At 34.9% G+C, this 72,089-nt stretch overlaps 1 protein-coding gene across 1 annotated transcript; it reads right to left on the bottom strand.

Moving 5' to 3' along the window:
- Positions 1 to 21,102: 21,102 nt before the first annotated feature.
- Adam29 (ADAM metallopeptidase domain 29) lies at positions 21,103 to 49,050 on the bottom strand. The gene is made up of 2 exons (XM_028757721.1): positions 48,939 to 49,050; positions 21,103 to 23,743 (listed from the first exon to the last, which is right to left on the bottom strand). The coding sequence occupies exon 2, from the start codon at positions 23,603 to 23,605 to the stop codon at positions 21,308 to 21,310; it is 2,298 nt and encodes a 765-aa protein (XP_028613554.1). The 5' UTR covers positions 23,606 to 23,743; positions 48,939 to 49,050; the 3' UTR covers positions 21,103 to 21,307.
- Positions 49,051 to 72,089: the final 23,039 nt, after the last annotated feature.

Genomic DNA, 72,089 nt, shown 5'->3' with positions numbered 1-72,089 from the left:
AAGGGAAATGGAGAAAGGGAATGATATCTGTATTGTAAATAAATAAAATATCCAATAAAAAAAAAGAGTTGTTTTGGTCATGGTGTGTGTTCAAAGCAGTAAAATCCTAACTAAGACAAGGTATAAAATAAAATCCCAGTTCCCTGATTACTAAGGGATATATTAAATGGTTCACACTCATTTGAAATAAATTTATTTATTTATTTTAGAAATTCTCTCTTTAGTTTTGCATCCAATTTTTAAACAGATTATTTTCTTGAAGTCTAGTTTTTAAATATGTAGACATTTAATATACTTTTGATATTAGGGTCATTATCAGATAGTAGTTGGTAAACTTTTCCCATTCTCTAGGCTGCCACATTGTCCTAATTATAGTGACTATTACTACTCTCAGTTTCATGAGGTCCCCTTTATTAATTGTGTTAATCTCAGTGCTTGTGCTAATGGGGTTCTGTTCAGAAAGTATTTTGTGTCACTGAATGCAGCTACACCCCATTTTCTCTTCTATCAGGTTCACTGTATGTGGTTTTATATTGAGGTCTTTGATCCTTTTTCACTTGAATTTTGTGTAGGGTGATAAGTATGGATCCATTTGGATACCTGTACATGGAACCACCGAGTTTGATCATCACTATTCGTTGAAGTTACTGTCTTTTTTTCTGGTATGTTTTTCTGGCTTCTTTGTCAAATATGGGGTGTCCATAAATGTGTAGACTGATGTCCGTGTCTTAAACTGGATCCCATTGAAAGAGATGTCTGTTTTTGTGCCAATACCTGTTTATATTTCTATAGCTCTGTAATAAAACTTCAAAATGTTGACAGTAAAACTTTCTACAGTTTTGTTTTCTGTTTGTTTTTTCTTTGTTTTTTTTTCAGGATTGTGTTAAATATTCTGGATTTTTGTTTGGTGTTTATGTATATATTTATGTATATATTTATGTATATATGTATGTTTTCATATGGAGCTAAAATGATCCTTTTAAGGTTTATTAGAAAGTTTTAAAATTTTGATGGGAATTGCATTGAATCTGGGTTGCTTTTGGTACGATAGCCATTTTCACTATATCCTACTGATTCATGAGCACAGGCAATCTTTCCATCTTCTGATGTCTTCCTCAATTTCTTTCCTCAATGACTTGACATTTTTATCATATAAGACTTTCATTTGCTTTGTGAAAGTTGAGCAAAATTATTTTATATTGTTTAAGGCTATAATAAATGGTGTTGTATCCTTGATTTCTTTCTTGGAATGTTTATCATTTAAATATAAGAGTGTTACCAATTTTGTAAGTTAACTTTATATCCAGCTACTTTCCTCAAAGTATTTATAAGCTTAGTGAGTTTTCTGAAGGAATTTCTTCTAGGTGATTTACATACACTAAAATATCATCTATAATTAAAGATCTTCCTTTCTAATTTGTCTCCTCTTGAGCTCTCTCAACTTTCTTTTTGCTTTAGCGAAGACTTCAAGTACTATGGTAAACAGATGTGGAAGGAGTGGACAACCTTGTTCCTGATTTTAGTGGAACTGATTTGCGTCACTCTCTATTTAATTTGGCATTGTCTATCATCTTGCTGTAAACTGCCTTTATTATGGTGAGATATCTCTTATATCCTTCATCCCTCCATGTCTTCTTTTATTATCAAAGGCATTTTCTGCATCTAATGATACCTTGTGTAGTTTTTGGTTTTTGGGTCTTTTTATATCATAGATTACATTCGTTAATTTTCATTGTTGAGCCCTCCCTGACTATCTGGGATGAAGCCTACTTGACTGTAGTGGATGATCTTTTCTATGTATTGTTTGATTCAGTTTCTCAGTATTTTGAGTATTTTTTTTTACAAAGTATGTGTTTATAAAAGAGATTGGACTGTAATTCCCTTTCTTTGTTGTGTCTTTAAGTGATTTCGGTATCAGGGTAACTATGGCTAAATTAGGCAATATCATTTGTTTCTATTTGTGGAATAATTTGAGGAATATTGGCCAATCCCTGGACTTTTTTGGTTTGGAAATTTTAATGACTGTTTCTATTTCACTAGGGGTTATAAGACTGTTTAAATTGACTACATTAACCTGATTTAACTTTGTTATATGGTACAAATTGAGGAAATCATCCATTTCTTCTAGATTTTCCTATTTGGTGGCATGCAAGTTTTTAAGATATGTCATTACAAGTCTATGGATTTTCTTACGATCTGTTGTTATGTTTCCCTTTTCAGTCCTAATTTTATTTGGATGTTCCCTCTCTGCCATTTAGTGAATTTAGATAAAATTAAATTGTTGTTCAGTTTACATGAGTTTGTAAGGATTTTATTGTTTCTGTTGTTGTTGGTATCCAACTTCTATCTGTGGTGGTCATATAGGATGCAGTGTGTTGTTTCAATTTCCTGTATCTGTTGAAACTTATTTCATGTCTCAGTATTTCTTCAGTTTGGAAGAAAATTCCATGAGCTTCTGACAAGAAGGTATATATGTTTGTATTTGGAAGGAATGCTCTGTAAATATCTGTTAGGATCCAATTAAGTTTTTGACCTCACTTATCTCTAGCATTTCTCTGTTTAGATGACCTGTCTATTGGCAAGAGTGGGATAGTGAAATCTCCTGCTTTCATTGGGTGAGGATGAATGTGTGGTTTAAATTCTAGTAGTGTTTCTTCTACAAACTTTGCAAAAATTTCATTCAGAGATTTCAAAATGTTTTAATTGGGGTTTTTGTCTTTATCTATCTATCTATCATCTATCTATCATCCATCAACCTATTTATTATGTTTAATTTTTTTTTACCTTATTGGTCCTTTGTATATATATATTATGGCTTTTACTTTTGTCTTTATGGGAGATTCTTGTATTTGTGAATATGTGATCTTCTGGTCTAAATCTGCTTTTTGTGCCTTTTCTTTTGTTCTTTTTCCTATTTGTTTTGTCATATTCTGATTCATTAATTCATTTATATTTGTTTTATCTCATTATTATTCTTAAATGCTTGTTTGTTTTATAAGGAGTGTCTGCAAGGAGGTGACCTTCTATGGGACATGAGGTGGGCAAGATCTCTGAGGAGTTAGGGGAGAAAACGAACATAATCAAAATATATTGTATAGAAAAAATTATTTTCAGTAAAAGAAAAACAGAAGAAAGGAAACGATCACTCAATTTAAATTTAAATTAAATTTAAATTAAATTTAAATTTAAATTAGTAAAATATTTTATATTAATATAATATATAATATAACTAACATAATCTTGTATAATTAATATATTATAAATACAATATAAATATTTAATTTATATACTCATGCATATGTTTTTATATATAGGAATGAATATATATATAAATGAACCAACTGGAGTAGTAAGCTTCCACATGACTTTTCAAAATGATTTTTATGTTAGTTATCTCTCCCGGTATTTGCTCCTATACACTGACCCGTTTCTGTCCCATCTCATTTACCCATCCTGTTCCATTATTTCTTCAAAAGGCAATAGAGCACACTAATATAATTGCTGAATCCTCTTTCTCTGTGTGTTCTGAGACAATATGTTGTAAATCTATAGCTTGCAGTTTTGTTTTTAAAGGTTTTGTTTTAGTTAATGAATTGACTTTTCTTTAATTTAGTTTATATTCATTTTATTAAACTTTCTCTAAAACCCATTTTATTATTTAAAAAATTATTGCCTACTCCAGGGTTGTTCACCTGCAGTAACCTTTGGATTTGATATCAATGAACATGAACTAAAACTATGACATCAGTTGGTCCAATACATTACTTAAACCTTTACGTGACTCTCTCTTGTATGTCATTGATCATTGTACATTGTCTTTATGTTTACTGCTTTGTATTATGTACAATTATTACAATATAAATTCCTTAATTTATTGTTTTTTCTAAGAGACTATGGGATTGTTTTCAGACTCAAAGTTCTTTTTAAATATATTTTTATTGGATATTTTCTTTATTTACATTTTAAATGTTATCCCCTTTCCCAGTCACCCCCACAGAAAATACTCTATCCTGTCCCCCCTCCCTCTGCTTCTATGAGTGTGTTTCCCTACCCACCTCCCTGTCCTCGCATTTCCCTACACTGGGGCATCAAGCATTCATAGGACCTCTCTTCCCATTGACACCTGACAAGGCCATCTTCTGCTACATATTTTCCTGGAGCCATGAGTCTCTCCATATGAACTCCTTGGTTGGTGGTTTAGTCCCTGAGAGCTCTGGGGTGTCTAGTTGGTTGATATTGTAGTTCTTCCTATGGGGTCGCAAATTTCTTCAGCTCCTTCAGTACTTTCTCTAATCTCATTGAGAAAAAATTATATCACTATTTATTTGTTCTCCCCATCTCAGTAAGTATTTACAGGAATCATTAAGATAAACTCTCACATACTTTATAGTCTTCAAGTTCTCTTGATATCATGATAAAATTTCATTATATTGTGTATCAATTATATTTTATGTACATTTTGTTCTGCTTGTAAATCAAATATGGTATTCTTACATTATATTCAGCATTTTTCTAAAATGAATTCTTAATTCTAATATTAACATACTTTTAGATTCAATGCCTCATGTGAATAAGAATAGTTTTATTTTAGTTATTATTTATTTACACATTTACTTATTTATTTATTGGCTATTATCCTAGATAGCATACCTAGTGGCATATTTAGTAGAGGTCATTGAAGGGATTTTATTTCCCTTTATAAACTTCTTAAATATCTCTCATCAGTTTTCTCAAAATGCTTCAAACAATTCGCCAGTGGATAAAATATTTACTGATAGATTTATATTATTATTTTGGAAAAATCTTACTAGGTAAAAATCCTCTTCTGTTTCTTAGATGCTGAATTTTCTTGATTAGGTGTTTACAGTGCTGTAAATTTTTTTATAGCTACTGAATGTGACTTCTTTATTAAATAGAGTGTCAACTTAATATTGTTCTATGTGAAAATCGTAAACTATTTGACCATGCTACTGAATTATTTTTCAATTGAATCTACTTAACTTTGCTATACTAATATTTACTTCTATACTCATGGAAGATGAGTGTCTTTTTTTCCTCTGTGTTAAAAAGTCATGTCAAAATTGGAAATAAAATAGCTCAAAATTGGGCTAGAAAGATGACTGAGAGCTAAGGAGCACATAGTGCTCTGGCAGAGGACCCAATCCGGGTTCCAATCAACCCATCTCCATAAGACCTGATGCCCTCTTCTGGCCTCAACCATCACTGCACTCCTGTGAATACCACTTGTCTTAGGATTTCTCTTGCTGTGAGGAAACACCATGATTAAGGCAACACCTATGAAGGAAAGCATTTATTTAGAGCTGGATTATAGGTTGAGAGTTTTAGTCATTATGGTAGAAAGCACAGCAGCATGTGGGCAGACATAGTGCTAGAGAAGTAGCTGAGAGTTCTACATCTGGATCTGGAGGCAGCAAGAAGAGTGTGATACTGGCTTGATCATTGGATACCTCAAAGCCCATCACCAGTGGCATAATTCCTCTGACCAGGCTATACCTACTTCAACGAGAACACACTTCCTAATCGGGATAGTGCCTGTGACACCATCCCTTCATATATACCATTTACTTTTATCTATTTATGTTTTGTACATGAGTCTTTTATTTGCCTGATATAATTTTTATTGAGAAAGCTTACTGCTGAATGAGCTCATCTTTTGTAGTTCTTTCTGAATTCTGGCTGGCTGGTTCAACTCAGCTGTTCTGGCACAAACTACTCTCCAAACTGTTTGATTTGATCTGGTTTCTCTCAGCTTCGCACTGAATTGCTGTACTTGGCCTTAAACTAACTTTGACAATATGTTCTAACTTTCTGGGAACTTTTTATTCTTTGACTTCAACTGCCTCTGCTGACCTGCATTGAACTTCATGAACTCAAGAACAAACTCAACTCCACTACACTGCACTCACTGCACTGACTCTCAAATGACTCAACTCCAAACTCACTGAGAAACTCACTGAATAGAATTGACAAATTGTCTCTCACTATACTACTCTTAAATAGCTTTTCTTCTGTCAGTTGGGTATATCCTATATCTGATTAATTCTGTCAAATCTTCCCCTGATTCATCACTTTTTCTGCTGCTCAATTATACTTCATTGGGATTGTACTAAATCCCAATGTTGTGTACTAAATGATTCCAGCCAGAGATATTAAAAGTGTATATTAAGGGCATGTTTGCATTCCAGCTTGATCACACAGACATAGGTGTGTGGCTGTGATCAGAGCAGCCATGTGGTTGGATTAAAATTCTTTACATTTTTATTTTGAGACAGAACCTGATAAATTTTCCAGCACCCACATAGGGTCTCATAAATGTCCAATAAATCCTCTTTGGGAGAATTTTGACACTCTTTTTCTCACTTTCAAAGGCACCAGAAACACACATGGCACACATACCCACACCGACAACACAGACACATTAAAATACATATTAATTTTTTAGTTTGCTGATACAAGGTTTGTTTGTGTAGCCCTGGCCCTGGAACTTACATGATAGACCATAATTACCTCAAGCTCAGATATCTACCTGCCTATGCTAAACTATGCTAAATAAACAATGCTTAAATAATTCTTTTTAAGGAAAAATCACTCCTTTTATACAGTTAGAAATACATTTCAATCACAGTATGTTTGAAATTGTATGTCTCTGTACTTTTAAACACAATTAATCTGTATTTGCTATTCACAGCCTGCAGGGCCTATCTCATAGCTTTATTCAATGTATTTCTAGGGTACTAGTATCAAGCAATGATTGTGGGTGATTATTATAGACTTGTTCAGACATCAGCGTTTTATCAACATTACCTCTGGGGGAAAAAAATCAATGGATTTCTTTACTGTTACATGTTCAAAAATGCTTTTTGAATATAAATAACTATTTTATAACATATCCTTTCTTGAGTTTCTGCAAACATCATGTTGAGTAGTTAGCTTCTTTGTTTTCAATTCATTGTAATTCATTGTTTTCATTCATCTGTGTTCTGATAAGTATGCCTAACACCTAATTGATACAATTTTGCTGTAACTGATCAGTTCACACTCAATACATAACTGAGATCTTTGTTTACTCACATTTAATCATTTTGTATAATTTTTCTATTCATTACTATGTTCTTTATACCACCTTTGACATGAAATTCCATTGATACATCCTTTTATTTTTCAGATCATCCTTTTATTTTTCAGATCAAATCTAGCTGCCACTATGCCAGCTAGATTTATGTCACCTTGACACAAACTGTCATCTAAGAGAAAGAGACCTCAACTGAGAAAATGACTACATAAGATCAGTCTTTTGGCTAGCCTGTAGGACATTTTCTGAGTGATTGTTGGGGGAAGTTCTAGGCTGGTGGTCCTCGGTTCTATAAGAAAGCAGAGTTAGCAAACCATGTGGAGCAATTCAGTAAGCAGCATCCCTTCATGGCCTCTGCATCACCTCCTGTCTTCAGATTCCTATTCTCTTTGAGTTGTTCTCCTGCTTTTCTCCTGTTGTAGACTAAAATATATAAGTATATGATAAATAAACCCTTTCCTCCTCAACTTGATTTGGGTCATGGTGTTTCATTACAGAAATAGAAACCCAAACTAAGACAAACCATGCTCGTCTGCAAGATATTTCACACTGAGACATCTCACTAGTTTCTCCAACTGTATGATAGATACAAAATATATCTGTCCTCATTTACAAATGTTTAAATTAAAAATGTATGCTCCATGTTTGTGTGTGATTGTCTATACTAGAATATACAGATGCAAGAGAGTGTCTTCATAATTGTTTTTCAATTGTTTCTTCACATCATGTTTGAGACAGAATTTCCTACTGAACTTGGAATTACTATCATGACTGGGTAGGATGGACTGTGGTGCAGGGCTTTTAAGGGTGATAGGCTAGGGACCTACAGCCCACTCTGTCCAAACAAGCCAGTAGCCTAACTGGGGATGTTCAACTCTTTCACCTCGCTAATTCTAATCATCTAACCTCACCTTTACCTCTGGAGCAAATCATTTACTCTGGCCTCCCTCCATCTTTCTGCATCACCAATGGGTCAAGGAAATCTCCAACTTTCCTCTACAGTCATACTGTTCTATCAGCCTCTAGATCCAGAATGTATTCCCTGGGTACCCACCAGCCATGCCTGTAAAGGAAGCAAGGAGACAAACAAAGAAGGGATGTGAGCTTCAAATCTTTGCTCTCCCTCCTTCTCTCAAGGCACTGAGGCACAATATGGCCCCAGTGATGGTATCAGGATTTGGTGTGCATGCATGGGATAGATCCCACGTTGTGCCAGTCACTGGATGGCCTTTCTTTAAGTCTCTGCTCCATTTTTCTCCCTGCATTTCCATGCATTTTTTGGGTGGGATGGATCTGGGTTACCTCACACAGGAAAACAATCTGGATGTTTCTTGGAAAATTGGAAATAAGTCTATCTGAAGACCCAGCTATAGCACTCCTGGGAATATACCCAAAATATACTCCACCATGGGTCATGTGCTCCACTATGTTCATAGCAGTCTTATTTATAGTAGCCAGAAGATAGAAACAACCCAGATGACTCTAAACAAAAACATTAATAAAGAAATTGTGGTAAATTTACACAATGGAATACTATTAAGCTATTATAGTCAAGGACACCATGAATTTTGCTGGAAAATGAATGTTAGAAAATAAAGGTCATTTTAAGAGGCATATTCATAGCGCTAAGTGTCTACATAAAAAAATGCAGAGTTATCATACTAGTAAACTAACAGTACACCTAAAAGATCTAGAAGGAGAAGAAATCACTTCCAAAGCAAATAGATGACAAGAAATAATCAAACTCAGAGCTGAAAGCAATAAAATTGAAACAAATATGCAAAAACTTACTGAATCAAAGTGTTGGTTCTTTGATAAAACAAATTGAGATTGACAAACCCTTATGGAAACTAAGAGATGTAGAAAGAATGTCCAAATTATCAAAATGAGAGATAAAAAGGGGGCATAGCAACAGATACTGAAGAAATCCAGATAATCTAAGGACATACTTTATAAACCTATACTCCACCATATTGGAAAATCTAAAAGAAATAAATAATTTTCTTGATGCATATTACTTACCACAGTAAAGTCAAAAAGAAATAAGCAATTTAAACAGAATTTTAAGTCTAATGACATAGAAATAACAATTTCAAAGTTCCCAACCAGGTTCAGGAGAAACGGTGAAGAGCTTAAGAGCACTGGCTGTTCTCCTAGAGAACCTGGGTTTAATTCCTAGCACCAATATAGCAGTTGACAATGGTCTCTAACTCAAGCTCCAGGGTATGCAATGCCTTATTCTGGTCTCAACGGGCAACAAGATGTGCCATGATCTCTAGACTTAGATGCAGGCAAAATATCCATATGTATAAAACAAAGATATTTTTAAAAAATATTTCTCTCAACCAAAAAAGAAATCTCAGGGCCAGATGGCTTAGTGCAGAATGCTATCAGACTTTCAAAAGAAAAGTAGTTGTAGTACTCTACAAATTATTTCAAAAAATAGAAGCAACACTTTCTATTTCATTATATGAGGCCACAGATACCCTGATACCCAAATCAAAGACCTAACAAAAAAATTACAGACTAATTTTTTTATGAACATAGATCTAAAATTTCTTAAAACAAAATAAAGTAACATCCACTGTCATCAATAGAGCTCATACCAGAAAAGCAGGATGGGTTCAGCATATGTATATTGATAAATATAATCAATAATATAAACAAACTAAATACACATAATAAATGATCATCTTATTAAAAACAGGAAAGACCTTTGACACAATCCAACACCCCTTTTTAATAAAAGCCTTTAAAGGATTAGGGATACAAGGAACTACCTCAACATAGCAAAGACAATTTATAGCAAGTTCATAACCAACATAAACTTAAATGAAGAGAAATTCAAAGCAATTCCACTAAAATCAGGAAGAAGACATATTTTTCTTGTAGCTCTTTTCTAGTCACACTAGTACTTGAAGTCTTAGCTAGAACAATAATGTGACTGCAGGAGCTAAAGAAGATTAAAAATTAGAAAGAAATCAAAGTATCCTTATTTTCAGATCTTATAATACTATACACAAGTGACCCTATAATTTCCTCTGGAAGATTCTCATAGGTGATAAAGACGTTCAGCTAATTAGATGTATATAAAATTAACTCACAAATGCTAGTTAGCCTTCCTAATGACCAATGGATTGAGAAATAAATCAGGAAAACAGTACCTTTCACAATAATCTCAAATAATATAAAAAATGGTGGAGTATCTTCAACAAATGGTGCTAGTTTAACTGATATCCAGCTTTTTAAAAAGTTATTTATAGATTTTGGATATTAGCCTACTATTGAATTATAATTATTAAAATATTTCCATGTCTAGTGTTGTCACACTATTGATATGATGGTTTTGAAAGCAAAAGATTTTCTTTGCAATTCAGGTAGGAGTCTGCACTAAAACTATCTGGATCTGGGCTTTTTGGGGAAAGGGCTTTGGGAGACATTTCATGACTGCTCTATTTTTAGAGGTCATAGGGTTTTTAACAATAGTTTACCTGATCTTAATTTAATTTGGTAAGTTGTATCTGCCCAGAAAAAGCATTTAGTTAAGATTTTCCAATTTTGTGGAGTACAGTCTTTCAGAGAAAAACCTAATGATTCTTTGAATTTCCTATGTCTGTTGTTATGTTTCCCTTTTCATTTCTGACTTTATTTGGACACTGTCTCTCTGTTCCTTGGTTAGTTTAACTAAAGGTTTGTTCATCTTGTTGATTTCCTCAAAGAAGGAGCTCTTGATTTCCTTGATTCATTGTATTGCTTTCTTTGTTTCTAACTGACTGATTTCAGCCCTGCTTTTATTTCCTGTCCCCTACTCCTCTTTGCTCTTTGGCGTACATTCTTCTTCTTCTTCTTCTTCTTCTTCTTCTTCTTCTTCTTCTTCTTCTCCCTCTTCCTCTTCCTCTTCCTCTTCCTCTTATTCTTATTCTTTGTCTTCTTCTCCTTCTCCTTCTTCTTCTTCTTCTTCTTTCTTCTTTTCTAGAGATTTAAGATTTAATTTTAAATTTTTGATATGAGTACTTTGTAATTTCTTTATAGAGGCATTTAGGTTTATTAGCATTCTTGACACTACCTTCACTGTATCTCATAAATTTGGGTATGCTGTGCCTTAATTTTCATTGAATTCTAGAAAGTTGTTAATTTCTTTATTTCTTCCCTGACCCAGAGACCATTGAATATACAGTTGTTCAATTTCTATAATTGTCTAGGTTTTCTAGTGCTTCTGTTATTAAAGTTCAGTCTTAATCCATGGTGGTCTCATAAGATACAAGGTGTTATTTCACTTTTCTTGTATTTGTTGAGCCTTGCTTTGTTCCTAACTATATGATCAATTTTGAAGAAAGATCCCTTTGCTGAGAAGAAGGTATATATTCTTTTGTGTCTGAGTGATATATTCTATAGATGCCTGTTAGGTCCATTTGATTCATAATCTCTGTTCATTTCATAATTTCTCTGTTAAGTATTAGTTTGAATGTCCTGTCAATTGGTGAGAGTAAGGTGTTGAAGTCTCCCACTATTAATGTGTAGGTTTCAATGTGTGAATTAAGACTTAGAAATATTTCTTTTTCAAATATGGGTCCCCTTGTGTTTCAGGGACAGATGTTCAAAATTGAAATACTATCTTGGTAGAATTTTCCTTTGTTGAGTATGAGTATGAAGTTTCCTTCCCTGTCTCTTAATTTTTGTTCAATATCTACTTTATTAGCTATTAGAATGGCTACTCCAGCTTGCTTCTTGGGTTAGTTTGCTTGGAAAACTTTTCCAGACCTTTACTTTTAGGTTATCTACCTTTATTGTTGAGGTGTGTTTATTTTATGCACCAGAAAGATAGGTGCAGTTTTAGCATTCATCAGGTTAGCCTGTGTCTTTCTATTATTATTAATTAAATATTATTATTATTAAGTCCATTGATATTGAGAGAAATTAATGACCAGTGATTGTTACTTCCTGTTATTTTGATGTTGCTGGTATTAGTGTGTGTGTGCTTCCCTTGTTTTTTTTTTTTCTAGTACAGAATTACTTCTTTCCTGTGTATTCTTGGATTTAGTTATCCTCATTGAGTTGGAGTTTTCTTCTAGTATTTTCTCTAGGGCTGAATTTGTGAGTAGATATTGTGTGAATTTGGATTTGTCTTGAAATATCTTGTTTTCTTTGTCAATGATCACTGAGATTTTGTTGGGTATAGTTGTCTCGTTTGGTATCTGTTGATTTTTTAGAGATTATAAGATATCTTTCTAGGTCCTTCTAGCTTTGGGAGTTTTCATCAAGAAGCTGAGTCTAATTCTGATAAGTCTGCTTTGTATGTTACATTCCCTTCTTCGGTTGCTGGATTTAATATTCTTTTTTTTTCTTTGTACATTTTATGTTTTGATTATTAAGTGGCAGGAGGATTTTCTTTTCTGTTCCAGTCTAACTGGTGTTTTATAAGATTCTTATATTTTTATAGGCATCTTTTACTTTAGGTTGGGAAAGTTTTCTTTTATAATTGTGTTGAAAATATTTTCTGGGCCTTAGAGCTGGGAATCTTCACATTCTTCTATTCCTATTATTCTCTAAGTTAGGTCTTTCATGGTATCCCAGTTTTTCTGGATTCTTGTGTCAGGACTTTTTAGATTTAACATTTGTTAACTGATATATCAGTTTCTTCTATTGTATCTTCTATGCCTGAGATTCTCTCTTCCATCTTCGGTATTCTGTTAGTGATGCTTATATCTGTTGTTTCTGTATTCTTCCCTAGGTTTTTCATTTCTAGGATTCCTTCAGTTTGTTTTCTTCATTGTTTCTATTTATTCTTTTAGGTCTTGCAGAGCTTTATTTGTTTAACTTTTTGATTGTACTTTCCTGTATATCTTTAAGGAATATTCTCTCTTCAAAGATCACTACTTGTTTGATTATATTTTCCTGTATTTCTTTAAAGGATTCATTCATTTCCTCTTTAAAGGCCTGTATCATCTTTATAAGATTGGATTTAAGGTCATTTTCTTGTGCTTCAAATATGTAAGGATATCTAAGGTTTGCTGTAGTATGGTAAGTGGGCTCTGAAAATACAATATTGCCATGGCTTTTATTGTTTGTGTCCTTTCCAGTGCCTTTAGCCACCTGGATGACTTTTGATCCCTAGATGTTCCTATTATAGTAGGTATTGGGAAGGGGTTTAATCCTCATGGTTGGTGTGACAGGCCTTGACTGGTATCCTTGGATGGTATGATTCTGGATCTGCAAGTATATATGCTTCAGGATCTGTAGGTCTGTATACTTTAGTAGTTGCAGATCTGATGAAGGTGGGCAGAGAAATAGTGGGAGAATGGAGTTTCTTCTGGGCTAGCAGAATGCTCAGGGAAGCTTTGCTTGCCCCACCAAACTCAGCAAGCAGGGACGATAGGTGGAGGAAGGGAAGCTTACCTGTATGGTTCAAAATCCTTGAGTCTGAAAAAGGTTGGAAAAAAGGTGGAGGGAAAATGAATGTCCCTGTGGGATAGCAGTCTGCTCAGAGCAACTAGGCTTACACCAAAGAACTCATCAAGGGGGTAAGATAGGTGGGGGAAGGGCTCATGCTCCTTTTCTTTTCCTCTTTTCATTCTGTTTTTTTAGCAAATATATATATATTCATTTTATTTATTATTCTTAGAAGCCTCTTTGTTTTCTATTGACAGACAGGAAGAGAGTGGATGTGATCGGAGAGAAGATGTGACGAAACCAGGAGCAGGAGAGAGAAGGGAACAATACTCAGCATATTCTGTTTCTTCTTGTTTTTGTTCTTCCTCTCCCTCTTCTTCTTCCTGCTCCTACTTCTCTTCTTTCTCATCCTTCCTCCTCCTTGTTCTTTTATGTCTTCTTTCTGTTTTTTTGTTTGTTTGTTTTTGTTTTTTTGAGACAGGGTTTCTCTGTGTAACAGAGCCATGGCTTTCCTAAAAAAAAAAAATCTTTGTAAGTTACGCTGACCTTGATCACACAGAGAACAGACTGTGTCTGCCTTCTGAATGCTGGGTCTCAAGGTGTGTACCACCAAGCCTTGCAAAAATATTTTTTCAATAAAATAGAAAAAAATAAAAGATGAATAAACTGTTTATCAACCTCAGAAAATGGATCAGAATATATTGTCTCATACCAATGAAGATGAATGATCTGAGTATGCAGAGGAATGCCATTTTATTAAGAATTACTACAGAAAAGTAGGATCTTCAGTAAATGGAGAAAAACATTAAGCAATGTCTATAAGACTGTCTAAATCTCTGAGATTTTATTTCCTGAGTTTATAGAAACCCCACCAACCAGGAAGGGGATTATGCACAGTTGAAGCCCTGCCTTTGCAGTTATTTATGGTTGAAATTCCAGTCTGTCAACCTTTGTGTTTTATTTGTTGATGAGCTTGAATATCTGCTGTTGTTAGTTATAGGCTGGTGTTTTCTCTAACCATGCAGGACTTTCATGTTGTTATTTATACTAATATCTCTTTGTTCTTTGGCCCACAAACACTTGTAGCTTTTCCATGGCAGAGGATTAACTGCATCACCATGACTAAGATGTATCACTATTTGTTCTTCATTCCTTTGTATTTAGCTCTTTGCATTTGGGTTGTCTTGGGGGATTTTCTAGGTTGAAAACCTCTGTTTCAAAGACAACCTTAAAGTTTAATTTGCTACAATTAGTACCAAAAAAAAAAACCCAAGAATATGTGAAAAAAAATGTTATACATGTTCCTTGGCAGCTTTGGGAGATTTGGGTAAAGGGAAGCCAGCCTGCTCTCATTAATACAACTTGTGGTGGTTTAAATAGGTATGCCCCCCATAGACTTACGTGCATAAATTCTTGCCCCACAGGGAGTCGCACTATTTGGAGATGTTGCCTTGCTGGAGTAGGTGTGTTACTGTGGAATAGAGCTTTGTGGTTCCCTGTGTTTAAGCTCCATCCGGTATAGAGCACAGTTTTCTCTTGGCTGCCTTTAGATCAAGTTATAAAACTCTCTGCTCTTTCTCTGACATCATATCTGCCTGAACACCACCATGATTCCAGCCTTGAAGATATGGATTGAAACTCTCAAACTGTAAACCATCCCCAATTAAATGTTATCTATTAGAAAAGTTGCCTTGGTCACAGTGTCTCTTCACAGCAATGGAAACCCTAAGAAACCTGCCCATCTTCCATCTGTCTTAAACACTCACTCATCCTTTTTTTGTGCTCTAGACTTTTCTCTGTTGTGATGCAAAATACCTTTTGAGGCATACTGTAATAGTTTAGTCAGGAACCCCACTACACTCAAAGTTTTACCTGATAACCAAAACCCAGTGACCTCACTTGCTCAAGATAACCAGATACACAGCTGTGTAAGCAGAAGAGTCCAAGATGCCTACATGACAGGATAAAGCAGAGACCAAGAACAAATTATCACTCTTTATATCTTCAGTATTGCCAGAGACATCTGATAAATGCTACTTTGACCTATGCTGCGGCTGGAGAGTCTCTTCTGTGATTCAACTGGAGACTACCATGACAGACTAGACCTGACCTACAGTTAGAATATGTTCCATGGGTGAGTAGCCTCGGGGTGATAGCTTAGGACATGGAGAGTGAACTTTCTGTGATATCTCAGGTATTAAAATATAATTTTGTTATGCCAACTATGTATATCTACCTTCTTGCTCCTGACAACTGTTATGTTCAACCCACACTTGTGTTCTCTCTGTATCATATGACTATCTTGTAGTTTTCACCATGGATTTTTTTTCCTTATTTGTCTATAGAGAATAGCCTGCTCAATCCCCTGCAAGACTATAACGTCCAATTGGCTCCAAACCCTAGTTCTAGGTTTACAAACACTGTGTTATCATGACTGTACTTAACCCACTGAGTCAGCTCTTCAGGTTCTGTCTTATCACTGTTATCTACCTGAGTCTCTAAAGTCTTTGAAGGCATTTTCATAACCATATTTACACTATAGAGTAAAACAATCAATAAACCAAATTAGAAACAAAAACTGTGTAAGGCAGGAAAGTTTGGACCTAGAAGAAGTATCTTAAAAATTAGCCATTGCTAGCTCTAGCTTGCATAGAGATCACTTCATTGCCCTTTGTTGAAATGCTTCCAAAGGTGTATATGTCTTCCCATAGAAAAGGGATATTAAAGTCTGAGAGAAAATGGAATCAGCCTTTCCCTAGTGTAAACGATGTGCCAGAATCTTGAATGAAACCTATCATACGAAGTGAGGTATTGAAATTTTGTGTCAGTGTTCAAAAGTTTCAGATTTTTTTGAATTTCAGCTATTGAGTTCTTGGATTAATGTTTTTCAACATGTATCAATTTATACTTGTACAGATATTTTTAAAAAGTTTTTATCATATTTTTGTGTTTTTCATATACGCCAGTGAGTCTACATTTCTTGATGGCTTCAAGATCTTCCTAAAGAAGCAGCACTATTATTCCATTGGGTACTATCCTGTGGGAAATTATTTTTCTTTCAAAGAACTTTTTTATTTGTTTATTCATGAAGTCTACTTGTATAAACGAAAGAATTTTCGGTCAGAAGTTAAATTCATTAGGAATTGTCTTAAATGTTTTCTCTATCTTTATAATATCTCTCAGGTAGCTTTGGATCTTTATTTACTACATTATTCATTAGCTATACAATTTGCTTTGTTCATCCAGGAACTTCTTTAGATCTTCCTAGAAGTTACTATAAAAGAATAATATGAAAGGGGTGAGTGGCACACACAATTCCCTCAGCCCTATTGTCTAGCTCTGGTCTTGCTTGTCAGCCCAAAGGAGCCTTATAGAACCCCAAGGGCATCTTGCCTCCCTTTGAAAATCTCAGGGCCAAAAACTAATCAGCTTGAAACCCTGCTGGACTACCCATTCTACTCGGATCCACCTGCTACCCCAGCTGGGTCTGTCTTGGCCACAGACTGTAGAGTAGGCTCTGCCTGAAGCACAGCCAAACAGAGTAGGGTACCCTGACATCTGTTGTCTGGCCCATGACTCCCACTACTTTCTCAAGAAGTCCTGATGCCATCAGGATCATCTGGCCAACACTAGGGAAAACCAAATGCCTAGCAGAAAGTATAAGAACATAAACATCAAGACTCAGGGTAAGATGGGACTTCCAAAGTCAACACAATTCTTCACAGATCTTGAAAAAACAATTCTGGACATCATACAGAAAAACAAACAAACAAAAGAAAATAAACCAGGATAGCTAAAAAGATTTTGAACAATAAAAGAACTTCTGGAGGTCTCACTATTCTTGAGTTCAAGCTATACAATAGAGCAGTAGTTATAAAAACTTTATAATATTGGTAAAAAGACAGACAGAGGGAACAATGAAATTGAATAAAAGCCCCAGAAATAAATTCATACACTTATAGACATTTGGTTTTGACAAAGAAGCCAAAACCATATATTGGAAAAGGAGAACATCTTCAACAAATAGTGCTGGTCTAACTGAATGTCTACATGTAGAAGAATATCAACTGATCTATAATTATCACCCTCCACAAAACTCACATCCAAATGAATTAAAGACAAAAACATACAACTAGAAACACTTAATGTAATAGAACTGAAAGTAGGGAGTAGCTTTGAGCTCCTTAAGACAGGAAACAACTTCCTAAATAGAACACCGATAGCTCAAGCACTAATTTAAAAAATTGATAAGTGAGACCTCATGAAACTGAAACTGTCTTTATGTCAAAGGATACTATCGTTAGGACAAAGGACACCATCATCAGGATAAATCAACAGCCTACTTATTATAAAATGATCTTCACTAACCCTACATCTGACAGAAGGCTAATATCTAAAATACAGAAAGAACTCAAATATTTAGACACCACCAATCAAAATAATCCAATTAAAAATGAAGTACAGAGCTAAACAGAGAATTCTCAACAGAGGAATCTCAAATGTCTAAGAAGCACATAAAAAATGTTCAGCATCCATAGTTGTCATGTAAATGCAAATCAAAATGACTCTGACAATCTACCTTACACCCATCAGAATGGTTAAGATTAAAAACTCAAAGGACAGCACATGCTATAGAGGTAATCAAGCATGGGGATCACACTTTCATGGCTGATGGGAGTGCAAACTTCTATAACACTTCTGCAAATCAGTTTGTAGGTTTCTCAGAAGATTGGGAATAGTTCTACCTCAAGATCCAGCTACACCACCCTATGCATATATCCCAAAATGTGCTCCACAAGGACACTTGCTCAACTATGTTCATAGAGTTTTGTCAGTAATAGCTAGATACTGAAAGCAACCCAGATGTCCTTCATCTAAAAAAATGGATACAGAAAAAATATGGTATACCTACACAATGGAATACTACTCAGTCATTAAAAGCAAACGCATCATGAATTTTGTGAGCAAATGAATAGAACTAGAAAATATTTCCTGAGTGAGATAACCAAGACCCAAAAGGACAAAGCCTTGTACCCAAAGTATGTCCTGCCTACAAGATATACAGGGACAAAGATAAAGCAGAGCCTGAGGGAATTGCCAATCAATGACTACTCCAAATTTAGATACATCCCATGTGAAAGAACCAAACCCTGACATTATTAATGGTACTTCAGTATGCTTTCAGATGGGAACCTAGCATAACTATCCTCTGAGAGGCTCTACCCAGCAGCCAATGGAAATAGATGGACTCACACCCAAATATTAGATGGAGCTTGGGGAGTCTTACAGAAGAGTTGGGAGAAAAACTGAAGGACCTGAATAGGACAGAGACTCCACAGGAATACCAACAAAGTCAACTAACCTGAACTCTTGGCAGCTCCTTGAGACTGTATCACCAACCAAAGAATGAGGTCAGCCTAGACCTAGGACCCCTGCACATATGTAGCAGATGAACAGCTTATTCTTCATGCAGATTCCTCAAACAATTGTAGCAGGGTCTGTCCTGAGCCTGTTGCTAGCCTGTCTGCCTGTGGAGCCCGTACCCCTAAATGTACAGCCTTGTCTGGTCTCAGTGGAAGAAGATGTGCCTACTCTCTCAGCAAGCTGATATCTGTATGTGTGTATGTTGTGAGAGGGGTGACATTCAGAGGGGAGATTTCCCTTCTCAGAAGAAAAAGAGAAGAAGAAATGATGGGAGGACTTGAATGAGGGCATAGAGGGAGGAAAGGAAGGGAAGATATTGTGTTATAAGGCAAATAAATAAACAAATTTAATTTACAAAGAATAATAAATACTAGAAGGTCCAAGTGATATTACATTCTCTTTATCAAGTAGAATCTTTCAGCTTCTACTTGAAACATAAGCAAAATTACTGATGGCTTAAGAATCATATATCTTATAGGATTTCTATTGAGATTTGAGTTGTCTCTAGTTGTACAATAAGGAAAAGACAGGTAGTGAACTCCGCAGCTCGGAACTTCAAGTCAGTACCCTAACATAAATGCCAAACTCTGCCAAAGTAATGTAAATCTTACAAAATGGATGCAGTGCATGAACTTCAGGTACACGCTCTTCCACTCCATTCCTAAATACAAGAGGGTTATTGACATTTCTACCTTTAGAAGCTTCATCCTGTCCCTTTAGCCTCCAACAGAAGATTTCAACTATGCGAATGTGACATGAGGAAAACTGATTTTGAATTTTAATGCTAACATGTTTTAAAACTATCAATTTTGTCTTCTTTTAGGACTCAATATAGGTTCTCTGAGTCATCAAAAGTTAACTTCAAATTAATATTCAAAATCATCAAGTGTTCCAGGGGAAAAATAAATATTAAAAATTCACAATTCATTTCCCTTTTGTAATTTAACATCATGTCTAAATACTTCATATTACTCTTATACATTTAAAATACTGATAATCCTTCCTTCAAAGGCCAAAGACCACTCAGTAAAATATGCAATGGAAGATATAAAAAGATCTTTTTTGAGTTATCAATCATAGTTGTCCAGAGAGTTCCACAAAAATACAGACTATTGATCTTGTTCTTCGTTGAAGCCATGAATTTTAAAGATAAACATATAGCTACCACCTTAGCAAACAAGCATAAACTCTAGCTACGTTCTTAGCATTTGTTTTTACAGTCAAAAGTAAATGTAGTTCTTATACTTCATCAAGAAAAATTCTCTTTGGAACAGATGACAACCTTTGTAGAAAGCCATAGCCAATCAAAATGTAGAGCTTTGGATCCCAGTCTTAACAGATACATCTATAGTACAAATCCCACACCTAATATTCAAGGGTCTTTGTGAAATAGTAGGCAGAACAATTGTAAGAGCAAGAAAAACAGGGAGTTAGCTGTGAGATTTTGTCAAAAGTTACACCAAAAAAGTCTCACCAACATGACTGCCTAAATTTGAACTGAGTAAGAACAACAATAAATATGCTAATGAGGATGGGGGATGGGAAGCCTAGGTGGCTTCAAACTTGCTCAAAGAACTACAGGCAACTATGGAATTGACATATATACATATATTTGAAAAATACTTATTGAAAGTCTACAATTATATAATTTCTCCCTTCCCGCTTTTCATTCCAAACATTACCATATAACCCTCCTTATTCTCTTTCAAATTCTTGATCTCTTTTTTTTTCATTATTTGTACACACAGACACACACAAACACACAGAGACATCCCCCCCAAAAAGCACACAAATTAAGAGAAATAATGTGCTCCTAATTAATTACAAATAGCTAATTGAAGAAGGATAATTTTATATAAAGTCAGGGAATGAAACAAAGAAATTGAGGTTACTTCAGTGTTCAAAACTGAAGTTGTCTTCATGATCTTAGCCTCGGTATTCTAGCATTATTGCTAAGCAACCTAAGGAAATGCTCAAATTGGTGAGCTTCTCATCATGGAATGTAACACCTGTGACAATTATTCTGGGATTTCTGAAACTGAAAATAAAGTTTTTCTTCAGTGAATTTATATAAAAAGGAGTTGAATGGTTAAAAACACGTATCACTGTCCACATAAAATCTGTTATTCAGGAAAGTTCAACATATCAAGAAGAATACATCTCCCATATTTCTATTCATTTTCATATACATACCCCTATTTCCTCATAGGAAGATGATTGCTATAGTAGAAATGGTGTATATAAAATCATATTAAAAGCTAGTAGGCAGTAACCTGAAAAATATATATACTATTGATACATTATTTTTTTCTGGAAATGTAAAGAACAAAATTACAGAAGTAAGTCTTCAGATTACTTAAAATCATGAAGAACAAGGAGAGCCATACTAGTGATTAATATTTAATTGGTACTTTTTATGGATGATGCTGATGAAGCCAATAGTGATGGCTTTCTTGACTGAGGTAGACGGTGGGAACGCACTGTACTAGATTTTCGGCTTGAAACTTCCTTTGACACTTTCTTTATTTGTACAGGTGTAGGCTGAACTTGGGGTTTTTGTTTACTTTCTTTTCTAACACAAAGTAGCCAATAAAGACAACTTAAAAGGGAAACCAAAATAATGAGCAGAAATGGAAGCAGATAGGAAAACTTTTCCTCTTTCTTTGGTCTAGGAGGTGGGCCACTGTCTACACTACCTCCATGTCCTCTTATTATACAGTTAGGAGGATCCCAGAGGAAGTTGCAGTGGCAATGATGTTTATTGTTGCAGATGCCCCTGTTATTACAGAACATAGGTGAACAGTTGCTGTCTAATGCAGATATATGTACACAATGCCTATGGATACAGATATGATTTAGCTCACACTCTGTGCCATCTTTCACATCACCTATATCAGTTAGGTTTGTCCCAGGATGGTAATCAGTGCCCCAGCATGATACATTTTTGACAACAGCAAAATGAATGGTACTGTGATTTTTCATATGGGGAATTTCTATCACATTATCACATTGAATTCTCCCACAAAGTGCATCATTGCCTTCACATTTTATGTATGTAGGTCCCTGAAGACCACAATGGCCAAAACGATCACCTTTAGTGTTTATTTCTCTGTAGCAATGTCCATTTGCAGTCTTTGCATTCCGGCCAAAAATCTGTCTACAGTGTTCATTGCGGTCATTACATCGCTTTTCATAGCAATAGGCTAAGACCCCACAGGGTATTCCATCTTCCACATAAACATCATCTGGACATTTATGGAATGTTCCATTGCACCACTCTGGAAGATCACACAAGTTATCACTTTTTCTACACAGAGTCCCTGATGGTAAAAACTGACAGTTTTTGCAGCAAAGTCCAAAGGCACAGGAAGACCCAGTAGTCAGAGTGCAGTTTGACATGCAGCACATGTCACTTGCACACTTCTTTAAAGATCCACAGTCACATTGCTCGTTGTCTTCAACAACACCATTTCCACAGTGGGTCATGTCAAAAATATCCTTTGTGTACATGTTTTCCATCAAACAGCTTGCGTTCTTTATACTGTATGACCAAAAGTAATTATAACTACAATTGCTGAATTTGGGTATTGGTGGGCTGCTCATGTGCATTATACATTTACTGTAACTACACTTACATGTATCATCATCATGGCTCATGCCCAAATTATGACCTAAGTGATGAGCCACTCCAAGGGCACGAAGGTTCAAAGTTCTGTCTATGAAAGTAACAACTGCACAACTACGCTTCAGATCACAAATCCCACTGGTAGAAGCAATGCCATTTAATCCTCTCAAGTGCCTATGTATGAAAAGATGTGAGGTATCATGTTTTAATCTATGAAGAAAGTTTGAGGCCTTCCACCGGCAATATAGTTTTAGAGATTTTCTTACATCATCTACTAAAATAGGGTTTTTCTTATTCCAAATCTCCAAACCAACCAATAGTGTTTTAATTCCAATTACTTCATAAATGGTATCTACTATACTTATCACAGAATATAGATCTGACAGCATTATTGTGTAATTATGTTCATAGTGATCATATAGACTCTTATCCACGACCACTACTAATTCAACAATTCTAATATGGGTCCACCAGCCTTCAAAACTACTTTGTTTGAGAGTTAAATTACCACTTTTTTGTAACTCTACTTGGCATGTTATGTTATCTTGCATAAGGCTGGCACTCCTTGATTCTGTTTTATTACTGTCCATTTTATAGACTAGATGTTCAAATTTGGTAGAAAACTTCTTGGGCATAATTTCATAAACAATATTATTTATCTCTAATAGTCCTTGAAAGCCTCCAAAACAGGTACTAATGGAAACTAATGATTCGGAGTCACCCTCCACATAACCGTGGTAGTAGCAGTCATCCTGTACAAAAGGGAAATCTTCAAGCAGAGAGTCCTGCTCAGAGTAGGTGAACACTGGGAGGTGCCTGGTTAGAAAAAGATTCTTGATCTTCATGTGGATGATGTGTCTCTGGCCTCCAAGTTTAAAGCTATAGGAGACCCAGTTTGGAGAGTTCATTCCTCTGGCTTTCTCAGTTACCTTCAAGGGAATCACCACTTCTGTGGAACTGTGGTAGTGCAGATGTCCAGCCTGGGTGAATTCAGGAAAAGATAGGAAAATCCAAAACAGTTGTGTCAGGAACAAGATTCTCATGGATAACAATGCTTCTATCATACTCATCATGTATGTACTCCTATAAAAATGTTGATTCAGAGAAGAATTAAGAACTGGCACACATAGCCACTCAGAGTCCTTCTAGGCTGGGTATATATAGTGTGAATAATTAGGCATCTGTCCTCTGGAAGAGTCAAGTCCGTATCCCTGTAATAAAATAAAATAAAATCCAACATGGATGAGAGTGGTTATAAAAGCAGGGTTGGAAGAAAGAAGAAAGAAAGAAAGAAAGAAAGAAAGAAAGAAAGAAAGAAAGAAAGAAAGAGAGGAAGGAAGGAAGGAAGAGAAAGAAAGAAAGAAAGAAAGAAAGAAAGAAAGAAAGAAAGAAAGAAAGAAAGAAAGAAAGAAAAGAGAGAGAGGAAAGGAAAGGAAAGGAAAGGAAAGGAAAGGAAAGGAAAGGAAAGGAAAGGAAAGGAAAGGAAAAGTGCACTGAGGGTGTGTACTCAAGGAATGACCAAAGATATTGCTTGAATGATAAGTGTCAATAATCTCGGCACACTGAAGAGGAGAAAGGAGAATGGTAAATCAAAGACAGCTTAAGATACTTTAAAAAACCCTGTATCAAAAAACAAAATGTTGGGAATATGCATCAGTGCTAGAGGACGTGCCTAGCATTTTCAAGATCCTAGTTTCAATTCTTAGCATCACAAATAAAAATCAAAGAAATAGGAGGCCGGGAGGCAGGCAGGAAAGAAGGAAGGAAGAAAAGAAAGATGAAAGTGATTGACATGTGTAATTAGATATGGAGAGTAGGGGCCTAAAGAGATGATTGCTTGTTATTAAGATCACTAATGGCTCCTCCCAAGGACTTTCCTCACTGCTATTTTTAGCACTCACACATAAGCTCACAATTACCATTAATTCATCTTGTATAAGATCTGATGCCCTCTTCCAGTCTCTATGAGCTGCTTAAGCATTTGGTACACCTACACTCTTGTAGTCATATACATATACACATGAATAAATAAAATAAATTAACCTTAAAAATAAGAAGCAACAGGAGGCAGAAGGCACACAAAAATGAAAATTGTCTATATTTGAAGTTATTACATGTGATACACAAGAAAAATTAGTTAACCATTATCTAAGTATACAAATATTTTTTAAGATAATTCCATCTCATTTATCTAGCTGGAGTATTGGCTTTCCTTTTTTTTTTTTTTTTTTTTTTGGTTTTTAGAGAAAGGGTTTCTCTGTGTAGCCCTGGCTGTCCTGGAACTCACTCTGTAGACCAGGCTGGCCTCAAACTCAGAAATCTGCCTGTCTCTACCTCCCAAGTGCCTGGACTAAAGGTGTGTGCCACCACTGCCTGGAGTATTGGCTTTTCTTATGAAATTTAGATTGTCAATTACTTGATAAAATGATATGAGATATAATTTTAAAAAACCAATTATGTCATTATAAAATGTATTTAATATTGCCTATCAGAATCTTCCATATGGGTGCTGGAAACAGAGCCTCTGCTCTGGATGCCAACCCATTCAGCCCACACCCAGTTGCAGCTTGACTCCCCAGGTATTTTGACACAACCAGGACCAAAAGTGAGTTCCCAAACCTTGCCCCAATACCTGGTGGAACTGGGGCCCCTGTACCCTGGGACACAGATACCCCACCAGCCATAGACCCATGTTCCTTCCTGTTTGGACCTGTGATGAGAACAGAGCCTCTGCTCTGAACAACAACCCATTCAGTCTACACCAAAGTTGTAGCTCTATGCCTCAGGGATTTTAACACATCCAGGATCATAGAATCATAGGATAATAGGATTACAAGCTTACAATGGGTACAGGCTCCAGTCAGAAAACAGCAAGGCCAGTTAACAACAGAGATAATCAGATGGTAAGAGGCAAGTGCTAAAACATAAGCAACAGAAACCAATACTACTTGGCAACATCAGAGTCCTGTTCTACCACAGAAATCACTGGATACCCCAACAGACCTATAAATTAAGATTCAGATCTAATTTCTCATCTCATGAAGATGATAGAGGACATTAAAAAGGACATAAGTAACTCCCTTAAAGATATACAGGAGAACACAGGTAAACAAGTAGAAGTTTTTAAAGAGGAAACACATAAATCCCCTAAAGAAACACAGGAAAACGTTATCAATCAGGTGAAGGAACGAACAAAACAATCCAGGATTTAAAAATGACATAGACTAACAGACTGGATACATAAACAGGACCCAGCATTTTGCTGCATACAGGAAATACACCTAAATGACAAAGACAGACATTACTTCAAAGTAAAAGGCTGGAAAAAAATTTGCCAAGCAAATGTTCCCAAGAAACAAGCTGGAGTAGCCATTCTAATATATAATAAAAAAGACTTTCAATGAAAAGTTATAAAAAAAGATCGGGAAGGACACTACATATTCCTCAAAGGAAAAACCCACCAATGTGAACTTCCAATTTTGAACATCTATACCTCAAATGGAAGGGGACTGCATTTGTAAAAGAGGCATTACTGAAGTTTAAAGCACACATTTAATCTCACACAATAATAGTAGGAGATTTCAACACCCCACTCTCACCAATTGAAAGATTATTGAAAGAGAAACTAAATAGTGACACAGTGAAACTGAAAAAAGTTTTGAATCAAATGGTTGTGACAGATATCTACAGAACATTTCATCCTAAAAGAAAAGAATTTACCTTCTTCTCAGCACCTCATGGTACCTTCACAAAAATTGACCATATGACCGCACACAGAATAAACTTCAATTGATAAAAGAATATTGAATTAATCCCATGTATTCTATTGGATCACCATGGACTAAGGCTGGTCATCAGTAACAAAAAAGCAACAGAAAGCCCACATACATGTGGAAGCTGAACAACTATGTACTCAATGATAACTTGGTCAGGGAATAAATAAAGAAGTTAAAGACTTTTTAGAATTTAATGAAAATGAAGGTACAACATATATAGACTTATGGGACATACTGAAAGCAGTGCTAAGAGGAAAACTCATATCCCTGAGTGCCTCCATATAGAAATTAGAGAGTTTACACATTAGCATCTTAACAGCACATCTGAAAACTCTAGAATAAAAAGAAGATATTATACCAAAGAGTCATAAACAACAGGAAATAATACAACTCAGGGCTGAAATCAACCAAGTAGAAACAAAGAGAACAATATAAAGTATCAACAAAACAAATAGCTGGTTCTTTGAGAAAATCAACAATATAGATAAACTCTTAGCTAAATTAACTAGAGGGCACAGAGACAGTATCAAAATTAACAAAATCAGAAATGAAAAGGAAGACATAACAACAGAAACTGAGGAATTTAAAAAAAATAATTAGATCCTAATATAAAAGTCTATATTCAACAAAACTGGAAAATCTAGATGACATTCTAGACAGAAGCAACATAACAAAGTTAAATCAGGATAGGATAAACCATCTAAACAGTCCCATAACCCTTTAGGAAATAGAAGCAGTCATTAGAAATCTCAAAATCAAAAAAATAGCCCAGGGCCAGATGATATTAGTGCAGAATTCTATCATACCTTCAAATAAGACCTAATATCAGTACTCTTCAAACTATTGCACAAAATAAAAACAGAAGGAACTTTACCCAATTCTTTCTATGAAGCCACAGTTACACTTATATCTAAGCAACAAAAAACTAAACAAAGCTAGAACGTCAGACCAATTTCCTTTATACATGTCAATTCAAAACCATTCAATAAAATTCTCATAAACTGGATTCAAAAACATATCAAGATAATCATTCCCTATGATCAAATAGGCTTCATCCCAGGAATGCAGAAATGGTTCAATATACAGAAATCCATCAATATAGTCCATTATAAAAACAAAAACATAGGAAAAAACCACATGATCATTTCATTACATTCATTCATTTCATTCTGATTAAAAGCCTTTGACAAAATACAATACTCCATCATGTTAACAGTATTGGAGATATCAGGAATTCAATGTCCATACCTAAATATAATAAAAGCAATATACAGCAGACCAATAGCCAACTTCAAACTCAATGGAGAGAGAAACTCATCGCAATCCCATTAAAATCAGGGACAGGACAAGGCTACCCACTCTCTTCCTATATATTCAATACAGTACTCAAAGTTCTAGTCAGATCAATTATACAACAAAGGAAGATTAAAGGGATACAAGTTAGGAAGGAGGAAGTCAAGATATCACTATCTTGACAGTGATATGATAGTATAAGTAAGTGACCCCAAAAATTCTACCAGAGAGCTCCTACAGCTGATAAACAACTTAAGCAAAGTGGCTGAATATAAAACTAACTCTAACAAATCATTAGCCTACCTCTTCTCAAAGGATAAATGGATTAAGAAAGAAATTAGGGAAACAACACCCTTCACAATAGTCACAAATTATTTAAAATATCTTAGTGTGACTCTAAACAAGCATGTGTAACATCTATATGACAATAAATTTAAGTCCCTAAAGAAAGAAATTGAAGAAGACATCAGAAGATGGAAAGATCTTCCATGCTCATCTATTGGCAGGATTGATAAAGTAAAAATATCCATCTTGCCAAAAGCAATCTATAGATTCAATGCCATCCCTATCATAATTCCCACTCAATTCTTCATAGAGTTGGAAAGAGAAATTCTCAAATTCAAACCCAGGATAGTGAAAAATACTCTCATAAGAAATGTTCAACATCCTTAGTCATTAGGGAAATTCAAGTCAAAACAACTCTGAGATTCCACCTCATACCAGTCACAATGGCAGATGCTGGCAAGGACATGGAGAAAGAGGAATACCCCTTCCTTGTTGGTGGGAAAACAACATGGTACAACCACTCTGGAAATCAGTCTGGTGGTTTCTCAGAAATAGTTGTAACTGAAGAAACAGCTATACTACTATGGAATATACCCAAAAGATGCCCAAACACATAGCAAGGACACATGGTCCACCTTGTTCATAGCAGCCTTATTTTATAATATCCAGAAGCTTGAAACAACCCAGATGTCCCTCAACAGAAGAATGGATACAGAAATGTGGTACATTTACAAAATGGAGCACTACTAAGCTATTAAAAACAATCACTTCATGAAGTTCTCATGCAAGTAGATGAAACAAGAAAATATCATCCTGAGCGAGGTAACCCAGACACAAAAGAACACACATGGTATATACTCACTGATAAGTAGATATTAACTCAAAACCTCACAATGCCTATGATACAACTCACAGACCATATGGAGCTTAGGAGGAAGAAGACCAGGGTGTGGATGCATTGAAGGAGGAAGAGGATTATCATTGGAGATGGAGGGAGGGGAGACCTGGGAAGAAGAGGGGAAGAAATAAGGGGGCAGTATCAGATAATAGAGGCAACAAGAGAGAGGTACAGAGGATCAGGAATTTGAATAAAAATATGTAGCTGGGGATGAGGAACTGGGGATACTCACTGGATGGTCCCAGACGCCAAGGAAAAGAGAGTCTCTGAGGACCCAGTGCGAATGATTTTAGCAAAGAATGGAAAATAGAACCTGTAGAGACCACCTCCAGTAGATAGACACAGCCCACAGTCGTGGGATGGGGCCACACACCTATCTCAAAGTCTTTAACCCAGAAATGTTCCTGTCCAAAGGAAGAATCTGGACAAAAAAATGGAGCAGAGACTGAAATATGGCACATCCGAGGACTGCCCCACCTGGGGATCCATTCTGTCTGCAGACATCAAACCAGACACTGTTGTCATTGCCAAGAGGCATCTGCTGACAGGAATATGGTATGACTTCTCCTTGGGAGGTTCAGCCAGCAACCGGCCAATACAGGGGTGAATGCTTAGAGCAAACCATCAGACTAATCTCAGGGACCCTAGTGTAGGGGCTGATGGAAAAACTGAAGGAGCTGAGGGGGATTGCAACCCCATAGGAAGAACAGCATCAGATGGCCAGACCACCCAGTGCTCGCAGGGACTAGACCACCAACAAAGGTGTCCCATCCATGGCTGCAGATACATAGGTAGCAGAGAATGGCCTTGTCTGATATCAATGACAGGGGAAGCCCTTGGTCCTGTGGAGGTTTGATGCCCCATTGTTGGAGGATGCTGGAGGGCTAAGACAGGAGAGGGTAGGTGGGCTGGGGGGGCAGGACCCTCATAGAACAAAAAGGAGGGAGGGAAGGGAGGATGTGGGATGGGGAACTTGTGGCAGGGTAACCAGGAGGGAAGTGGGATATCATTTGAGATAAAGTCTGCCATATGACACAATATTAATTTTTCTCTTCTGTAGATTTCTCTTCTCATTATTCTCATCAAAACTAAGACAGTAAAAATATCATTTATCTTATACACACACACACACACACACACACACACACACACACTAGGGTGGGGGGGAGAGAGAGAAAGAGAGAGAGAGACAGAGATAGAGACAGTGACAGCGAGACATAGAAACAAAGACAGATAGAGACAGAGAGATTCAGAGAAAGACAGAGACAAGGAGGGGGGCATAACCAATAATTTAATTGTCTTTGAAGTCATTTTCCTCTCCTAAGATAGACTGAGAATTTTACAAATATTCAAGCTCTGATTATTGTTTGCCCTAGTAATCCCTTCTTCAATATTCCTTTCAGTTTTTTATTTACTATAAGCTGTTTGTAGGCACCAGACTATTCCTTTGAAACATTATTTACAAATATCATCAGATACTTGAATATATATTCAATCACAGCACAAGACACTACATATATTAGAACACAGGTATATGGAACAAAAAATCTTTCTGTAAGAATTTTTACCACATCAAAACAAGAATTGTCTTTTTTTATCAGTTTCCAAACTACTACTGCCAAGATACCTTTAAAAGTCCATATCTCTATCAATAAGTCTATTTGTGATCACATTTATTTTCTCAGAAAAATGGAGGTTTCCTGTATATGCCAATTTTGTCTTTCTGGGGCATCACTAAATTGTTGTTGACTGTCACAGTTCTAGCTCATTCCTCAGAAGTCTACTAATTTCCAAGCATCACTCAGTTTTATATTCATTTCCATACTTAGTTATGAGAGAAGACGATTTCTGAGTACTGAAATCTCATGGATAACACAGACATCTGACAAAATGTCATAGGCTAGGTTACCTAAACTGTCAAAAAAAACCATTATTTTTGTGATTGTAGAAATTTAAGATAAAGGTACTACCTTATGTAGGGTCTGTGGAGGTACCTTTACCTGGATGTGGCAGACATTAAACTAGTATCATTAGGTTGTCATTTGGAAGCCACTGTTATCTTTTAAATGCCTTTAAATATGTCATTGTTGTTGACATGTGATAAACAACTTGTTGTTCATGCAAAGAAAGGAGCAAATCATCTCACCAGATATTCAAACATGGACTACTACTTTTACTATTCTGATCCCTAAGTATTGTAGTATATAGAACAATGATGTCTAAGATGTGCAGAATTAACTTTTTCAGATTTTTGCTTGTAAAATTTAATGAATGTAAGAAACAAAACTTTATGGTTAGTCCAATATATGGTAACTATGTACTGTACAATCTAATGTTCCACGCTACTTGCCTAAGAGCTCTATGCAACATTATTTTTATTTGATACGGTCTTGTGAGAAATGAAAGCTGTAGTGGTAGTAGCACTTACAATGGAATAAGAAGCATATACATATGCATGTAACAACAATCAATGAAACAGGAAATTAAGAATTTGAAAATAACAAGGATGAGTGTCTGAGAGGGAGTGGAGGAAGAAAAGGGAAAGGAGAAGTGATATCAGTATCTCCAAAAAAGAAGAAAAGAATAATTTCAAATCTGACACCATCTATTACTTCTAACTTAATATCAATTCATGGAACTAGAAGTCACTTTTAACTGCTGACACAGAGAAAAAACCAGGAATAACACATACACACTTTGGATGTGTGTGTGTGTGTGTGTGTGTGTGTGTGTGTGTGTGTTATTTAGCAACTCTAAGAGATTTATTCAGATTCTTAACAATGGGAGACCTGGGGTGCCTCTCACATTCTTGCCTGTTCTTGGGACTCTTTTCCTCCTACTAGATTGTCTCACTCAATCTTAGTATGAAGTTTTATGTCTAATTTTATTGCATTTTGTTATGTCATATCCAGTTGATACCACTGGGAAACCTGCTCTTTTCTGAAGGAAAATGTAGGAACTGTTGATCTGTTGGAGAAGGGCAGTGGGGAGAGTTTGAGAGGAGTTAGGGAGAAGCTGGAGTATAAACATATTATATGATTTAGTATCCTGTGTTGTGATTGAATACTTACACAAATATGTACGCATACACATATGCATGCACAAGCACATGCATATATATATATATATATATATATATATATATATATATATATATAGTGTAACCAAGAAAAAATAGATTTCTGGTTTTGCATCCACTTTGCTCCTCCAGTCTAGTAAGTGTAACTGCTGTCACTAATCAAAGAAGCTTATTTTTTGCAGTAGGCACAAATCATTATGGAAAGACACAACTAACCAAAATACAGAGAATAACTGACTGTGATGCACCTGATTCCACTTAACACAACACAGCTCTTATACCAAAGGCACAGGCCACACAGCAGAAGGAAAGGACTGGAAGAGACAGAGGACCAGGAATCAAGGTTGTGTTTGCTGTATATGTTGAGAAAGCTGCAGCTATGCAACATCTGTAATGTGTTAACCTTCATAAGACCTGAACAATGGCAACATCAGCTGACACGCCACACAAGATACCACACCTAGGTGAAGAGTTATAGGCAACTTAATCCTTTGTGAGACTAGAAGAATCAGTTTTGTCCAAGAATAAGCTCTCTAATTGGTTATCCATCATCTAATAATACAAATAAAGCAATCATTGGAAATTATCAAAATTACAAAGTTAAAATATAATTCCCATTTTGGTTTAACTTACGTTTCACACATGAAGAATGAATAAGTCTCTTTCATGTACGTAGCTCGTATTTATGTGCATTCTTTAGTAATATAAAGTTGAAATATTTTCCTTTCTTAATTGGCATTTTTCTTGACAAGAAATATTGAGTTCTCAGTGTATATCAAATACAAATCAGAGGTATTTAAAAGTATTTAATTAAAAAGTTATAGTTGTATATAATAATATGCTAGCTTTAACTGTCAGTATGGTACAAACTTAGAATCATAAACAAGTAGACCTCTAATGAATTTTCATGAGTTTGGCCTGTTGTCATATCTGTAAGGCATTTTCTTCTTGATTAATGATTGATATATGAGGAACTAGACCACTGTAGACACTGCCATCCTTTGGAAAGGTGGGCTGGACTGTAGCAGAAATATACTAAGCAAGCAAAGAAAAAAAAGTGTTCTTCCATACTTTCATAATTTCTGCTTCACTACTTGACCCCCATAACCCTGCCTTAAGGAACTGACCTGGCTTTCTCTGAACATAATTTTAACCTACAAACTAAATAAGCCCTTCACTCCTCATCTTGCTTTTGGTCAGACATTTCTCAGAGCAACAAAAAAGCTAACTCATACACGATATAAATTATCATACTACACAATTATAACTGAGGATATTTACATTGGCAAAACTGGAAAGGAACATTTTTGTTGACACGTGTTATTAATGCTGTTTTGTGGTTTCAGCACACAAATTAAAAACTGATATTTTAATGGAAGATCTTAAGTTCAACAACTATATTACTTTTGGAGCTTGAGGAAATATTTGCAGTTCAATCCTATTGATATATAAGAAAAAAACTCCAAGGCAATGTGGTCTTGTTTACCCATAAGTCTATGTTAGGAAGTTGGTATGAATATCAGTTTACAATAATGTTGCAGATTCCCAGCAACTAACTCTAGATGGGCTGATAGCACTGAAAAACATTTGTTGCTTCCTCCTTTTTTAAAGCTGTGGTAATGTCTGCTAATAGCATATATTATATGATGATTAACTTTAATGGTCAGCCTGACATACTCTTAAAGCAAAAGTGATTGCGCAGATCAGATTAGCTTGTGGGTATATCTAGGGGCTGTCTTGATTGTATTCATTTAACTAGGAAGACCCATGTCATTTCCTAGACAGGGGATTCTGTACTGAATATGAGTAGGGAAATCAAGCTGAATACACGTATGGATGCAATAATTCATTTCTTTGCTTATTGACCATGGATTCAATTTGAATAGCTCTATCAAGCTCCTCCAGATGTGGTTTTTCCAGGATGGATTGTAACTTGGTGCTTTGAATTAAATCCATTTCACCCTTGAGTTCTTTTGGTCAGGGTATTTTATAAACAGCAACAGAAACAAAACTGAGGCAGGTGGTTTAGATGCTTAAACAAAATGACGTACATTAAATATTTAGTACAATGAATACCATATTAATGTACTTGATAAAATACTGTCATTAAGAGAGTAATAAATATGTTCTCAAATTTACAGCTCTTTCTATCTATTCAAAGACCTATTAATTATTCTTTTGGGCTCTGCAGAACTTACACTAAAGTACTCTTGAGTGTTTATTGTGGAACAAAGAGAAAATAATTTTCTGAACAATGAATTCAAAGGAAAGCTGATTTTCATTTTTAAAAAAGCATCCAAAGCTACTGTTGTAATTTCATATCTGCAGAAACATTTCTACCTGATATTCTGATTTGATTTCTCTTTCAGTAAGTGGGAAGTACAATGCTCTAGTTTGCCTTTGCTTTCTCTGATAATTTATTGACCAAAAGCAACTTTGGAAGGAAAGGGTTTTTTTAGTTTAAAGGTTGTCATCCATCATTGAAAACAACAAACTTGGAACTCAAACCAGAAACTGAAACCAGAACTATCAGTACAGAGGCTTACTGACTTGTTCCCCAACTCATGGCCAGGTACCTTTCTTATACAACACAGGCTCACCTGCCCAGGGCTGACATCTCCCACAGTGGGATGTCCTCCTACATTAATTAGCAACCCCCCACAGATATGCCCATTTGCAAACTTGACCAAAGAAATCTCTCAATTGAGTCTCTTTCAGATAATTTTGGGCTGTGCCTAGGTGACAGCTGAAGCTGACTAGACAAGACTGAATCTCCAACCTGAATATGTAGATATTTCTTAAGCCTTCTAAAGCAGCTATTGTGTTGAGTTTTCATCTAATATTTTATTTTCTTTCTGATTTACTCTCTGTTTCTCAGAAACATAGGTCTTTATGTAACTATCTGGGTTACTTCCCTTTCCCTTTGAAATCGATACTTTTTCCTGGTATCTTGATTTTGGCACTAGAAAAAGAGGTATGAAAATTCTTCCGGATTTAATCATGTAAAATAAATTCTGTTCGTGATCATTTGAATTGGACAGTTTTAAAAGAGAACACAGCTTAGATTACTCTCTCTTCTAACTCTATTTTCAGAGTTCCTTAATTTTTACACAATGTCTAGTTTGGGTTCCAAGAACCACAGGACACAAAGTTTCAATCAGTTATTTACTCTTTTCAGATTTTTCTGGCTGCTTTCACCCTTGTTTTTGATGTCACTGAGAATTTTGATGACCACAGCAGAAACAGTTTGTAAGAGAGCTTTCAATTACTGTTTTTCTGATTTGAATTTATTTCATAATTTCACTGAGATATGAGTTTTTTCTAAGAAAGGCTACAAGCATGAAATGGATTGTCCTTATTATATCAATTGTATTATACTGTCAATATGCCTAGGACTACTCAGTTTGAGTAACTAAACTTGATGTTTCTTGAAATTCTCCACTGTAAACTTGCACATGCTGTCATCTCTGTGTGGGTGTCACTTTTCATGGTGCACAGAGAAGGGGCTGGAGAATTGTGTTTCTCCTCTCCCAACAAACTCTTAAGATGTACATTTTTTTTTATGCCTTTCTACCGCCTTTTCTTGAATCTAACATAAAATTTCACAGGAAGCAATCATTTCAGACTGGGTTCTTTCACTTAACAATATACACTAATTTTTATCCATGGAGTCAAATTGTGCCTACGTTGGCTATGGCTTCCATCATTATTAACATTTTCTCTCTCTTCTTTTCTTAGGAATTTCCTGGAAAGTCTTCCTCATATGAAATCTCAATCTTTTAATGATTACATTTATTCTACTGTTATATAGGAATCCTATCAATGTAGTGTTGATTAAAAGGACAAAGAATGCACTATAGTTTTAAGATGATATTTTTATCTATTTAGTGAACATTTGAACATTGCCTATGGCCTTTACATGTTGCTTAACCCACTCATTCTCTTGGGTGAACTAGGAAATGGAGGTACTATCATGGAGGGAAATGTCCTTGTCCTATGTGAGACATGAGCCTTTCTTGCAAAATTCCGGCTTTTAATTTTATGAAGAACATATTGGGGATATTTAAAATGATTTTAATTCTGCCTTGAGTGAATTGGTCTTAAACTCTTTACCAAGATAATTTGGTGCCATTCAGAAAATTAAAATCAACACATGTGAGGGAACACTAACTGGGTGGCATCTGTCCTCAGGAGTTTTCATAGGACCTTATATGTAGTCCCCAGCAGTTCATCAGAACCATTCTCTCTCTAACCATTTAAGAATGCATCAAATTCTACTTCAGTTAATATGAACAGAGATATGACATTCCATTAGTTTATTTATTTCATATTTCAGGGCGCAAATTTGCTCTTTGATTTCAACTATCTGATGGGTCATGCAAGAGTGTCATTCTTGATTGTCCATTGCATGCATATATACATATACATATACATATACATATACATATACATATACATATACATATACATATACATATACATATACATATACATATACATATACGGGTGTGTGTGTATGCGTATAGATGTATTTATGTGTATATATGTATATATATATATGTATATATATATACAAAAATATATACATATATATATGGTGATATATTTTAGTTTAATTGTTTATGTAATTTTAGTAGTTGGGGTTCAATATTTCAAATAACCCTGACATTGAAGTTGTTATAAAAATAAGTGTCAGTCAGTCTTAGTAGATTCAGCTATTTCTGTTTTCTTTGACTAACAGTCTATTCAACCGTTAATACCATTGGAATTTTCTTTTGTTCTGATACTCGAAGAGCATACCCAACTTGGAAAATAATTAAAACTCAACTTTTTACAATGTGAAAATATAATATATACACTTAAAAACATAGTTAATTCTTGAGTATATTTCCTATCTTATATGTACTATGTTTAGTTACGTTTTTAAAATAATTTAGTATAAATAAAACTTACATAGAAAATATATTAGTCTCTTCTACTAAGAATACAAATAAATAGGTCAAATTTTATGGCAGGAAATGGTTTCATCTCCTAACTTTCAGATATGAGTCATTTTAAGAAGGAATATGCCTCACGCCAAGTTTAGATAATATATTTGGTTTCTGTGTGGCTAAAAAAAATGAGTTGTTAGGGATCACCAAATAGTCTGCTCTGCGTCAAAATACCCCAAGACTAGGGTTATCAAATGGTATCAAATTCTTTGGAAACAAATATAATGCCATAACAGACAAATAAATGTTTTTATATTAATGGTTGAAAACTAGCCAGTTTGTTCTGCATGTATGGATAATAATATATCATAAAATATCTTTAAGATTCTGTGTGAAGCCAGGAAGCAGCCATGTAGGGAGCCAGAATTTATTTCCACATAATGAGTACAAATTTTTGCCTTTAAAATCCAAGACTGGAATTGTAGAATATTTTACAATATTGTCTGAGAGTTTCTTTAAATGTAGGGTCTTTTGAAATATTTGGAGTGCTGAGATTTGAGGCACGACAGTTTAATTGTTAAAATGATTACCTGGGAGATTTTCAGTGTTTTGGTATTGTCTCTTTTTTGCATGGATATCTTTCCTTCTTAATAGTCATCTCCCATGGATCCATTGGAATTACCATAGTGCCCTTAACATTAACAGCTTATTTTAGCCAGCTGTGGGAGTTCATGCCTTTGATTTCAGCACTTGCCAGGAAGAAACAGGAGAATCTTTGTAAGTTTGAGGCCAGCCGGGACTACAGAGTGAGCACCAGGACATCAGAAGAGCTAGGACTACACAGAGAGACCTTGTCTCCAAAAAGTTGGTTCTTTTATCAAATTTGAATTATCAATACATTATTATAAACTATTTATAATAGTTAAATTGAGCAATAAAAGTAATTTCTCAAATGTAATTGAAATGTTGGACCCACTGATCAACATTTCTCTACCCATTAGGTTTCTCTCCTTTTAAAAAGCCAATGAGACTTCTGGTCTGGGCACCAGCATAAAGCAGATCTCAGGCAGCAGCTCTGTACCCAACCTCACAAAACTCAGAGGAAGAGGGCCTCCCAGGAGCTTTAACCCGGGCAGTATCTCAGGTAAGGAGACACCAACACTTGCCCCAAACAGGGGGTAATTGGGACTCAAGAATTCACTCCTGGCCCGGAGTGTGGGTTCCTTCAGGTCTGGGCCCAAGAGCTCGGCAGAGCCCCAAAGTCAGCTCTGTACCCAACCTCACAGAACCCAGAGAAAGCAGTGCTCCCAGGAGCTCTAACCCGAGCAGTATCCTAAGCTCTAACCTAAGCAGTATCTTTGGCAAGGAGGCAGCAACACTTGTCTCAAACAGAGAGTAATTGGGATCCACTGGAACCCAGGAATTCACTCCTAGCCCAGAACACAGGTTCCTTCAGGTCTCCACCTGAGCACTGAGCAGATCTAGGGCCTCAGATCTAACCTCAGCAGCAAAACCCACCCCAAACAGTTTTGACACAACCTAGATAATAGGAAAGACAGGCTCTAGTCAGAGACAGCGCAGATAGCACAAAGGAGATCCAGATGGCAAAAGGCAAGCACAAGAATATAAGCATCAGCAACCCAAGGTACTTGCCATCACCAGAACCTAGTTCTCCCACATTAGAAAGTCCTGAACTCCCCATATCACCAGGAAAGCAAGAGCCAGATCTAAAATCACTTCCAATGATGATGATAGAGGACTTTAAGAAGGACATAAATAACACTCTCAAAGAATTTGAGGAGAACACAGATAAACAGGTAGAAGCCCTTAAAGAGGAAACACAAAAATCCCTTAAAGAATTTCAAGAAAACACAAACAAACAGATGAAGGAATTGAACAAAATCACCTAGGATATAAAAATGGAAGTAGAAATAATAAAGAAATCACAAAGGGAGACTACACTGGAGATAGAAAACCAAGGAAAGAAATCAGGAGTCATATATGCAAGCATCACCAACAGAATACAAGAGACAGAAGAAAGAATCTCAGGTGCAGCAGATACCATAGAAAATATTGACACAACTGTCAATGAAAACAAAAAATGCAAAAAGTTCTTAACACAAAATTCCAGGAAATCCAGGACACAATGAGAAGACCAAACCTAAGGATAATAGGTATAGAAGAGAGTGAAGATTCCCAATTTGAAGGGCCAATAAATATCTTCAACAAAATTATAGAAGAAAATTTCCCCAACCTAAGGAATGAGATACCCATAATCATACAAGAAGCCTACAGAACACCAAATAGACTAGATCAGAAAAGAAATACCTCCCGTCACATAATAATCAAAACACAAAATGCACAAAACAAAGGAAGAATTTTAAAAGTAGTAAGGGAAATAGGCCGAGTAACATACAAAGGCAGACCTATCAGAATTACACCTGACTTATCACCAGATACTATAAAAGCCAGAAGATCCTGGACAGATGACATATAGACCCTAAGAGAACATAAATGCCAGCCCAGGCTATTATACCCAGCAAAACTCTCTATTACCATAGATAGAGAAACCAAGATATTCCACGACAAAACCAAGTTAAGACAGGATCTTTCCACAAATCCAGCACTACAAAGGAAAATAGCAGGAAAGCTCCAATACAAGAAGGGCAATTATACCCGAGAAAGAGCAAGAAAATAATCCCCTTCCAACAAACCCAAAAGAAAATAACCATACAAACAAGGCCTTAACTATTAGCAAGAATGACAGAAAGCAACAATCCCCTTTTCTTAGTATCTCTTAACATCAATGGAATCAATTCCCCAATAAAAAGACACAGGCTAGTGGTCTGGATACACAAACGGGACCCAGCTTTTTGCTGCATACAGGAAGCCCACCTCAGAGACAAAGAGAGACATTACCTTAAAGTAAAAGGTTGGAAAACTATTTTTCAAGCAAATGTCCCTAAGAAACAATCTGGAGTAGCCATTGTAATATCGAATAAAATTGACTTTCAACTTAAAGCTATCAAAAAGGATAAGGAAAAACATTTCATACTTGTCAAAGGAAAAGTCAACCAACATGAACTCTCAATTCGGAATATATATGCGCCAAATGCAAGAGCACACACTTTCATAAAAGAAACCTTACTAAAGCTCAAAGGACACATTGCACCTCAGACAATAATAGTGGGAGACTTCAACACCACACTCTCAGCAATTGACAGATCATGGAAACAGAAACTAAACAGAGTACAGTGAAACAAACAGAAGTTATGAACCAAATGGACTTAACAGATATTTATAGAACATTTCACCCTAAAGCAAAAGAATATACCTTTTTCTTAGCACCTCATGGTACGTTCTCCAAAATATATCATATATTTGGGCACAAAACAGGCCTCAATAGATAACAAAATAATTGAAATTCTCGCCTGCATCCTATCAGATCACCATGGTATAAGGCTGGTCTTCAATAAAGACAAAGACAATGGAAATCCCACATTCACATGGAAACTGAACAACAGCCTACTCATTGATAATCTGGTCAGGGAAGAAATAAAGAAATTAAAGACTTTTTAGAATTTAGTGAAAATGAAGACACATCATACCAAAACCTATGAGATACAATGAAAGAAGTGCTAAGAGTAAAATTCATAGCTCTAAGTGCATACAAAAAGAAACTGGAGAGAGCATACTCTAGCAGCTTGACAACACACTTGAAACCCTAGAAGTAAAAAAGCTAATAAACCCAAGAGGAGTAGACAGCAGGAAATAATCAAACACAGGGCTGGAATCAACCAAATAGAAACAAAAAGAACTATACAAAGAATCAATAAAACCAGGAGCTGATTCTTTGAGAAAATCAATAAGATAGATAAACCCTTAGCAAGACTAATCAGAGGGCAGAGAGCCAGTATACAAATTAATAAAATCAGAACTGAAAAGGGTGACATAACAGAAACTGGGGAAATTAAAAGAATCATCAGATCCTACTACAAAAGCCTATACTCAACAAAATTGGAAAATCTAGATGAAATGGACAATTTTCTAGAGAAATACCAGTTGCCAATGTTAAATCAGGACCAGATAAACCATCTAAACCACCCCATAATCCCAAAAGAAATAGAATCAGTCATTAAAAGTCTCCCCACAAAAAAAATGTCCGGACCAGATGGTTTTAGTTTAGAATTCTATCAGACCTTCAAGGAAGACCTAATACCAATTCTCTTCAAACTATTCCACAAAATAGAAAAAGAAGGAACACTACCCAATTCCTTCTATGAAGCCACAATTACACTCATACCTAAACCACACAAAGACTAAACAAAGAAAGAGAACTTCATACCAATTTCCCTTATGAACATCTATGCAAAAATACTCAATAAAATCTAATGAAATGAATCCAGGAACACATCAAAACAATCATCCAACATGATCAAGTAGGCTTTATCACACGAATGCAGGGTTGGTTCAATATATGGAAATCCATCACTGTAATCCACTATATAAACAAACTCAAAGAAAAAAAAAAACATATGATCATCTCACTAGATGCTGAGAAAGCATTTGACATAATTCAACACCCCTTCATGATAAAAGTATTAGAAAGATCAAGAATTCAAGATCCATTCCTAAACGTAGTAAAAGCAATATACAGCAAACCAGTAGCCATCATCAAACTAAATGAAGAGAAACTTGAAGCAATTCCACCAAAATCAGGGACTAGGCAAGGCTGCCCACTCTGCCCCTACTTATTCAATATAGTATTGGAAGTCCTAGCCAGAGCAATTAGGCAACACAAGGAGGTCAAAGGGATACAAATTGGAAAGGAAGAAGTCAAAATCTCACTATTTGCAGATGATATGATAGTATACATAAGTGACCCCAAAACTTCCACCAGAGAACTCGTAAACCTGATGAAAAACTTTAGCAAAGTGGCTGGATATAAAATTAACTCAAGCAAATCAGTAGCCTTCCTCTACTCAAAAGATAAAGTGGCTGAGAAAGATACTATTGAAATGACAGCCTTCACAATAGTCACAGATAATATAAAATACCTTAGTTTGAATCTACCCAAGCAAGCAAAAAAGCAAGTTCTTCTATGAGAAGAACTTCAAGCCCCTGAAAAAAGAAACTGAAACAGATCTCAGAAGATGGAAAGATCTCACATGCTCATGTATTGGAAGGATTAATATTGTAAAAATGGCTATTTTGCCAAAAGGAATCTACAGATTTAATATAATCCCCATCAAAATTCCCAATCAATTCTTCACAGAGATAGTAAGAGCAATCTTAAAATTCATTTGGAATAACAAAAATCCCAGGATAGCAAAACCTACTCTCAGCAATAAAAGAACTTCTGGAGGAATCACCATCCCTGACTTCACGCTGTACTACAAACCAATAGTGATAAAAAACTGCATAGTATTAGAACAGAGACAGGCAGGAGGATCAATGGAATAGAATAGAAGACGCAGAAATGAATCCCCACACCTATGGTCACTTGATCTTTGACAAAGGAGCTAAAATCATTCAATGGAAAAAAGACACCATTTTCAACAATGGTGCTGGTCCAACTGAGGTCAGCATGTAGAAAAATGCAAATTGATCCATATTTATCTCCTTGTACAAAGCTCAATTCCAAGTGGATCCAGGACCTCCATGTAAAACCACCTACACTGAAACTAACAGAAGAGAAATTGGGAAAAGCCTCCAACACATGGGCACAGAAGAAAAGTCCTGAACAGAACACCAATGGTTTGTGCACTAAGATGAAGAACTGACAAATGAGACCTCATAAAACTGCAAAGCTTCTGTAAATCAAAGGGCACAGTCAACAGGACAATGCGGCAACCAACAGGTTGGAAAAAGATCTTCACCAACCCTACATCTGATAAAGGGCTAATATCCAAGTCATACAAAGAACTGAAGGAATTAGACTCTAGACAATCAAAGAACCCTATTAAAAAATGGAGTACAGAGCTGAACAAAGAATTCTCAACTGAGGAAGCTTGAATGGTTGAGAAGCACTTAAAGAAGTGTTCAGCATCCCTAGTCATCAGGGAAATGCAAATGAAAACAACACTGAGATTCCACCTCATACCAGTCAGAATGGCTAAGATCAAAAACACAGATGACAGCAGATGTTGGCTAGGATGTAGAGAAAGGGGAACACTCTTCCACTGTTGGTGGGATTGTAAGCTGGTAAAACCACTATGGAAAGCAGTCTGGCGGTACCTCAGAAAATTGAATATAGTGGTATCTGAGGACCCAGCTATACCACTCCTAGGCATATACCCAAAAGATGTTTCAACATACAACAGGGATATATGCTCTACTATGTTCATAGTAGCCTTATTTATAATAGCCAGAATATGGAAAGAACCCAGATGTCCTTCAACAGAAGAATGGATGCACAAAATGTGTTACATTTATTCAATGGAGTACTACTCAGCTATTAAAAGCAATGAGTTCATGAAATTCTTAAGCAAATGGAATGTTCTGGAAAATATCATCTTGAGTGAGGTGACCCAATCTCAAAAGAACATACATGGTATGCACACACTGATAAGTGGATATTAGTTAGCCCAAAAGCTCACAATATCTAAGACACAACACATAGACCACATGAAACTCAAGAAAAAAAAGGAAGACCAAATTGTGGGTGCTTTGGTCCATTTTAGAAGGAGTATCAAAAGATTCAACCAGAGCTCCCAAAGTCTAAACCTCCAGCCTGAGAGCACAAAGGGAGGGAGTCATGTCTCCACCTGTATAGGGATTTGAGGGTGGCCTTGTCAGACATCAGTGGAAGTAGAGGGCCATGGTCCCTGAAAGTTTGGATTTCCTAGTATTGGAGAATTCAAGAGCAGGGAGATGGGACTGGTAGGATGTTTGGAGCACACCCTCATAAAAATAGGAGGAGGGGGTATGGGATAAAGGGTTTGGGGGGAGAATGGGACAGGAGATAAGATTGAAAGGTAAATACATAAAATATCCAATAATAGAACAGATAAAGGGTTTGAAAAAACAAAGAGAGAGTTTACTTATTTCAAATTATTTACAAAAGTTTCTAGGAGATGCTAATTGGCTAAGATCTGAGTTTAAGCTTTCTACAAAAGAATTTAAGTCTCTAATATTAAGTTTAATATTCTCAAGAAAGATGTAAATCCTAATTTTCCTCAACAATTAATAGACAAAAGAGAAGTAATCTCACAAAAAGTAGAAAAAGCTATTATTAATCGATATATTATATAGTCTGATTAGTTGTTGACAGTGCTATAACAGTCCTTTGATAAAAGTGATTATTAATATATATTTATATTTCTTTAAATACAATTTTCATGACTCTCTGAGTGTGGAAGGAGTTGGTGCTTCTGTCCTTATTTTACAAGAACTCTGAAAAATTGACTTTAAAAACAAAGAAGGGGAATGGTACCGCTCCAGGAGTCCCCCAGAAATACCTTGTTCACTTTTGACTCTCTAAAACTGAAGGCTCATGGCAAATCTGCTGCTGACTGCCTCTGGTATCACTGAGACCAATAAAAACTATGCCACAGCTATGTGGAAGGACCCTCTTACCCTTAAAGGGAATGGCACAGACCCAGTTCCCTTATGTGCCAGAGGATTGATATGCCTGTTTGATACTGCAGAAGGTGTAGCTAACCGGCTACCAGAAAGATTAATGAAACAAATAGATACCCTCACAAAGCCAGGCCCAACCATAAATAAGATGAATAACAATTGACTTCCTGAGAATTCCCTTCTTTTTCCTTTCCAGGTAAAAATGAATCACCTGTGATGTCTGCTGTTAGAAGTTCTAATCCAGATACTGGCCTCCGAACTTATACTACTGACTCCTTCAACAGGCCATTGACAAAAACATCAAACAGCTAGAGATTGACATCTCTAATCTGAAAAAATCCCTCATTTCGCTGTCTGAAGAGACCTCCAAAAATCATAAAGATCTTTATTGGACTTGATTTACTGTATTACAATAGAAAAGGTTGTGTACAGCTCTTGACTGTGTACAGCCCTTAAAGAAGAATGTTGCCTTTGCATAGACAAGACAGGGAGGGTTAAAGAGAGCATGAAAAGGGTCAGAGAAGGTCCTGAGAAAAGTCAGAGAGAGAAAGAGAAAGATGAATGCTGGTACAATAATTGGTTTTCAGCTTCTCCGTGGTTGTCAACCCTACTTCCTCCCATCTTGGGACAATTAATTAGGTTATTTTTGCTTATTTCTTCTGGTCCCTGGGCCTCAAATAGGCTGACTAACTATGTGAAACAACAGATAAACAATTTGGTAGCAAAACCTAAACAGATACATTATCATAAATTAGCTGTGGAGGACCACGACTCAAGATGAGATTGTTACTCTATCCAGGGTGTTCCCAAAACCCATCTCCACCCAACCTAAAGGAGGAGACTTCCACTCCTAGACCAAGCAGAGAGGGACCACTCAAAGCACCCCCTGACTGGTGATCTGAATTCTTGCTTAGGATGCGAGGCTAAGCACTGCAAGGGAATATAAATAAAAGTTAAAAATATCTCTCTGGTTTCCCTGAGGGATAAGCCTGACTGCATAGTGGTTGATGTCAAAAGTATCTCCTCTCCAGGAAAAAGACATCAGAACGGGTATGGCCCTGATGCCTCACTGGGCAATGACAGGGGGAGCAGAGCCATTACAAAGTCCCCTTCAATTACTGGATGTCAGGCCTCTATCCCAGCCTTCACAAGATTAGAATTGCCACAGTACTTCTATACTTAGAGAAGGGAGGAGATGTCAGGGGCAGCCCTGCTTATACACTGAAGGCCTAAAATCAGCCATAGGCCTAAAATCAGCAATAGGCCTCTCATACATCTATACTAATACCAAGTCTTGGGTCTCTGTGGAAAAACATTGAATCAGATAGCTATAAGCTATTGTAAACAGGCAGCTTTTATGGAAATTTACCAGCCTGAGTAGTCATAGACCTTGTAAATAGGTAGCCTTGGTAGATAATACCAACTTAGATAAGGACAAGTGAATCATTGGCAGAGTCACAGTGACCTGTCCCCTGAACTATCACCCAGATGATACAGTATTCTGAAAGATATCTGTATTCCCCCTGTACACCCAAGCTCCAGTGTCATCTCCTTCCCCACCTCCTGGCTTTTTGTGTTTATAACCCCTGTGTGAATAAGTAAAAATTACGATTTGAAAAAAAATAAATAAATTATAAAAAAATAAAATAAAAATCTTAAAATCAATAAAAATAAAATAAAATAAAATAAAAAGCCAATGGCATATTACTTAGCCCAATAGAATTGTTTTAAGGTATAATGATAAACTAAAACATAATTTCATATTTACATTAATATAAAACTTATCAGTTGAAAATTAAAGAAAATAAAATGTGCTAATTATTTATATTTAGCATTCCTATTTAGATTATGTAAAATTGATTCAAAGCTTTAAAAACACAACAAATTATTCCAAAACCTTTCTATTACTAGTTTATGTAATCACCTTTCCAAGTATTGACAAAAGAAACTAGTAGAAACACAATGAATTCCATCAAGTTAAAAACTGATCTATACTTACATCTTGAAAGGTTTCATAGGCTAGTGGCCAGTTAAATCATATTAATAGTATATACTTTCTGGAAGTTAGTTGGTAGAGACCACCGAATAATTTTGGTTTGAGTCAAAATGCCCTAATGGACCACGAAATGGTGCTATATTTTGTTTGTATATTTTGTTTGATATTGTTTGTGGATTTTGCTTAGGATATCTAATCTACACACATAAAAGTTAAAATACATTTTTCTGTCCATGTTCATTTTCATTAACTAATTATTTCCCTCTCCACCTTTTTCTCCTCAGAGAAGGACATTTCGCTCATGGGTATCAACCTAATATCAAGTTGCAGTAGAACTAGATGCATTTTCTCCTATTGATGCTAGGAAAAGCAGGATACTTGGAAAAAAGGGATCCAAAGGCAGGCAACAGAGTGAGAGACAGACCCTGTTTCTGCTGTTAGGAGTCCTGTATGCAAACCAAACTGCACATCTTTTACACTTGTATAGAGGACCTAGATCCAGCCTGTGCATGCTCTCTGGTTGGTAGTTCAGTCTCAGCAAGACCCTATGGACCCAAGTTAGTTGATTCTGTAGGTTTTCTTGTGGTGTCCTTGACCTTTCTGGCTCCTTTCTTCCTTCTTTCCCTTCTTTCAAAAGATTTGCATGTTCTACAACATTGACTGCTGTATTTTCATAGCTCAATGATACAATTAAGAAATAGAAGTTAGAGAGATATGAGCTTCCCTATCCCAAATGGGGAGAAAAGCGTATCAATATGAAATTACTGCAGTGATGAGTGGGACGTAGGGAGGGAAACAGCAAGTTTATATTTTACTTTTTTGGAAACATTGAAGTGAATATTGGCAAGCTAGCAAGCCAGACAGAGTAGACCATAAAATCATGCAAATCATATTAATGGGGCTTCATTTTGCCCCTGCTTGTATCTTTAAATAAGGACTTTGACCTTGTGCCAAAAATAATCTTTTTCATGATATTGGTCTGTGGTGATTTCATAAAGAAGTTACAATAGTGATTGGGCTTGTATTGATCTCCTTCATGTAACTGAGTAACAGGGTTCAGAAAAAAGCAATATACAAACTGATTGTTGAGCTGAGTTCACAGAACATAATGCCAGAGCTGGAGAGATGGTTGAAGAATAAAGACCATATGTTGTTTTTGTAGAAAGCAGGTATTCATAGATCAGTTCCTCTCACTGTATCAGGTCAATCCCAACAATCTCTAACTCCAATCCACATCTAATACATAAACCTATATATATAAACAAATTTAAAAAAATCAAACTGAAAAAATGCCTTACATTCACAGGTAACAGCTTAGTTTACCAAAGACTTCTCTAAATGATTGTGCTTAGAATTAATTTCTGAAAATTTTGCTAAAATGGACCATTAGAATTCCATGATGTTAATGTCCATATAAATTTGTCCTCTTACTTGTAGTCAAAGACTTTGACTTTGAATGATCAGATTATGTTTCATTTTTGGTATGCTTATCTTGTAAAAATAATTTGTTTAAAAATAGTTGACTTTAAATGATTTACAAGTTACATTATTTTGAATGAGAATGACTTAATCATGTAAAGATCATAAAAGTAAAAGAATATCCATGTGACCTTAGGGAGACACAAGCAGCAGTGTTGAAAATATCAGTATGGGTGAGCTGCTCAGGAACTCAGTGCTATAACCACAAACAACATTTTTTATTAGTATTAATAAGACTGCAATCTACATAAAGTGACAAAATGAATTGATGTAAAGTGTTCATACCTTGCTTTTTACTTGTGAAACCAAACTGAGCTAAGTCTTGATTATTCTCCTCTTACTACACAGAAACTGCAACATATCATCCACTTATGCTCTTATGTTTGTGCTAATTTCTATGCAACTACAGAAAATGAATGCATTTGTGAACCTATTGTCTGGTACATCTATTAAGACTCAAGGAATCACCTCTAAGATCTGTTTGGTTACTGCAATTTCATGGTTATAATCTTTTAAGTGCTAGAAATTTATCTCAATGCAGTAATGGGTAACAAGGGTAGAAAATTTTACCTTTTTTTCTCATAAACTATTACAAACAATGGCCTTTACTTTGCCATAAGTAGATAGATAAATCATCTCAGTCTTAAAAACCAGCTATAGATTAGAGTAACTCAAAGGATTGTCAGTTCACTACATAGTAAAAGATATGGAAATTTAAAGGATTTAGAATGATAGTTGATTTAAAAAAAATTCAGTGTCTCAAAAAAGCTTAGAGATATAATTGTGGATATTACCCATTTCTTCAGAAGAAAGAAAACAAATGACTCTTTTATCTAAAATATGCTAAAAGAACAACTAAAAATCATAGTTCTAAAACATTTATCTTCATCATATAGTAAAAATAAAAGTATATTTAAATATAGTACTACAAATAAGTTGTCAAGCTATATCTAGATTCCTAGAATTTGAACAAATTTATGTTGCCATCTTTTGAATAATTTTAAGACATAGTTTGAGAATAGTAATTTAATCCCAAGTAATATTGCAAAACTACTATGACATAACCAGAAGAATGGTTGTTTTGTTACCTTTGGTCCATGCAAAAAGTAAAGGTAAGTGATTGTTGAATTAGTTATGTCCTTCTTATGATGAAAGATGTCCTCCAAGAAGTCCAGGGAAGCTTCTCTTACACTGGATCTTTAAACCATCCATGTGCTTAATAAATGTGATGTCATAATAGAGCAAAGAATGTTTCTCCAGGAAAGGTCTGAGGATGTCAGTTATGAGTCAGAAATATTTTACTGTTACAGTTTACAGAAGTATTAAAGTTTTGGATCTCATGACAAAGTTGGATAAAAGTTTTGGGGTACAAAAGAAATATGTTAGGGGCTACAACTCAAATTCTGCTAACTATTTATTTAGACCAGTCTTCCCTAACAATTTAATAAACTATTGGCCACTTTGTTTTTTTCTTAAAGAAACATCATGAAGAGGTCTTTTTTTTCACACTTATTAATTACAAGAGTGTAATTGTTTTTTCAACAACATTATGCTTAATATAAAAAAAGCCACAATGTCCCTTTGAAGAGTATTGTGCTGGTGAATGACAAAAATGAGAATATTAGGCTGCATTATCTTTGAAGCACCAGTTTACAGTAAAATGTATTATCCTTTTGTCAACTATTTTTTCAAATATTCAACCTGCAGTTGATTTGTTAATAAGAAGTTGTGTTTGGAAGAATTTTGTATAAAAAGTAATTACAAACATCATTAGTATAGCTCACATAATAAAAATATAGAATTTGTACTTCTATCTACTCTAGAAATGTGTTCTTAAATATTTCTAAGAGAAATAGGGTAGAAACAATGAATAGAAAGACAGTGGTGTCTTAGTAAAGAAACAGACTTCCATCAATGACAAAAGATTTTCAAATATTAACAAATGTTTACAAGATACCAAGATGAAAGACAGCAAGTAACTTTAAACGGACTGGGCAGGTTGTATTTATATATTTAGAAATATATAGAAAGAATAAAGACAGATCATAAATTTGAGAGAGCAAAGGAGTACATGTAAAGAATTGGAGAGAAGAGAAAGGGAAAATTATTTTAATTAAAACAATATGAAAATTAAAAAACGATTTTAAATGAGAAATAAATAATATAATATAAATATTCTATTCCCTAGACAGAAACTTCAACATATAGGTTTTTACCATATGCCATCAAATTTCATATAAGATAATTTTTATATTCTTCTACAAATGGATAAAATTTAAATATATGAGGAACTTTATACTTTAGTGATTATTTAGTGGCTGTGATATTAATAAGTCTGACAAAATTCTGAACTCATACTTTAATGCCCAATATTATTTATTTAAATATTCAATATTCAATATGCCTAGAATTACAATAACTTAAGACAAAATAAATAAACATTTCTTAATCATTATAGAGTACTAGCTATAGGATTTTATATTGTCAAAACACTCCTTTAAAAAATATAGTGTGGGTGTGTGGCTGTACTCTACCTGCATCCTATTTAATATTCCATTATTGGTTTTTACTATGTAATGGCATCTTTTATGTTGTTTCTCTTCAAAATTAGCATCTTTATTGTAATTATATATATATATAATATGATATTTATATATTTTTTATAAACTGAAAGCAGAAAATAACATTATATTAAAAACACTATCAAATGTACATGTTAAAAATCTTAAAATCATTCAGTTCCATGGAGATGTCTATTCTTGATGAGGTTAGTCTTTACATAAAACAAGACCAAAACAAAATTAAACAACTGCTCATCAGCTTGAGTATTTGAGGAAGAACATTGGTCTACAACATCGATGTGACAGACCCAATAATCTATATGGAATGTCAGATAAAGAAGAGAATAAATTAACCAATTCTGAGACCTCATAATTCCCATTGTGGACAGCTTTGAAACAATGGCAACTTTCTTTGATTCCTTTATTCTCAATAGCATCAGAAACTTCCATATCACCCACATGGACAGATCTCAATGTTTCCCAAGGAGTCAACAGCATTATATTATTCTGGGGAAAACTCAGCTCACACTGTCTTTCCTCAACTGAGGTTGCTCCCATACAGCATTTCATTGAGATCACCGTGGCTGCATGTATGCTGATATTCCCAAGTTAGCCTGAGAAATTGTTATGTAATATTTTCTGTTATAGAAAAACAGTGCATTAGGAATTCCTAGAACTAAGGGCATCATATTTTCTAAATTCAAATATACACTGATTATTAACTAAATTCTATGAAATAATCACTACAATACTGATAATTATTCAATTTATGCTTACAGAATACACTCAAATGTATTCAAATTGACATTAAAGTGTGATTATAGTTCAAACTAACTTTCCTTACTTCAGAATGAACTATTGCCATAGAAGTCCCATTAGTGTAATTATAATTAAGATACTAGTTTTGAGCTATAATTAAATATTTTTCACAGAGCATATTATTGAGGTTACATTATTATTACATGATAGGAAAGCCTGTCAGAAACTGTTAGCTTTAAAATACCCATAAGTTTGCAGAGTGTTCATATGCCTTCTACTCTGTCAATACATTACATATTTTTAAAAACATGGACATGTAAAGGTATTAATATTATCTGTATATCTTAAAATGTAGTTAAATAAATATATAAGCACCTCATTTTACTCTACCTGATTTTATCAGTTATGTAAATTTATTCTAATTTTTTCAGCCAATACAAATCAGATCATTATCTTTATCACTAAAATAGAAGTACTTAGAAGAGCAAAAAATAATTGCAGTAAGTCTGACTATTACCGTAGCTAAACTGTTAACAGTATATTTTCTTGAATTTATTTACTGATTTTATTTACTTTACCTAAAATTTGCCATTGTTTATGGTGGTTATATCATAGTTTTCAAATATGGATTTAAGATATACTGAAGTATTGCAATTTTTGTGACTATGAGAAGTCAGAGATGTATCTTCCCCTTTTCTGGGAAGCTGATATATTATTACTATTCAAGGTAAAAAAATAAACACATCTATACATAATCATTTAACACATGCTTGAAAAGATCTTAATGTGTACAAAATACATGCCTAGTAGCATGATCTTATTTGATTCTACACCATAGAGCACAATTAAGTGGAATCCATGATAAAAATTTCATAGATTTTCACATCAGTAATTAGCATATTTTTACATGAAGACTAAAAACTGTGGTGATTAGCATTAAGGATCATGATCTTAAACAGTAGTTTCTTTTCAGAACTTTATGTGGAGCCACATGCACACCCAGCCCACAAAACTCGCTTGTATCATTCCTATGATATTTTCCTCAGTTAGCTTTGAACCATCTGTTAAAAATAGACAACTGAGGTAAGGACCAAGGGGAAAATCAGCAAGAGAAAATATATTTTACTGAAAGATTTTAGATAATTTTGAAATATGTTTTTTTATTTCCATCCTACACGTTCTTGTCCAACACTTTAGGGATTATCTTTAATGGCAAAATTTTTTCACAGCTATGCACATATGCATGCTTAAAGGACTTTATCTGTTTTGATTCTTCTGTCTTTACTCTCTTCACCCCATTGCAAAGCTATTGCTGAACTGATTTTTAATCAACCTATACACTCATAATTGAGCTATGTCCCATTGTGAATATTTTCCCTCTTTGTTCAGTTCTGTCACATGGCATCATACTATAGCATAGATAAAAGCTCAGCTAGGAGCTCCTTTGCGAAGCTCATTGGAACTATGTCCAAGCACAAAAGGAGAAGAGCAATCACTAGCCCCACTCAACTATAAAGGCTACAGAACACAACAGTGACCAGCATGACAAGATATTCCACCGACTGAAAAGTTGAGTTGTACTTAAATCTTGGGAGAAATCATCAGCCTTTTACTTAGACTTAAGGCTCAGTCTGTAGGAGGGAATTCATTCATTCATAACACAGTAACTCAGGCTATATCCATAGCTCATGAGGCCATAGAACCTGGAGGAGAGCCTAATACAACCAGTTTCATAAGTCAATATAATATCTACCTTCATTCTAATGCCCACCTACAAGTGTAGCTCTTGTCTCTCATCAAAGAAGCTCTCTTTGCAACAGACAGAGATCATTACAGAAATCTGTAACTATTCAAAACGCAGAAAAACAACTGACTCTAGCTTGTCGGGCCCCAGTTAGTATATCTTTAACACAACACCTATCCTAAATCCTCAGGTACCTCTTGCAAGAGAGGGCAGAAAGATTATAAAAGCCAGAGGACCAGAATGACTCCTGTCAGACTGACTCCTGCATAAGAGAGAAAAGTTTCTCATAGAATATTACAACAAATAGCTATCCAAACAAGCCCTAACCAGTGATAATAACAGTTGACTTGCAACCCCATAGGAAGAACAACACTATCAACCAACCAAACCCCCCAGAGCTCCGAACCAAAGAATATACATGGAGGGATCCATGGCTCCAGCTGCGTATGCATCAGAGGATGGCCTTGTCTGGCATTAGGGAAGGGAGGTCTTTGGTTCTGTGAAAAGATTGATGCCTCAGTGTAGGGGAATGCTAGGGCGGTGAGGCAGGAGTGGGTGGGTGGGTGGGGAAGCACCCTCATAGAAGCAAGGGGAGAAAGATGGAATAGGAAGTTTGCAGAGGGGAAACTGGGAAGGGGGATAACATTTGAAATGTAAATAAATGAAATAGCCAATAAAACAATTTTTCAAAATCAGTATTTAAAAAAAAATTTGACTTGCTAACATCTATGAGGAAAATCTCACAAGGCCCCACCCCTAGATGAAGACCTAGAGACAATGGCAGATAAGAGTGGGAGAGTTAGTCTTTTCCAAAATGTGTCTATATTGACTCTGCACTAAAAACATACATATGAACAACACAAAAACAGATAAGCAAAGAGCTAATTTATATGTAAATCTCTTCCTTCCATTTCTATTTCTGTTTGTATTATATAAAATTAAGAACACTAATTCTAACGTGGATATAATAAGAACTATGGAAATTTAAGCAGTGAGCAGACTGATACATCAGAGACTTTAAAGGCTAATACATGTAACAAATATTTAACATTTTAATGAATACTTCAATTTTTATGATAATATGAGTGATTGAATTCACCTCAAAACTAAAATATTCTGGTTTTGTTTTGTTTTGATTTGTTTTTTTGCTATTTCAGGGAATCCTTTCTCTATATAATATGCTAGCCTTTAGGGACAATAATTTGGTTCATTCCTGTCATTGATTTTATTTTTATCAACACTTTTATACAACTATGTGAAACACAAGTAATTAGTACAGTATAAAAAACCATGTGTTGTGCTGAAATAATAGATTCCCTACTGAGTATGTGTTATAGTGGTAAGTTATCTGAGTTAGTAGTTAACGATATTGTGGCCCGAAGTAAAAACGAAGATGTGAAGTCAATATGTACAACTGGTCCTTCTAGTTGTTTCCGTCATCCCAGCAGATTAAAAATATTGAAAGATAAAGATAAACATCTCAAAACAAAGTTTTATGTAAAATTAAACAAAATTAAATGGCAACAACAACTACACATAGATAATCTGCAATGTAAAACTACATGCTTAAATTGATATAAGAAGAATACTCGATATCTGTAGAGAATAGGACAAGAGGGCAATTGTGCATTTTGTTTGAACTATACCTATAATAATTAATTAAGAAGGAAAAGTACCTTTTCTGGAAACAAGAAATAAGCAGCATTTCTAGTCTGTGGCTTATACCAAAATACTACGCTACTTACTCAGGAAGGAAAATAGATCATAAAACAATACTTTGTGTGGATATGATTTGTTACGAAGTGTACAAAATGGAAAACGAACATCTAATATGCTCATAGAGATGCTGTGGTTGTATTGATCGCAGCAAACATAATTAAACAGATTTCCTGTAAATAAGAAATATTTAAAATGCCACACACACATCCATCAACAACAGAAATGTTTAGTGCAGTATAACATTCAAATACACATGAAATAAATTGGTCTATTTGAAATAACTCAGAGTACAGAATCCATTTTGTTTATTTTGTGTAGTAAATGTATTATTTTAATAGTGAGAAATATGTAAAGCCCAAATATATTTTTATAGGTTGTTAATATACAGTCATTCTAAGTGAACTATCTGTATGCTTAAAAATATAGAAATACAAAAATTAGCACTTTCTATATTTTATAGCTTTTAATATATATTTTCTTGTATTTTTACTGAGATTATTTATTGCTTTCTATTTCTTTCTAGTATTTATGGGAAACAGTTCTATAAGCCAATCCTTGTATGTAGGCTGTAGTACTTTTAAATTGACCATTAGCATTTTACTACAAAATGTATCCATAGGACAAACATACATACCATACATATATATATGGTACACACACACACACACGCACACACACACACACACACACACATATATATGTGTGTGTGTGTGTATGAGCTATTGCTTCATTTTTTTCTCAAATGGTATGTATCCATTATTCAAAGTAATTGTTTGTTTTGAAAAAAGAAAATTGCAATCTACCTAGAGGTGTTGGAAATACAGTCTGAACTAGGTTTGTAATAGAAAAATAAATACCATAACAAACTAACCATTGGAGTAGAGTGTCGATGCTATATGAGAAATTCATACAGCATCCATGTTTACAAATTCCATAAATCTAATACTCTACTTTTGTTATTTTCAACATCCTCAATTGTGCTTACAATGAATTACCTAGCTGCCAGCAGAACCATCCAATTACTTCTGTGTTGTGGAATGAGAACATTATTGTAGAAGCAAATAAACAGAAGTCTGTGATTCTGAGTTTTCCTCCATATCCATGTAGAAATTCACAATGCTACATTTAAGTGTCAATGGGTTGAACCAGAAACTAGATTGAAATTAATAAAATTTCATTTTCTTTCCAATTCATATTCTTTAATTAATTCACCGGTAGTGGCTTGTAAAACAAAGTTCAGCAAGCTGTGGCATTTGACAGTGCAAATTATAGTACTTAACTAAGTAATATACCTACTTATACCTGTCTACGATATATTTCCTGGAAAAAGCAACACAAATTCTTAATCAATAACTAGAAATAGTAGCCACAGTAATGACCACATGAAGCAATCCAGGCCTAGAGTCCCTAAAGCAGTGCGTACAGAAAGTTAACAGAAAAGGAAGCAAGGTCACTAATTAGGAAACTTACTAATCTAGGGTAATTAATTTTGTTTATCCTGATGTATTGAGTACAGCATGGAAGAGTGAACCTGAACATCAAGCACATACAAAAGCACAGTGAGGCCATGGACCAACATTGCTACCTGTGGTTTTCAAGTGCCAAACAAAATGGGTAGCCAAAGATGCTGGAACTGATGAAATAAGCCACTCTTCCCAAGAAACTACAGAAAGGAATACAGCCTTTTATTTTTTAATCTTATTTTTATGCGATGTATGTTAGACTTTGGAGTCAATGGACCCCAAATGCAATGACAAATTAATGTTTTAAGCCACTAACTTTGCAGTAATTAGTCACACCAGGAAAAAATTAATATAGAAGCTATTAACCTGGTACATGAATTTCATTTCATGGACCATCAGGAATGAAAATCAAAAGCATTCATTGAAGTAGAAAATATATAACACATGATCTTGCCCCAGGTCAAAATCTAGTCTGCCCAATTCTGTTATGGTATGTTGGAAGGGATTCTGATTTTTTTGTTGTTGTTATTTTTATGAACCATATCTTCTGAAGCTCTGTGGAGAACATGAAAAGCAAAAAATAGTAAATAGTCTTTACATATTGCTGAATACCTGCTAAAACAGAGGTACTGCAAAAATTGGCATTTTGCTGTTGGATTTTGTTTGTTTTATGTTGATTTTCATTTTCATAAAAACAAATCTTATCATGCATCTCTCCCTTCCAATTTTCCTACTTCTCTCTCCAAAGTATTAGGATGACAGTTATGCATGACCACCCAACCTCTGATAGATTTCTTAATGATATAAACATCCAGTATTTTCTGAGACACCAGGACTCTTTGACAATAAAATGAAGTCAGTGATGGGAAAACATTTTGGATTACTGAAAAATATGTACCAAATGATATAAATCTGGCCATTTATAATGAGGCTCGGAACACAAGGGGGTCCTTGAATTTGCTGTATTTAAAATGCTTCATCTGCAGATCAAGAGAATGTATTGATCAGAAGATACTATTGAACTGAAATCAATAAATATTTCTAGGAAATTACAGACAAATGAATATACTCAGCTTTGAGGACCTAGGGATTCTCTTGTAAATATCAAATGTTATTGATGTACCACAACTATAAAGTTCTTCCATCATAATACTGAAGTGCAAATGGAGCCAAGTTATTATTATTATTGGCCAGTGATCATTCTGTCAATCTACTATGGATATTTATTTTTGTATTCATAGATGTCAGCTGTTGTCAACATGGCAGCATTGGTCAGAGAAGAATTTTGGTTGTTTGCTTCCTTGCTTGCTTTCCAGTGGGTGGTGGTTAACGTACACATCAAAGTGCTGAGAGAAAATGTAAGTGCTCAGTCATAAATACTACATTCGTGTCAAACCGCTATGTAGAGGGAATATCATACAAGAAGAGGCAGAAAGATTACAAGATATTGAAAACAGTGAAGATTGCTGTAAAATGTTATCTTGAGAACATGTCATACATATTGCTCCTAACAACTCTCAAAACTGTGGTTATTTGAAAAGTCCAATACAAACATGAAAAATTCCCTCCTGGGTGGGAGACTTATGACGTTCCACTTTTAACTGAGGAGCTATTAGTAGTTGATGGATGATGGGGGCAGATATTCATCTTTCTTTAGGGTTATAACTAATGGTAGGATGGTCATATTCCCACTGATGGTTCATCCGCCAACGTGTGTATGGGAAGAAGTAATTAGATATTCTGGGATATATTGTTTTTAAAAAGAGAAAGCAATATTAGGAAAGGGGTAGACGTGCTGAAGGGATCCAGGAGAAATTAGATGTGGGGAATAGAAAATGGATATAATCATAATACATTATATACATATATTGAATTCTCAAAGAATAAGTAAAATGAAATTAATAAAAATTATCATGAAACAAAGAGGACTATATTCCAACAGAACGTTACAAAATTGCCCAGAGTCATATATTACTGATATATGACTGTAATCACCATAATATTGACAGATGATATTGTCTGGAGAATTTTTGAAAATTTTCTATAAATGAGTCAAGCCATAGGCCAATTAGATTTTACAATGAGATATTTCAATCTTATATCACAATCTCTAAATTTGAAGACTTGGTAAAAATTGGTTATGTAGAACAAAATGACTATGCAATTCAGACTCCTGGTGTACCTATTGTGCCATAAACTGTATACACATAACAATAAACTAGAAGAAGATGGAGGTGGTTTATATGAGGACAAACCCAAACAGACCTAAACAGAATAAATCAATTATATAAACAGATGATAAGACGTCTGTATTATCTTATTTTTGTATCTACTTCAGAATATCTGCCCACGTATAAGGTCTTTATGACTGCTTTATAAAAGAAAAATGGAAGGAAATGGGAGGTAAAGAAGAAGAATGTGAAAGGGAAATGAGCAGAGGAAGTGAAACTCCAATCAACTTCAAAGAAAGATTTTCTGATATACTTCAGTGATGATCAATATGCATGACATCAGTGAAAGAAATGTTCTTTTAGAAACATGCAGTCAATGTATCTTCTTACTAGCTGCTGCAGCACATTTAAACATAACTCTCTTCATGGATGCCAGAAATATTCACCTGTAAATTACTTGAAAGCTTATAGAGTGAAAGTTGAGGAAATTAATAATACAATGCATGGAATCTAATAGAGCATACTATATAGCATCCAACATAGCTTGGTCATGAAAGCCTGCCTAGAGGTAGCATAACAAAGGAATAAAAAGAGGACAGACAGACATGTATACATAGAAAAGCTATGGTCAGCTGGGCTATGTACACTCTGATGGAGGAGTAGCACCAGTAGAGCAATAATGGGGAACCTCAGTGTGTCTACTAGGTACAGCACAGAGAGATGGAGTTTTAGTAGGATGAGTTTGTAAGTTAGTAGTCACAGGCTGTAAAAATCCAAGAGGATGAAGCTATAGTTCCTAAATTTTGCACACACTGATCAATTGATCAGAAACACTCTGTCAATATCCTACTTAGAACAAATGAAGGCTTTGCCAGTTCCATACCTGACCCATAAGGAAAGCTCAGAAAATTCCATAGGGGTGTGTCTAATGCTTTGGTCCTTGTCAATAATACATACTCACTCAGAGTTTCCTTCCTTCCCCAAAGTATAAAGCACAATTCTGCATCCTTAATCTTGTTATTGAAGAATGTTGTCCCTGAAATTTAGCAAAATGTCATATGATCTTTAAGCATATGAGCAAACCTAAACACATGCCTCTTGACTCATTATGGATTTGAGTAACAGAAACTGAGGACTGAGAAGCTTAGCAACAGGAAAGAATTTCTGAACATACAACCAGAAGCTATTTCCAACTTCAACATGCAATAAATCTGAGGTGTTCCCCAAATAATGGAATTATATTATCTGGTTTCAATGTAGCCTTTAGTATGAACACACAGTATGTGTTCCAACCATTGCTGTCAAATAAGTCTTCCTAACTACCTCTGTAAGATTCAAGCCTATCACATATTATAGACTGTTGTGTATTTATTATATATGCAATGTTCTTTACCCTTAGAGAAACATAAAAGTTTAAATAGAAAAAACAATTACTTTTACTATTTCCATTCTCCTGCATAAAAGAACAAAATTAATATCACTTTAGGTAACCATGTCAGAATTTTTTATTTAAAATTGTTCTTTCCATTGCTAACTTGAGATCGATAAAAAAATAATTTTTCAAATAGCCCTAAACACACTTTTGACATTTTAGATTGTGCTTTTATGCAATGGGACATTCTCATTATTGACAATTATGAAATTAAAGTACTTATGAACTCTGAAAAACGTTGAAGATATTTGATGTCACATAGTATTAAATGTTCTACCAAGATTACATTCTCTTTGAAAAAATAAACAATTATACCTACCACATTTCCAGAAAAATTGGTTTTGTCATCTTTCATAAATGGTAGAATTCTAATATCGGCTTAAAACAGATTACTTTACATTTATTTATCAATAAATCTATCACACACAGAGACATACACACATAAACAGACACACACACACACACACACGGGCCTACAAAATATCTCGATAAAAAGAAATCACAGTAGAAAACAAAATTTAGAAGCCCTGCTCTAGAGGGTGAAAGAGGAAGTGCAAAGGTCTGGATATTAAGACTTGTCCCCAAGATCTCATGTATTCCATGCTTTTGTATCTCTCTTATAGAGATGATTGAACTCAGGTACCTCTGACCTTATCAGTGTATGAATCTACCAACAGAATCACAGATTAATGGCTACTATGTGTGCTGTTCTAAAAACAAGTTCTAATTCTCTTTGCTTTCTGGCACTGGGAGATGCATTAAACGCTTCTACCACACACTGGGAAGGGCTGCCTTTTGTCTAAATGTAGCTTGGCTAAGCTGCCATGAAGAAAACTCTAAAGCTTTGAATTATCATAAACCTTTTTTTATTACAATGCTTACTCTGTCACAATAATTCAAAACTCAGTAACACAAAACGTAAAGAAAAGGCTGCTTTGTAAATGTGGCATTTGCCAGTTACTGAATTCTTCTTCCTTATTTCTATTTTTAAAGCCATTCATGAATATTAGTTAGGTAAAATTTGAATATATGTGATATCTATAATAAATAAAACAGATGTTGGGCTAATGCAAATTAAGTGAAATATGGTTTTTTAATTGCATGAGTATTTTAAAAGGAAACATAAAAATCAAATTATGAAAGTTGAGTTATGTAAGAGTGGAAAAGTCAGGTTCCTTGGATTTCTTTACATCTTTTTAGAACACAGTATATAGGTGGTCTGTTCAAAACAGAAAGAACATTTTTACCAAAAACTGACTATGCTAGAAACTCCTTCTCTGACACTCAGCTTTCAGAATTATAAGAAAAAAGACTTTTGTTTGTTTAGCTATCTAGGTTATTGTCTTTTGTTATAGCAGCATGTACAAGTCTGTTTTCTGCTACTATTATAAACTGACTTGGTAGGTTATAAAAAAAGAAGTGTTTTAGTTCACAGTTATAGTCAAAAGGTAAGGGAGTGTGCTTAGTGGTGGGTAACCTTCTGGCTATCAGAATTTCAAGTCACAATCAATGCATGATGAGAGTCAGTGAGTTTACACATGTAAAAACTGTTCCTGCATGGTCCCCCCTACAGAGACATACATCAATAAAGGGCATCCCAGCTTAGTGATTATTTATTATCTTTAACAATTCATGGAGGCTACACATGCAAATAGCATGGACAATTCATGTTTTACCCATTAAAAGAGACTAAACTTAGACATATGATGTCATATGTGACACATGTAACTGCCTCCCTAGCTACATCTAAACCATCTTTTAGTTTTTGCTAAGATATTGCTTATCTGTTTCCAAATAGTGGAATCACAGTCATGAACAAAGTGAGGCTTATTTGTCTGAAGAAATTAATAGTCCTGTATCAAACAGGGCAATGCTAGTTGCTACTTGCCTACCTATAGACTCCATGTGAATCATCCAATACATGCTTATGAATACAAAGGTGACGTGACTCTTGTGGACAGCTAAATGCTTTCTAATTTGCTGCATAGAAAATGATACATGCCTTGTAAGGCAAGCTTGCTCAAAAGTATATGGCTGAGGTTTGGAGGGTGGCCATGGACTATTTGAGAATCTACTGCGTACATTTTGGTAAATGGGGTTTATTAAGGTAGGCAACTGCTTCTATGTACTTAGGACTATACCTGTAGACTGGTAACAGTCAAAGTTGAGACTGTTAGCTACTTCTGAGGAAAAGGAACTAACTGTTAACAGCTCAATCTTAAATAGAATATGTAGATTGCTCACTGAGACCCAGAGGGCATTATGGAAGAGGATATGGGAAGATTGTAAGATCTTGTGGACTTAGGAGGAATATAAATTGTTACACTGGATATGATGTGGCTGTTGCAGCCATGATCACACAATAATTCTGACACCTTCAAAAGTCTTGTCACAAAAAAATAAAGGCATGAAAGTTAGAGTTGGAAGAAGATGGACATCATCTAGTGTGGGAAAAGGATAGAGAAGATGGGAAATACGATCACTGTATATTGTATATAAGAAACTGAAAAAAATTCATCTAATCATGCAAAGACATTAGTAGCATTTGCATTCTCACACTAAAAATATATTTTTTAAATTTACATTCCAAAAGTCCCACCCCTTCCAGGTCCTCCTTTCTTGACTTCTTTACCCCTTCCCCATAGCCTCTGAGAAGGTGATGGCTCGCTTGCCCACTCACCTCCATCAGCATCCCTCATCTCCTGAGCCTCAAGTTTCGACAGGATTAAGTCCATCTCAGTCCTCTGCTACATACGTGCCTAGGACCATGGTCCAGCCTATGTATGCTATTTGGTTGGTGGCTTAGTCTCTAGGAGCTCTGAGGGGTCTGGGTTAGTTGACACTGATGTTCAACTACCTTTACCATTACATTACTCTATTCCCAGCTATGAGATCCCATATAACTTGCGTTTTTTGCCAGACCACATGCTCTCCTCCTCCTGCTCCTCTGTCGACTTCCTCCTTTGACTTCCTCTTCGACTTCCACTGGTGTCCTATGGGGTCGTAATCCCCTCAGCTCCTTCCGTCCTTCCCCTAACTCCTCCATATAGGTCCCCAACCTCAATCTGTATCTGCATCTATCTCAGTCAGTTCCTCATAGAGCCTCTCAGGGGACAGACTTGTCAGGCTCCTCTCTGCAAGCACAATACAGTGTCAGCAATAGCGTCAGGGTTTGGTGTGCATGCATGGGATGGATCTCACGTTGGGATAGTCACTGTGTTCTTTCCTTCACTCTCTGTTCTATTTTCATCCCTGCATTACCTTTAAACAGAAACAACTCTGGGTTAAAAGTTTTGAAGGTGAGTGGGTATCTTTCTATGGTAATTTAAATTTAAACGAGAATTTGTATAGTTTTATAATTTTTTATCATTTACTATAAATCCTATGGGCACAAACCATGTGAAGCTAAATAAGGCACAATTTTGGTGTCAATGAACTCCTTATTACTGAAAATGCAAACCTAAGAAACACATGGTGGTAGTACAAACTTAAGAGTAAGCAAGTAGAAAGAGCTTGAGACTCAATAAGCTCAGTTCAGACGAGGGACTCACTGAAGGATTAAAGAAAATCGTGTCACCTGCAATGAGATGTGCGAGAGATGATGAGAACTTTTTCCTCCTCAGGTCTCTAGGTAGCAGAAACAGTAAACGTGAGGAAACCAACTTCTCAACCTCTCACAAGACTACTCAAGGCCTTGCTAAATAGTTTCAAGTCCATATCAGGACCCATAAAGATCTGTGACACAATTAAATCTCAATTAATCTAATTAGTACAAATAATTTCCAGTTTATGTTCTAGATAACCAGGGGAACTAAAGTAGAGAATTACTGGGGAGGACGATGAACAAAGATCAATAAATGTGAGAGGGTGAGATGACCACTAAGAGAAATGGGAGCTCTAGAGTAGTTACTGGGTAGACAGATTGGAAACACACAAGGCTAAATGTTTGGCACTATTCATTACTTTTCATACTCTAGGGATGACCTCGCAGGCAGCCAGCAGAACTCTCGATATTTTTCCTTTTTGTGGAAGATTAACACATTTCTTTGCAGCTGAGTTGTTCCTCAGACAGCCTCTTCCAGTAGCATTTTAGAGAGCTGACATAAACTTCCTTTGACTTGGAGCATTTGCTGTCACTTTCAGTGCAATTATCAGTATTTTCCTTCTTATTTTTAGCAGTATCCCCAAACTTTTATAGATCCATCACAGGTTTCAGTGAAGTTTATTCCATTTGATAAAACACACTTTCACAGATGCTTTCAAAATTACCTCTTCTCTCAGTCTCCCACTGAGAGGGATGGGCATCAATAGCTTAACAAATTCCTATAGTTTTGTTAAGAAGATCTGGAAGGCATACTTTTAAATTATTCAAAATGACTTTGTGTTATTGAATACTCTAGCTTTGGGGATGAAATGTAACAAAAATTAACACTGTCATATTTTGGCCATTTTCTCAGGTCAGGATTATAGTATTGGAATTTAAATTTCATCATCTTTTCAATTTGTATGTTAAGTGCTTAGAAGTTGATCGAATGGCCTGGCACATACTAGGATAGTCCACTAACACTGAGAACAGAGCTTTCTCAAACTATTGTCATATTAATATGGTAAGAAATTGCAAATTGATTGTGTTAGCTACATTATATCACTGTGACATATAGTTAACCTAAAAAATATAAAAGAAGATTGTTATGTATCTGTTAGTTTGTGGGGATTTTTTTATTCATGGTCTGAGAAGTTTTAGTGATAGTTTCCTGACAATACAGAATCTGATGGTTACAGAAGCAAGTGGAAGAGAATGAAGCTCACCCCATCGTTATTTTAGAAGATAGCCAAAACAAGTACAACACAAGGCACACCCTCTGTAAAACATGCCCAGTTGACTTGATCCCTCCAATTAGTCCTGTATCCTAGCTTTTGCTAACTCCAAAGAATTCTAAAAAGGTTGATTCCATCAATGTATTTAGTGAGTTGAACATTTCAGAGCCCTAAATTATCCAGGCAATTTATAAGATTCCAATAGTTGTCCACTAAGCCTTCAACCGATAACTCTTTTGAAGGGACAAATAAAACTAAAATCTAACATTTATATGAATTATTTCAAAGCTAAATTATCACACTGTTCATGGTAATGATAGGCTTTTATAAGCAAGGGATCATTAAGGAGGAGGGGCCATTGATTCTATTCAGTATTCATTTTAACTCAAGAAGTAGGTAAGCTGAAAATTCCATGTGAGTCAAGTACTTTCAAGATGAAAGTGATCTTATGAAAATATAGTTTCTACAAACTTCTTAGTCTAAGAGTCAACTCAGAATGATTGTATCTGCCAGTTTGCATTACATGTATCTTTCTGATCGATCACTTTCTGTTGGTTGAAGAGAAAATTGTAATATATTTTTCAAATTGTTAAGAAGCAGCTGTTTGTATGGTTGATAATATACCATTGTCTTCATGCTTAAGAATTCCAAAGTAGTATATGATACTATGTTGAAATTTATATTGTCATGGTGTATTATACTAAGTTTTATGGTAACACACAAAAATATGAATTTATACATGTAATTGTGATACATATATTATACAGTTTTTAACAATATTACATTTGTCCTAAAATTTGAGAACATATGTATATCAAAGACTTTAAGAAATAAATTAAATATTAAAGATTTATATTTTAATATGAGTGTAATTGAAAGCAAGGAAAGGGTGATTAATTATTAACTCATACACAAGAAATATTGCATACATATTATTTTTTGTTTGTAAATATCATTATTATTTTCTAGTTAAACAAGTGTATTCCTAAATATAGTTTTATTAAAATATTAATTAATATTATAAGTAGAAGGAAATGAAACAACCATGGTATACTTAAACACACACAAAGACATATACAAACCCAGATGTACACACACTCTTAGAACAATAAAAAAGAAAATGTCTAAAAATGCCAACCATCATATTTGATATTTAATTTCACAAACACTCTTGAACTATTTATGAATTGATTTTCCTCTCAAAGGTCACTATTTAACATTAAATCTAATTTTAAATGTACTCTTGTAATTTTAGTTAAAGCTTCTTTAAGGTTCTGTCAGCCTCTAAGTATTCTGAGGGTAAATATCAGCTTGAATACAGTGTAGGTCCATGGTATGTGAGAAGATGAAAAAAAAATAAGATCTCTGTTTGAGATTTTTAAGGTTAAAAAGTGAATATACAAATTAAACACTGTAGCAGCAGTTATCTGTAGATTGATGTGATAAATCATGCAAACAACATTAAAGGTATTGTGAAATAAAGTATCTTCTCCATGCTATCAATTAGAAAATGAAATATAATAATCCTTTGCAGTGTTTTTCTCCAAGGGATCTGCTACAACTTCAAGAGAAAGTTAAAACAGACAAATGTCCTAGACTGATTTTCTTAGTACTTGTAAAGTTATGTTTTTAAGGAGAAACTTTTTCCTTGCAACGATAATAAATGGATCGAAGAAAATGAGTATATGCAGCCCTTGCATAGCTGATGGGAGATATTGCCAACATTCAGTTAATAACAAGTAAATTAGAATTGCTTTAAATTTCATATTATGATAAAAAATACTTAAGAAACTAAATGGGTATTTGGATATGCATTTCATAGAGTGTGTCTTAGTTAAAGATCCATTGCTTCGAAGAGACAACATAACCAAGGTAACTCTTACAAAGGAAATCATTTAATTGGAGCTGACTTACAATTTCAGAGGTTCATCAATATCATCATGGTGGGAAGCATCGCAGTGTCCTAGAAGACATGGTACTGGAAGTGTTGAAAATTCTACATCTTGAGCTAAAGGCAGCCAGGAGAAGATTCTCCTGCACTGGGCAGAGCTTGAGCATAGGACCACAAAACCTACACCCACAGAGATGCACTTACACCAATAAGGCTACTCCTTCTAATAGTTCGACTACCCATAGGCCAAGCATTTTCAAACTACCACAAAGGGCAAATAATGTACTCTATGAGAATATTTAAAACTGTGAAGAATAAGATTTTCTATTATTATTATTATTATTATTATTATTATTATTATTACTACATAGAGAACTTAGATTTAGCTATCCTAAACAAAGATGTTTTTCTGCATTCTCAGCCATGGAAAGATGCAAATATTTGGTTTAGAATTTTGAATATTCTTGTATGCAGAAAATCATTTGAGTTATTTTGGTTTTGGTTTCATTTCATAGTTTTTCTTCTTTTTAAAATACCTTTTATTCAATTATGTGTGAGCATGTACATCCATGTGTTTCTGTGCACATAAGTACAGGTACTCTTGGAGGAAACAGGCTTCAAATACCCTGGAGTTGAGATGTAGCAGTTACAAGCTGTCTAATACAGATGCTGGGAAAAGAGCTTGGGTACTCTGGAAAGCAGACAGTAGATGCTACTAATAACTGAACTATTTTTTCAGCTCTTCATAGCTTCTTTTTTAAATCAATATATAAATGAGACTAATTTGTAAGAAAACATTTATTTCTCACATCTCAACATGTATCCATTTATCTTTGAGAAAATCAAGCCACCTTTTATTCCTTAATAGAAGATACTGAGAGGTCTATGATAGTGTCTTACCTAATGGTCCCCAAAGTTAGCTGTCTCCATGGTTACATGATATTTTAGGACATTTCTGTCTTCTTTTGTTTACTGAATAACTCAGTATATTGCTTCTTGGAAATGTCAACTTACCAACACCCACTAGAGACAACTGCAGCTGCCACTGCCACAAATTCAATGTCTGTCCCTGAGGCTGACCTTGGTGATAATGTCTACATCAATTATTGTTTACTACCAATGTTGAGGACCCCACTGACTAACTATGCCAGGAAAGCTGCCAAGTTACCAGGCTTATCTCCATCAATCAGCACAATGTTTTCCATCCTCTATGTCCTCAAATGTATATCATAGAAAAATATCTCTTCTCTCAGGAATTGTGAATAGCAAAATATTAATGTCAATTATTCAACCATAAATTATCTCTTCTCTTCATACACATACATATGATATAGATATGAATACAGATACGTAGATGGATGGATAGATAGATAGATAGATAGATAGATAGATAGATAGATAGATAGATACATAGATAGATAGATAGATAGATAGATAGATAGATAGATAGACAGATGTTTTGCAATTTTTTAACTGACCTATACTCTAAGTCTTAAAAATTTTGGTCATTGTTTGAAGTAGTTGGGATTAGACCCAGGATATGGCTAATTTCAGCAAACATTCTGCCACGGTATCATATCCCTAGACCTCTGGTCCTAATTGACCCTACTGCATTGTAGGTTATGATGAGGACAATCACAAAATGATCCCATCATAAGTCAATTGATACTCTTTCTATCTGAATTTAAATATTATTTTAATATATATTATATCTTTTTATAGGCAACAGAAAAAGCAAATAGATATCTATTTGATGGGGAACTAGCTCAAGAACTTAGAAGTGGACTGAAAATAAGTTAACAGAGGTCATTACTTAGGCACTAAGAAAATAGAAAATAGAAATAGAAAATAGAAAAAGAAAATAGAAAATAGAAAAAAGTGTGCAGGTTTTAAAGGATGGCCAAGAATACCTGCTATCACAGTTGTTTAAGCCCAAATAGTAGGAAAAGTGGCAATTATCCTTGCAGACAGTTAAATATCGTGATTACAGAAAAACACAATTACATATTTTAAAGAAAGTTAGCTAAGTGTTTTTGAAGAAACTAGAAGGAACAAGTTTATAAAAAATGTACAAAAATTACCTCTGGAATAATTTTTATATTAATTTATACATATACATGAACCACTTTTTCTCCACAAAATGCCTTAAACCATGCTTGAAGTTTAAAACTAATATGGTTAAAAATGAAATTTTTAAAAGAAAATCGTCAAAGATACCCAAAATGACTAATATCACCGTACTGTTTGGAAATATCTTAAATAATAAGTAGGGTTCCAGTAAATAGACTAATAAGTAGCTTCCACCTTGTGTAAAGTCATAAAAGCATGTATATGGTTTAGAATCCACCATTTGTTCTTAGAGCAATTCAAACAGCAAACAAACTGAAAAGCAAGTGAATGGGTAAGATCACAGAACTAATGGGTACTTCCCAGATTTGATAAGCAGGTCAGTCACACCTCAAAATTGGAGAGACGTCTGGGAGATGGCAGATAAGACTCATCAGTAGTAACTGCCACTGGAAATACTACCTGGTTTAAAATGTTAAGGAAAACTTGAAAAATTGTTCCCATGTACAGGTCTGAGAACACAGGAGGCAAGCTCAGATTTGAGAGCTGCAGATTCTCAAGGGCTTAATTCCTGGAGTGCTAGCCATTCCTCACAGTGATTACTTGAGCAAAGGTCTTCATATGTGTGACAGAGAAAAGGGAAAATAACTTTCTCAGCCTAGAATATACTTTCTAAAAAACTTGTCCTTTATACTGAGAACTTAGCGAAGTCTAAACCTGCTGGGATTATATCAGAGTATAACTGTTATGATTTTGGTCTGAATTTTTCATACAAAGCTAATGTGTTGAAAGATTGACCCCTAATGCAGCAATTATCAGAAGTGTTTGTTGAGTTGACAGTTCAGGACACAGATTCATAACGCATTGAAACCTGAGGATAGGACTATAAACTCTTCCTTAATCCTACGCTTTACCACACTATCACCGAAACTTATTTATGAAAATTTTATTTAATCTTTACCTCATGCCTGCTAACTAATAAAAAATCACAATGAACAGAATACGAGAAAATAGTTTCAAGAGCCACAGACATCAAACTCATATATAACAGAGGTTAGAATTATTGAAATAGCAATGTAACATGATTACTATGGTGACGGCTACAATAGATAAATTAGACTTTGTAGAAAAGTCAGTAAGTAATATAAGTGCAAATATAGGAACTATGAGAATCAAAATATGCTAATAGCAACACAGTATATGGAAAGGAAAACTAGTTACTTTTGGTTGATTTTTTTAAAGAGAAATTCTAATTACATTGCCTTAGTTGGCCTGGATATCTCTACATAACCATGTTAGACTTGATTTCACAGATTTCGGACTGTTTCTGGCTCCTGAGTGATTAGATTAGAGGAGGTAAAATATGCTCAAAATATTTGAAAGAATAATGAACCAGATTTTCCAAAATCAATATCAGACACTAAACAACAGATCCAGGAAGCTCAGAGAACACCAAACAGAACAAATGCCAAAACAATTATACACCGACTCATAATATTCAAATACAGAATATCAAAAACAAAGGAAAAATAGCCTGAAAGGAGCCATAGTTAAAGCTTAATAAAGAGGAGCAAAGTAGAAATTGCTTCGGACTGCCCAGAATCCATGCATGATAGAGTGTTATGAAACTTTAAGATGCCTAGAGAAAGCAGTTTAACAATACAAAGTCTTCACAGCCAACAAAATTGTGCTTAAAATTTAGAGGAAAACAGATTTCTCAAGAGACAGAATATAAGATTGTAGCTTTCTTTGGAGAGCTACCTTGAAAAGTATGTTTTCAAAAAAAGAGTGTCAAGGGTCAGTAATATAGAAAGGTATTAAAATTGAAAGAATATTAGATAAAAGGTAAATTAGGGTAAAGTAGAAAGTTTAGTGTTCATATTCTTAATTCATCCTAATTATATAAGCATAATAAGTATAGTCTTAGATGTAAAGTAAAGTTACTAACACATAAAAGTAAAGTTACTAACAAACTATATAAAGGATGGATGAAAAGAGTTGGAAAAACATTATTATTCTGGGATAGTAAAATGACTCATGAAGAAAGAGAAATACTGCCACTTGAAGTGGAATTTGAGTCACTGTAAACATTAATGCTAACTTTTGAGCAAATGTGGAAAAAATATAAACATAAAAAATAGAACAAGTGTTCTTTGAGTAGAAAGAGGATTAAATCAATAAAATGCTTACTAAAATCTCTAGAAAGTTAAATATAATGGAATACAGAGACCCCTAGGGACAAAGAACAGTTGAAATAAACAGAGTTTGTAATATACTTAGGCATTATTTTAACTACATCTATATTAATGATTATTTTGAACCTCAAATATTTGTGTGTGTGTGTGTATGTATCTAACATGGCAACACTACTTTAAAAAGTGAGAAACTTTCATAGAAGTAAATTCACTAGAGATGATATTAGTCACTAATAATAAAGGGGTCAATTTTCCACTAAAAGACAATAATTAATAACATGTATTAAAATTATAGAAGCACCAAAGTACCTGAGAAAAAGCAAAATTTTAAGTAGAACAATATATTAAAACCATAGTTATCAGAAGTGTAGCACTGGCAATATGATAATGAAATATTGAGTTATAAAATAATACATGGAGAATATATTTTTAAAAGCATAAGGAACACAGTTAAGAAGGTACAGTATTTTCGATCAGTAGATCTTGAGGTGATTATTTTAACAGCCAAATTGACAATATTAGAAAATTCCTAAAATATTAGTAAAAGGTTATTTTAGCATTTTTTGAGGAAATTTCTTAAAAACTATCACATCATTTGGTGTGCAGTGGTGGATAAGTTCTACTCTGAGTGTGTGTGGACCATTCAATTGGCTTGATTTATTGATCACATATGCTACTCTTTTTTTTCTTATTTTTCTGTAGCTGGAATTCATTTACCTCTTCCCTTCAACATCAGATTTCAAGTTTCTCTTGGCTTTGTCCTTGGCACTTAAAAATCCTTTGACACTCTAAGATTCTTATGCCTCAGACCTCAGATTAAGAGTGATATCAATAGCCTCCCTTCATACATGGATGAACTCAAACTTTAGGAAACTTAAGGTCATCAGGGTAGGTTACAATCTTATAATCTCCAACATTATATGAGCCAAATCTAATCAATCTTTCATCTACACACCTAACTACTTATTTGTCGATTGGCATTCTATTCTCTCTATTGATAGTTCTCTGAAGCACTTTCACCAATGCAGTGGTGAACAGTTGGCATTCACATACAGAGAAATGTACATAGATGTTACAGTCTTGGCAACAGTTGACTCAAAATATATTATAGATCTAAATGTAATAAATTTTGCTTTGTGAAAGACACTGTAGAGAGAGGAACATCAAAGCACACAGTGGGATAAATTGTTCACACAATATACAACTCACTGGATATTAGTATAAAAAGTTCACATAAATCTCTCAAAGTTGAGTTGGAAAATAACTGCCTAATTTAGATATCAGTCAAAGGCTTCAATAGACATTTTATCAGATAGGGGTGAAAAAAAGCAAATAATCATATATAAAGGTGTTCTACATCATACCATCAGAGTATAATACAACAATGGTTATCATTATACAATGATAAGAATAACGAGA

The sequence above is a fragment of the Grammomys surdaster genome, unplaced genomic scaffold (genome assembly GCF_004785775.1).
Source record: "Grammomys surdaster isolate TR1022 unplaced genomic scaffold, NIH_TR_1.0 126182, whole genome shotgun sequence".
In the NCBI taxonomy this organism is placed as follows: domain Eukaryota; kingdom Metazoa; phylum Chordata; class Mammalia; order Rodentia; family Muridae; genus Grammomys; species Grammomys surdaster.
The sequence above is the reverse complement of the archived record's forward strand: the minus strand, read 5'-3'. Positions and strand labels throughout refer to the sequence as shown.

Coding starts and splice junctions, on each gene's coding strand:
- Adam29 (XM_028757721.1), bottom strand. CDS start 23,605: ATGATGAGTATGATAGAAGCATTGTTATCCATGAGAATCTTGTTCCTG.